Source organism: Littorina saxatilis, linkage group LG5 (genome assembly GCF_037325665.1).
Source record: "Littorina saxatilis isolate snail1 linkage group LG5, US_GU_Lsax_2.0, whole genome shotgun sequence".
NCBI lineage: Eukaryota > Metazoa > Mollusca > Gastropoda > Littorinimorpha > Littorinidae > Littorina > Littorina saxatilis.
Window position 1 is genome coordinate 9,729,406 of NC_090249.1, and position 63,409 is coordinate 9,792,814.

Genomic DNA, 63,409 nt, shown 5'->3' on the forward strand with positions numbered 1-63,409 from the left:
CCAGGTTCCTAATATGGACCATTTGTGATTTTTTTCTATATTTAATTTTTGCTGAATGTCTATCAAAGCTAATCCACTCTAATAAGGCCTAGGGGTTAACCTAAGAGAGAAGGACTACCAAACACAAAATGAAACTTCTTCGCAAGAAAACAAGCTAATTATCAGCATGAAACAAAAAGTGGTCCATATTAGGAGCCCTTCCTCTACTTCTCAAACCACATGTCAAATGAGCAAAACTATGTTCACCAAATTATTTCATCTACTCCTTAAAGGCACAGGAAGCCTCCCGTAAACCATCACAGATACTGTCAGGCTTTTACACACAGTACAAACACCCTTCCATTTGAACGCTCACCGAGCGGGAACATCCTGCGTAAAGGGCGAGCAATTTTCAAAGAATTAATTTTGCGGATTGTCTGCTCACACAATCGGACCGTGGTGTGTTTTGGCGCTAGACCTAACTTTTAAAATCTAAATAATAAATTGACAGCTTGTTACACAAACATTCTTAAATCATAAAAGATTTTTTTTTCATCAAGACAAGATCAGTACAATTCGAAGTTTTGAAAGTTTGAAAAAGGAAAAGCCCGGAAGCAGGGTCACGCAAGGTCGTGGTTCTCGTAGCAGACGACGGTTTATGCCTATCGCCAGTTCCTCTGAACAGTCAAAAGCCATCGCAAGAGTTCTTGTGAACCACAGCCGTTTGTTTCGTGCATAGTCAGAGTGTTAGGAAACGCTACCGTTGCTGAGCTTTGGTTCAGTTTTGTGTGTTGCATGTAGTTGACTTATTTGTACTTTGTGGGAAAGTACCGATATTATATTTTGTAAACACAATATTTATGCTTGGACGAGAATGCAGGTGAACTTTCTAGTCCTGTCAAAACAAGTTGTTTACCACGCTGCTTTAGTCGTGAGTTCGTGGCGTTCGTTCGGATTAAGTGCGTCGGCGCTTTTGATGTACGTCATAGAGAATGTCGCTAGTTTAGTCCATGCACGGCTCGTATAATGTAGTTGTATCATGTTCGGTCTGGAATATTCTCGAGATTGAGTATTTACTATATATGCCAGCGCGATTTGTATGTAAAAAAGCTTCTACTTTGAGTTCTGCTACGATGTGCAGTTGTATGTATGGAATGCTAAATAAATCCTCGAACTCAATTTGACGAGTTGTTTTCTGCTGCTGCGAAGACGGGCGACGTAGAATAAAAGAACACAACTATACGACGTTTGAGAACTTGTGGCAATCTCAAGGGTCGTGTAACACAGAGGAACATAATAACGTGCTATTGCAGATAAGCTCACAGCGACTTGCAAACTGACGACAACATTGTGAAAAAGGGAAACTGGATCACACGGGTTTACGATGGCTCAGGGGTAAGATAAACCACGCAAAAATAAATTCTTTGAAAATTGCTTGCTCTTTACGGAGGGCACCTAGGATGTTCTCAAGCGGTGAGTGTTTAAATTTTTGACTCACATGCGAAGCAAAAGTGAGTCTATGTACTCACCCGAGTCGTCCGTCCGTCCGGAAAACTTTAACGTTGGATATTTCTTGGACACTATTCAGTCTATCAGTACCAAATTTGGCAAGATGGTGTATGATGACAAGGCCCCAAAAAACATACATTGCATCTTGACCTTGCTTCAAGGTCAAGGTCGCAGGGGCCATAAATGTTGTCTAAAAAACAGCTATTTTTCCCATTTTCTCTGAAGTTTTTGAGATTCAATACCTCACCTATACGAAGCTTCGGATCTTCAATTCAAATGTCAAGTCTGTTCTTCTCTATGGGTGTGAGACATGGAGGACAACAGAGACCATGCTGGGAAAGATCCAAATCTTTGTCAACACCTGCTTGAGGCGCATCCTAAACATCAGATGGACGGACAGAATCCGAAATGAAGACCTTTGGCAGAGAGCTGACCAGAAACCAGCGGCGCAGCAAATTCTCCGGAGGAAATGGGGCTGGATAGGGCACACCCTGAGAAAGCCAGCATCCAGTATCACGAGGCAAGCCCTGAAGTGGAATCCACAAGGGAAAAGGAAGAGAGGCCGGCCGCGCAACAGCTGGAGACGAGACACTGAAGCAGAGATCAACAGGCAGGGGAAGACCTGGAGCCAGATCGAAAGGGCAGCCCAGGACCGTGTCGGATGGAGAATTGTCGTCGATGGCCTATGCTCCCCCGGGGGTTCATAATGGCCTAAGTAAGTACCTCACCTATATATGATATATAGGGCAAAGTAAGCCCCATCTTTTGATACCAGTTTGGTTTACCTTGCTTCAAGGTCAAGGTCACAGGAGCTCTTAAAAGTTGGATTGTATACATATTTTGAAGTGACCTTGACCCTGAACTATGGAAGATAACTGTTTCAAACTTAAAAATTATGTGGGGCACATGTTATGCTTTCATCATGAGACACATTTGGTCACATATGATCAAGGTCAAGGTCACTTTGACCCTTATGAAATGTGACCAAAATAAGGTAGTGAACCACTAAAAGTGACCATATCTCATGGTAGAAAGAGCCAATAAGCACCATTGTACTTCCTATGTCTTGAATTAACAGCTTTGTGTTGCATGACCTTGGATGACCTTGACCTTGGGTCAAGGTCACATGTATTTTGGTAGGAAAAATGTGTAAAGCAGTTCTTAGTGTATGATGTCATTGCTAGGTTTATTTGACCTTGACCCTGAAGGTCAAGGTCATGTCAAGGTCAAGCATGTGAGTCGTATGGGCTTTGCCCTTGTTGTTTCCGTTTGTATGGCCATGTTGGGTTTGATGCGTGCATGCCTGGTTTTCTCCTGTAGATGGGTGTCGGCACAGAAGGTCTGCCCGCTGTCCTCAGCCAACATGCTCCGTCTTCATGGCAGCTCAAATTTTTTATCGAGGTTCTCTCCTCTAGATCCGCCGTGTTTCGCCTAGGGGCTTGCGCTGCCTAGTTGATAGGGTCACCTCGTAGAGGATGTGGTCATAGACCACGCACGGTCGGTCTTGGGATAGGGAAACGTTATGCTAGTCCGGAGGGATTACGCCACAATGGCCACCTCGCGAAGACCCAGGGTCCTAGACTAGGGAGGTCCAAGGTGGAGCACCGGAAGGGCTACCCCTCTACCCGCACCTCCAACACAATCCCTTCCCCTGGTAGCTTCATCCCCAAGGAGGAAACAGAGCTACCTGCAACACCCCGAGTGTTTAAATGAAAGGGTGTTTGTACTGTGTGTAAAAGCGTAACAGTATCTGTGATGGTTTACGGGAGGCTTACTGTGCCTTTAATAATGAAGGTCTTTGAAAACTGACACAAGTTCAAGTTTCTCCTCATGAGAGGCATTGAGAGACACCAACGTTCGTGCTGCCCGAAATTTGACGTAAGCAAGCTCTATTATATGTTGCGACGAAATGATTAGTCCTTGAAAGTGCGTCATCAGCCGGCTAATGAAAGGCATGTGTATGAATGGCATACTTTCTGTGGTTGCGAATCTCGTCATTAGGGAGGTTTAGATATTGCGTCACGTACCCCGACCTCACCTATCCCTATCGAGATCAGTCACGCAGAGGAATGTTGTAAAAACTGCTCGTTAGATACCACGTCACGTATCAAAGTAGGGCAAAACTCCTTTCGAACATCATGCATTTCGTGCTTTAAAACATCGTGGACAGCGCGCTAAAGTCTGCAACAATACCCAGTGTTGAAACTGCTGCTGTCATTGTGTGGGTGTCGCTGTGTGCTGCACGTGGAAGTTATGTTCCACTGACCCAGATCATACCGAGTGTTAAAGGCTGACATATAGTCCTATTTAATTAGTTTAATTACTTCCAGGGCTTTTCCCATCGTTGCGGGGATGTATAAATTAAGCTTCCTGCAAAGTTTTAGGTTTGAAGTCCTTACCAATTACGAGAAATAATTATTTCTTTATTGCATTGTTTAGCAGGGGGCTAGAAACAGTTCTCCAGGACTTGGGCTATTTTTAGACCGTTGACGTCACTTCGTGACGTTTTGTAAACCAAAGATGGCGTCGGAGACAGTCAAAGCGCGGTTGCGTACAATGGCAAAAAAGATAGAAGTAAACCCGTCTAAAGCTGTCAGGGCCACTAAATCTGCCGAGAAGAGAAAGTGGACTCCTTGCTTCATCACCACGCAGCACCAGCGCTGGGTCGCGCTGAAAGAAAGATTGTTTTCGTCAGAGGCCTATCGCTTCAAATTGAGAACCAAGTACAAAGGGGATACTGAAATCGCCAAAGTTTTGCTGGACACGTGAGTACATAGGCCTATTAGAAAATTAGATGTACTTGTAGCTTGTCAGCTGAAGCCTGTGGCCTTATTCTTGCGAATATGTACTGTGAGAGATCGTATATTTCCGCCTGCGCAATTTCCGGAAAACATCCACTTTCACTCCAAGACTGTTCTGTTTACATTCGACACTATCAACACCACTTTGCAATACTGAAATAATTTTGTCTGTGTTCGAAAGCTACAGCCAATCGTTATTATATCCCCTTGGGTAGGGGAAGGGCTCCTAATATGGACCACTTTTTGTTTCATGCTGATAACTAGCTTGTTTTCTTGCAAAGAAGTTTCATTTTGTGTTTGGTAGTCCTTCTCTCTTAGGTTAACCGTGAGGCCTAATTAGAGTGAAATAGCTTTGATAGACATTCAGCAAAAATTAAATACAGAAAAAATCACAAAGGGTCCATATTAGGAGCCTGGGCGCCTAATATGGACCAGTGAAGCGGCCTTCACGAATCACTGTAAAAAGCCCTCTATATTTCAAAATAACATGATACAACTTAGTGTACAAGTCAGCCTAATTAAAATATGCTCTAGATTTATCTGTTTCGGGTTGATGAGAGCATTATCCCCGAGTACGCAGTACTAGGGTCCAGCAGACTTTAATTGTGTGTCTGTGTGTCTGTCTCGACTTAACAGCTTATTGCTGGGAAACTACTGGGCGCAGTTCGTTCAAAAGTTGATACACTAACTTGATAATAGGTCCGATTGATCGTATTAAAACTTCATAATTACCTGGGACCTAAATGCGAAATATTCCACAAAAACGACTCTTAACGGAGGGCGCAATTCGCGGTGGGTCAGAATAGCCGTTCGGCTGATAAACCGCCCAGCCAAGCCAGCGACACCGTACCAGGCTTTGCGTGCTTTGCGTGCGTGTACCACTGCGCGAGGAATACATGTATAGGCATTTGAGTTCACTGGCAAATGTCAGATTTGTTGGCTTGGAGGAAAGCGTTTCCGACTATGGCCAAAGGGATCCTGTGTGTCTATTTTTTTTTTTTAAATTCTTGTTTACTATTGTTTATTATGAACGTTTTAATGTTTTATTTTACTCTAATAATTTTTTTAATTGTGTAAAATAAATTAAAAAAAATTTTTTTTTTTTAATCCAAGTGATCCTGGTGGAAAGCGATTCGTCTATGGCCAAAGTGATCCGGGTTCGATTCCCGGCATGGGCGGTCTATTTTTTTTTTTTTTTTTTTTTAATTCTTGTTTACTATTGTTTATTATGAACGTTTTAATGTTTTATTTCACTCTAATAATTTTTTAATTGTGTAAAATAAATAATTTTTTTTTTTTTTTTTTTTAAATCCAAGTGATCCGGGTTCGATTCCCGGCATGGGCGGTCTATTTTTTTTTTTTTAATTCTTGTTTACTTTTGTTTATTATGAACGTTTTAATGTTTTATTTTACTCTAATAATTTTTATATTTTTTTTTATTTTTTTTTTAAATCCACGTGCACAAGACAAAAACTTTCATACTGGGGGAGCGAGCCAGTCTGGGCCCGTATGCTTATGGGGGAAGTTCGCGACAACTCCCGAAGTTTTGAGTGACATCGGAAGTACTTGCCTCACTTTCGTATGCATGGGCCGGAAAAAGGGTTTACCTCGAAGCAAAGCGAGGAAGTAACTCAGGGTATTTTGCGACTACTTCTAAAGTTTTGAGTGACATCGGAAGTACATCCTCACTTTCGCATGCATGGGACGAAAAAAGAGTTTACTTTGGAAGCTAACGAGGAAGTAAATGAGGGTAAATGTACTACAGCCAGACCCAGTAGTAAACACGCTACTTCCACAGTTTCTCAGTGCAAAAAGGCAGGGCTTTTCTTCAGTTTTTCATGTCAAACCGAGCTGACGCTCCAAAAGAGAGAAAATAGAGGGAAAAGTCGTATCTTCTGCATGCATTTCGTGCAAATTTCCCTGAATACAAACCTGAGTTGCCAGCTTTGACTTTTGTTTGTTGATCTGGGTCATTGGCCACCACTCTTTCATTCCCGCTTATACGAGGGGGTTACTGTGTTACTATGAAAATGGGCGTCGTTGTGTGTATGTGTGTGTGTGTGTGTGTGTGTGTGTGTGTTTGTTTGTGTGCGTGTGCGTGTTTGTTTGTGTGCGTGTGCGTGTGTGTGTGTGTGTCTGTGTTTGTGTGTGTGTGTGTTCGAGTGTTTAAGTGTGAGTTTCTGGTATTTTTTTTGTCATTGCTTTATCTGTGTGTGTGTGTGTGTGTGTGTGTGTGTGTGTGTGTGTGTGTGTGTGTGTGTGTGTGTGTGTGTGTGTGTGTGTGTGTGTGTGTGTGTATGTATTTGTGCGAGTGCCTGTCTGCCTGTGTGTGCGTGCGTGCGGGTATAATTGTGCGTCTGTTCCTTCATACGTTTGTTTGCGTGTTCGCGCGTGCCGTGTGTGTGTGTGTGTTTGTGTGTTTGTGTGTGTGTGTGTGTTTGTGTGTGTGTGTTTGTGTGTGTGTGTGTTTGTGTGTGTGTTTGTGTGTGTGTGTGTGTGTGTGTGTGTGTGTGTGTGTGTGTGTGTGTGTGTGTGTTTTCGATGTTATGTGTGTGTTCGACGGTGTGTGTGTGTTCGACGGTGTGTGTGTGTTCGACGGTGTGTGTGTGTTCGACGGTGTGTGTGTGTGTGTGTGTGTGTGTGTGTGTGTGTGTGTGTGTGTGTGTGTGTGTGTGTGTGTGTGTTCGACGTTATGTGTGTGTTCGACGGTGTGTGTGTGTGTGTGTGTGTGTGTGTGTGTGTGTGTGTGTGTGTGTGTGTGTGTGTGTGTGTGTGTGTGTGTGTGTGTGTACCCACTCCCCACACTATGATGAGCTGACTATATTTGCGCCTTGATATTTTATTCATGTTCTTACGTTTTATGCTGTTTATTGTGATTCACCACACCCGAGTTTATCGTAATTGAGATAATAAAGTGTTCTATGTCTATGTATTATGTCTAATACACATGCACACACGCACGTAGGCTACAAAAATCCAATCTTGACTTTGAACTTTATATAAACATACATCCTCTTCACAATTAACGAGGACAAACGTAATTTACAAACACCTAAGTACAACAGTTTTTCTGTTTTAAAAATTCGGACACACATTTTCTCAAATAATATGAAATTCGCTGAACTTATCTTCTTTTCACTACACCTTATATCTTGATTCCCCAAAAATGGAGTTCTGCCTTTTTAAATTTACCAGTAACACAAACATTCGCTCTGACCAAACTATTTTTGTCCAGCAGTTTTACGATACACAATCATTAAAAAAACGCTCAAAATTAATTTACCAACAGAATAGATGAATCTGGCAACAGAGAGGCTTACCTCATCAACAGATTTTCCACCACGAAAAAGGATTCTTTGAGCACGAAAAAAGATGATTTCAGCCACAGATAAGATGATTCAAGCACGTAAAGAGATGAAACTAGCAACAAACTACTCACCAACAAATCGGATGATACTAGCAATGAAACGGATACTTCCTACAACATTAACTAAAAATAATCTACTAAACTGATACATTCTGTTTGTTAGATTTTCTATTTTGTTGTTGAATTAGCCTTGTCATTTTTAGAACATAACACGATAGAGAAAGACAGAAATTGTACACAGAGCTTTAGAAAGATCATTCTGATAGTGACAAATGTAATCGAAATAGCTTAACTTGTACATATTCTTGTTCACTCACACATAGGCCACACATAGTGCATGTACAGTACTAAGAGGTTTAAAAGTTCATCAAATTAAACCTGGAAAGTCCCTGACGGACAAGCGCTGCTTTTGCCAACTTTGGGCGCCCGCGTTTCCGCTTTTGGCCGATGGGTATCATCTTCGCTTGGGATAGAGCTTTAGATACTTTGAGTCTGATTTCACATCCCAAAGAGAGCTTGCAAATGTTGCCCTTGAGAAATCCTGGGCAGTTGCACCTAAACTGGTCAGAGTCTGGGTCAATTGTGACCTTCCAGATGGCATTCTACAGGCAGCAAAGTCATCGAAATCTGCCCATGAGGCAGATTGGTTCTTTTCTTCAACATCCCTAATGGCTGTAGCTAACTCCTTGTCTAAGGTTGAGGATGCGACGTAGATCAAGTTGCCTGCCTTCAGCGACTCCCTAGGCGATGAGGCCCACTGATAAGCCTCCCTCCACAATTTGAGATCACGCTTGGGGACATCCTGCACAGGGATTTTGGGCTCATCTCCATCTCTACCTGGGGCTCTCTCGGCAGACCAGTTCTTCACAATGTCTTGCTCAACAACAGCGAGGAATCTGGACAACTCCAATCTTTCACGAATGGTATTCTGCCTCTTGATTTGCATGTTGGTGGATTCCAGGGCATTGTTGGTTGAGGGGTGATCAATGGCATATCCCTCGTACCAGGTGATGTTCTAATCGAGCCATGAGCTCTCAAAATATTCGATGAAGGAAGCCACTCCTTCTTCCTCTGATGCCTTCCACTTCCTAAGGAACAGAGCTGCGGCTTGGAGGAACGAATCATCATCAGGACACGTTTGGAGAATGCATATGTCAACATTGACCATAATTCACCTAGTGTCAACATTGATCATAACTCACCCAGTGCAATTGTGTGATGAACGGCCATACATTGTACGCAGTTAGTGAAAACTACTCAAGAAAATCAACATTGACCATTCATCCATTCTTTGTAGCTATTTTGTTGTTGAAAACGTCTAATTTGTGCCTCAAAGTGGCTAATCAACTGCTGAGCGTATTTTTTGTTGCTGAAGTGTATTAATTGTTGGTGAATCATCCATTCAGTTGCTGGTTTATTTTTATTGTTGCAGATTCAGCTTTTCTGTTGGTAATTAACATTTCTGTTGCTGGAAGCATCTATTTATGTGGTGAAAGCGGCTAATTATGTGATTTGTCTGTCTAATTTGAGGGACCATTAAATACAAGCCTTAAAAAAACACTACAAAAAGAGTTTTAAGTTAACCGACTTCGCTACCACATAACAACCTTTTTTTATTGTCCCCAACATTCTGGTCAACGAAATCATTATTATAGACAGTCATTCTATTTAAGGACAATCATCACAGCTTTCGTTCAACCAGTTAAAAACAACAATTATAGTAAAAGCTACAGCGCGATCAACGTTTGCCCATTTACGAACTCGCGATGAGATTTGTTTCTTCTGGTCACCAAGCCTACCGTTTACAAACGCATGCGCACTAATTGGGATTCCCCCAATTTTCTCGACCTTGACCTCAGAACTCTCGAAGCCACTACTTCGGCGTTCAATTTAGCTCGTGCATACCGAGTAGCTGGCAACTTTGCTTTCGAAGTTCCCACTTCCAATGTCAAGGGCCTCTCGCTTGACATAATTATACGACGATATCGCATCTCAAGGGTCCTTACCCATCCAAAAGAAACCTCCAGCGCATACTACAATTGCAGGACATTCCGTTTTTAAAGGCAGCTCATTGGGAAATGATCTCAGACACAATATCGAAGACGTGAAATGCGTCAATCGAGCAACTGTCGTAACTTGGCTACAATGAGACGGTCTCCTACCTTGCACCATAGACACGGACTGTGACATTCTTGTTTAATTTAGGTGAAATGCTTAAAACAGAGTGATTCAAAAGCGACAGTTCGATCAGTTACTGACCGAAAAAAACGTGCTCGAGTCATTCGGCGAAGGTGGCGAGCTTTCAAACCAGCACGACTGAATAACTCAGAATGCCTTTTTTCATCATGCCTCTATTTTACACGAGTAACATAGTGCAGTGGTAACGGTTCCGGACTCTCGTTCATTCGCTCCGGGTTCAAGTTCCGCCGGGAGCTATATATTTTTTTATTAATCTTTTCCTTTTTAAGCCTCCGCAATTGCATTCCGGCTGCAAAAACCGGGTTTTGCCTCTGTGTTAATTTTATTCATTTGCAAAAGAAACCTTCCTATGCTTTGAAAAAATCATATCATGTCTTGACTTTCAACTGTACGCGCGTGTGTATATGTGTGTCACTACGGTGAGTATGTGTGTGTGTGTGTGTGTGTGTGTGTATGTGTGTGTGTGGGTGTGTGTGTGTGTGTGACGTGTCACTTGTGTCATCATAGTTTCAGTGTGTGTATGAGTGTAGATTGAGAGAGAATGAGAGAAAGTGAGAGAGAGTGAGTGTGTGGTTATTTGTTTGTGACTGTGCGTGCGTGTATGGGTGCGTGTGTGTGTGTATATGTGTGCGCGCGAGCGCGCGCGTGTGTGTGCAGTGTGTGGTGTGTGTGTGTGTGTTTATGTGTGCCGTCAGTGTCACTTGTGTCATAGTGTCAGTATGTGCATGAATGTACGTTTGTCTGTGTGTGCATGTGTCGTAAGAGAGAGAGAAAGAGAGAGAGAGAGAGAGAGAGAGAGAGAGAGAGAGAGAGAGAGAGAGAGAGAGAGAGAGAGAGAGAGAGACTTCTTTGGCAATTTTGGACCAGACAGCGTCTTTATGTTTAACAGTTAGACTGTTCTGTAAACTTGGTGTTTACTGTGTTTTTTTTCTAATTAACTGTTCTGAAATTTGGACAGAATAACCGTTCTTTCGTAAAACACTTCTGTCAAGAGTACAGCAATTTCACCATCTGAAAAAGGTGCAGAACGCCCCTCCGTGTCTACTTTCTTTTTGAGCGGCACACGTGCCTTGCCATTTTCGTTGACTGCCATGTTGATAGAAACGTGCGCATGCGTATTAGTAGGGATTCCCCCAATTTCCCCGACCTTGACCTTAATACTCTCGCTGTCACTACTTTGGCGTTCAAGTCAGTTCATGCATTGTGAACAGTTAGAAAGTTGACTTCGGGAGTTCCCACTTCGAAAAGAGGCCTCTACTTCCAGTGTTTCTTACTTCTAGTTCATGCATACGGGCCCTGAAGAGTACTCGGGTCCAGCGCCAGCGTTTTTTATTTGAAGCACACCAGGAAACTAAAGAAGCTTATCAAAAACAGAGTGAAAATAAGTGAAATTATCAACTTCCACGAAAAGAAGACTTTTTGTTGCATTTTTTTTTAAATCTCGAGGGCTAGTTATAGGTTATTTCCAGCAAGCTTCTTAATGAATAAATGAAAATAACCTTTAGCTTTTATTTTCTTCGATTTGTTGAAGGTGGTCCATATTAGGGGACTCGCACATACTTTGAGATTTTGCTATTATTTTTTGTTTGCAGTAGAAACTCGGGGTCAACACTGCTAAAATGTAACAAATACGGTTTTAGCTGTCATATATAGCAATTTTTGTGTGATAAAAGCTTTGGCTGTGGACAGAAACGAGTCCGTTTTAGGCGGCAAATTTAGAGTGAACGCTGCCAAAAGTGAAAAAAAGAGAAAAAGCCTAACGGTTTTGAGATTTCTGTTTCTGCAACTGTTTTGACATGTGCAAGTTATCCAGAGAGGGTGAATACAGCGAATAAAACTTTTTTGAGCGCTCTAGCGCCGTTAGTTTGTCAGAACAGAAGGTGGTCCATATTAGGAGCCGGTCCATATTAGGAGCCCTTCCCCAACAGTTTTATAACATTATTGGCACATGTAAACAATATGACTTAATTAATGAACGCTACGAATATGGCAGCCTTTAACCGTCAATGATATTTTTGAATTTTTTTTTTTTAAGGAAACAGAAAAGAAAAGTAGGGCAATCGAACTTCGAGCGTTGGCTTGTGTTCGTTCTGGGTCACTGGCCACCACGCTTTCACCCCCGCTTATAAGGGTGTGTGTTAGTGTGTAAGTGGGCGTGGTTGTGTTTCTGACTGTCGTGTGCGTGTGCGAATGTGTGTATGTGTGTATATGTGTGTGTGTGTGTGTATGTCTGTCTGCTTGTCTGTCTGTCTGACGCCATGTGTGTGCGTGTGTGTTTGTATGTGTGTATGTGTGTGTGTCTGTGTCTGTGTCTGTGTCTGTGTGTGTGTGTGTGTCTGTGTCTGTGTCTGTGTGTGTGTTTGTGGGTGTGCGTGCGTACGCGCATGCCGTTATGTGTGTACCCAAACCTAGCCTTCAATTCAAATGAATTGGACGGAACATTAATTTAGGGTCGTTTACAATGTCTTTATGAAACAAAACATTCTTGCTAGGCAGTTTTTCTACCCAAACTAAACACCCCCCCCCCCCCCCCCACCAGACACACATGATACACGTGTGCATTGGGTTACCTAGCAGACTTGATCTGTTCCTGGGAAAAGGTTATTGTTATGCTGAATTTTCAGTCTTTTTAAACATACGCTTCCTCGCGCAATGTACTTGCTTCCTGTGAGTATTTTGGTCGAGATGACATTTCTAAATTTAACTTGGGTCGTCCTTGCGTGCTTTATGGTTTGCTGTGATATCGCAGAGCCGTTGGAACGGGTCACCCGATTTATTGAATTTTAGTCAAGCAACCACACAACTAAAAAATGTGGTTTATGCGCCAGGATATAGGAAAATGGGCGTCGTTGTGTGCATGTGTGAGTGTGTGTGTTTGTATGTGTGTGTGTGTGCGTGTGTGTGTGTGTGTGTGTTTGTGTGCGTGTGCGTGTGTGTGTGTGGGTTTGAGTGTAAGTTTCTACTGTTGTTTTTGTCATTGCTTTATGTGTGTGTGTGTGTGTGTGTGTGTGTGTGTGTGTGTGCGTGTGTGCGTGTGTGTGTGTGTGTTCGATGTTATGTGTGTGTTCGACGGTGTGTGTGTGTTCGACGGTGCGTGTGTGTGTGTGTGTGTGTGTGTGTGTGTGTGTGTGTTCGACGTTATGTGTGTGTTCGACGGTGTGTGTGTGTGTGTGTGTGTGTGTGTGTGTGTGTGTGTGTGCGTGTGTGCGTGCGTGCGTGTGTGCGTGCGAGTGCGAGTCTGTGTGTGTGTATGTGTATGTGTATGTGTGTGTGCGTGTGTTCGTTGGTGTGTGTGTGTGTGTGTGTGTGTGTGTGTGTGCACCCCCCATCCCCCCTTACCACACACTATTATGAGTTGAGTATTTGTGCCTCGATATTTTATTGATGTTCTTACGTTTTATGTTGTTTATTATGATTCACCACACCCGAGTTTCTCGTAATTGAGATAATACAGTGTTCTATGTCTATGACTATATCTAACACACATGCACTCACGCGCGTAGGCTAAACAAATCCAATCTTGACTTTCAACTTTATATAAACATACATCCTGTTCACAATTAACGAGAACAAACAAAATGTACAAATACCAAAGTACAACAATTTATCTTTTGTAAAAATTCGGACACACATTTTCCCAATTAATATGAAAGTCACTGAACTTATCTTCTTTTCACTACACCTTATATCTTGATTCTCCAAACACTGATTGATTTCTGCCTTTTCAAATTTACCAGTAACCCAAACGTTCGCTCTAACCAATCTATTTTGTCCAAAACAGTTTTACCGATACAAAATCATTAAAAAAAAGAAGAGGTTTAACATAACCGACTTCGCTATCACATAAACAAAAAATGTTTTATTCTCCCCAACATTCTGGTCAACAAAATCATTATTACAGACAGTCATTCAATTTCAAGACAATCATCACAGCTTTGAACCGACAGGGAGCGAGTTTTCGCGAGGAACAGGGTTGAGCTACGGTAGGGTCACTGCGCATGTCTGGTTTTTTTCTTCGCGGAAACGCTGTTGGGTTGTGTCCAGTCGCGTCCCTTGCAACAAGATGGCGACAAGCGCGTTACGGATTTACTGTTGTGGAGAGTTGATGGACGACGATGATGAACAAGCAGTACTGTTTTATTGTTGATGTGAATGTAATGCCAAAACATCGAACTATCGATTCGAACGTCAATGAAGAAGTGAGCGTGAAAATCGAGCGCAAAACAGCCGGGTAAAAGTTCAGGGCGCTAAAGTACATTTGAGCCGAAATCGCACCCAAACTCCTGTTGACCTCATTTCTTCCCAAAATAAACATCACTGCTAAAATAAAATGCATTAAAACCAAGACAGTATCGAACCCAGTATCCTTAATTTTTGAAAGGCTAAGTGATTTACAACAAATGTCTTCTCACAATCCGTAACTTTGTCAAAAAATATTTGCAGAAGTTTCTCACCTCGCCTTGGCAGCCATCTTGGAACTGGAGAGACCCTACGCAGGAAGCAAGGTTGAAAGTTGGTTAACCGGTGACGTCACTCCAGTCGTACTGGACCGAGTTTTTGCGACCTCCGGTTCGACTCGAGTCACCTTAGTTGACGCTAAAACTCGCTCTCTTTCGTTCAACCAGGCAGAAGCAACAACTATAGTAAAAGCTACAGCGCGATCAACGTTCGCCCATTTACGAACTCGCGATGAGATTTGTTTCCTCTGGTCACCAAGCCTACCGTTTACAAACGCATGCGCACTAATTGGGATTCCCCCAATTTCCTCGACCTTGACCTCAGAACTCTCGAAGCCACTACTTGGGCTTTCAATTTAGCTCTTGTATACCGAGTAGCTGGCAACTTTGCTTCCGAAGTTCCCACTTTCAATGTTAATTTGCAGGGTCTTTGACTTGACATCATTATACGACGATATTGCTTCTTAAATGTCCTTACCCATCCAAAAGAAACCTCCAACGCAACTACAATTGCAGGACATTCCTGTTTTTAAGGCAGCTCCGCATTGGGAAATGAGCTCAGACAGAATATCGAAGACGTGAAATGCGTCAATCGAGCAACTGTCGTAACTTGGCTACAATGACACGGTCGGCTACCTTGCACCATAGACACGAACTGTGACATTCTTGTTTAATTTAGGTGAAATGCTTGAAACAGAGTGGCTCAAAAGCGACAGTTCGATCAGTTACTAACCGAAAAAAACGTGCTCGAGTCATTCGGCGAAGGTGGCGAGCGTTCAAACCATCACGACTGAATAACTCATATTACATCTTTTCATCACGCTTTTTTTCACACGAGTAGCATGGTGCAGTGGTTACGGATTCGGAAATTCGATCCGGCGCTTCGGGTTCAAGTGCCGCTGGGAGCAGAAGTTTTTTTTTATTTATCTTTTTTTTTTATAGGCCTCAATTGCATTCAGGCTGCAACAACCGGTTTTTGTCTCTGTGTTCATTTTTTTTTAATTGCGTAAAGAAACTGTCCTATGCTTTCACAAAAAATCCAATCTTGACTTTAATATAAAAAGCAGGAAAAAAGAACAGAAAAAAAGATCAATAAAGACGGATGCTCCCCAATAACAAAAAAACAAAAAAACAAAAAAAAAGAGAGGCAAAAAAGAAAGGGTTGAAGCTGCCTGCATGCAACTGAGATAAAAAAAAATTAAAAAAAGGAGAAAAACAGTTCAACATGATCATTTATTTTTCTCCCTAACATTCAGGTCAACAAAGTCATTGTCATAGCTAGGCAGTTATTTGATTCCAAGACAATCATCACAGGTTTGAACCGACCCTTTCGTTTAACCATTCAAAAAACAACAGCAATAACGCTGTTAGTACTAATGCGCTCAACGTTCGCCCTTTTGAACTCGCGATGAGACTTGTTTCTTCTGGTCGCCAAGCTTACCGTTAACAAACGCATGTACAAGTTGGGATTCCCCCAATTTTCGCGACCTTGACCGAATACTCTCGAAGTCAGCACTACGGCGTTCGTGCATAGGGAACAGTTAGAAAGTTAACTTCGGGAGTTCCCACTTTCAAAATAGGCCTCTACTTCCAGTGTTTCTGACTTCCAGTTCATGCATACGGGCCCAGAAGTTGTCAAAAAGAAGGTCACAGTGTTCACGTATTATCGAGACACCGACACATTTGCACTAAAATCCATTCTAGGGGAGCTTTACCATTATTTTTTTTACCGGAGGGATTGAATTCATTTCACTGAACAGATTTAACTACAAAATACATTTGAACGAGCGGTATTTTGCTTTCTGTGTCTGCTTTTCGAAGTGAATCGAGGCGAGCACATTCAGTAGGCCCAGAGAAGGATACGCGACGTAAGTCTCAGCGCCTTGTCGTTCGTGGGGTCATGCTCTTGACACATCGGCGACTACGATGTATACAAACCAGAATTATGAAACATGGACTGAAGCGCGAAGGAAAGATTCCAGAAAATATTGAGCATCCCTACACCCTTCTCGGATGGTTGGACTTGATAAAAATCTGACATACGTTGCGCTGACGTATGGAAGGGTTTGCTACGTGAACACGTACCTAATCACCACACGCAGCGCGACCCTCATGTGAGATACGTGTCCTGGTAGGTGACGTAGCTGATAGGTGACGCAGTTTCTAAACCTCCTTATTTGATGCAGGTAGGTACACAGATAAAATCGTTTAGAATTAGAAACATCTACCTCATCAATTAATGTGGGACTGTGTGTGTGTGTGCCGGTTTTTGTGTGCGTGTGTGTGTGTACATGCGCGTGAGTGTGTGTCATTTGTGTGTGCGTGTGCCAATGTGTTTGTGTGCGTGCGTGCGTGCGTGCGTGCGTGCGTGGAGGCATGCAGTTTACTTTAAGCTGGTCGAGTCGAGTCACCAGGTTACAGCTTGCGGCGGCAACAACGAAAGGAATTTTTTTTTTATTCAAGGTAAATATCAAAAAAACATTGTGCGCGCACACAACAGACACTCCAAGAGCCAACATCAGAGCCCCCCCCCCCCCCTTCCTCACTCTACTCACCTCCCTCTTCCGTCCCTTTCTCATTATTTCCGGTGAGAGTACTTAACCTAATAGCGCCGTCAATAGACGTACGCAAGTATACAAACATACGTACGCTCCCCCACGGAGTGGAAGGAAAGTTGTAACAACACCGCGTATGGTGAAGTTTGGGTTGAAGACAGAATTTAGTGAAGGTGGGGGTGAAGATAAGAGACTGAAAGAGAGAGAGAGAGAGAGAGAGAGAGAGAGAGCGGAGGGAGAGAATTGGAGACAAACAGTGGGGGGTTTGATAGTATCAGCGTAGCTATAGAATATCTTTGATTCTATCTACTTACCAGTGAATGGCTGGCTGGCGCGCTACAGTGTTTGTTGGCGTCGTGTTGTGCCGTCTGTCAGGGGCCTATTGTATGTCAGGGGGCTAGATCTCTCTACTCCCCTGCTGGCAAGGAGAGCACACCGCGGATCCGTTTACAAGCGACAACAAACGTCGTAAAACAGCAAAGGAAAATTCACTTAGACTGGTGCGCAGAGAGTCAGTGGAGGAGTAGAGTGTGGAGTCTAATATAAGACTGGAGTGACGCAGGCACCGCGATACAACATGGAGAGGGCACGAGACAAATATCAACAACGCTGGACACTTCTCTTCCTGCCCTCTTTGTGAATGGATGCCAGAGGTGCGTCACTTGTCCAGGTAGATTCTTCTCATCATATCCCCCTTCTAACTCGAGACAGGATGTGCTAAACGATAGGCATACACGTGAGTGTTCTGTTCACCACGGTGAGCTTAGTTTACATCCAGTTGTATTTGAGACAGGTGTGTGTACCGTTGTTGCATGGCTCCAGTTCTATAGTACAAAAATCACACACCGCGAGTTGCTGGTCACTACTTGCACAGCGAGTCAGCCAGTGGTCAGCGTAATCCAATCAACTGAGGATGCGCGGTTGTACTCTAAACTACTCAAGTGTTACACTTTTTGTGACCAGGTTTGAACACAGTGGGAAATATCACATACTTCTACCAGCAAAACAAAAACACACGGTAAAAACAAGTGTTCAACTAAACATTAGCATTTAGCCTACCATGTGTGCAACTTTGCTGGCAGAATTATGTACCATGGACACTGTGTTCAAAACTTGTTACAAGAAGCGTGTTCAAAAGTGGAACACGTGACCGGCGTCAGTTTAGAGCGTGCCGAGGACACAAAACGCAACAACGATTCATTAGCAGTCAGCCGCCAGCACATACATATTCGCGGCAGTAGTTAGTGCTATACCGTCCGCGGAACGGATACTGACTTAGAACTGAGTTAGAAATAAAGGGACGTCAGCTCTGCAATAATATAAACGACATGACTTCAAAGTGATAAGCGTCATAGCGTCTAAATGGATCCCCACTAAGAAGTTGTGAGCGATATACCGTCACAACGGATACTGACTTCCAAATCAACATTTAGTTAGCATATCGTGACAACTGACATTCACTCACTTATAAATTGTTGACTTTTTTCGGTGCAGACACTTCGTGGCCACACCGTCGATAAAAGAAAAATCACTATTATGATTAGTTAGTGTTCAATAGCTAAACAATGACATTTATGTTGGCGGTACTGAGTGAAACACAGCACTGTGCAATACTTTTATATACGAATATAAAGTTGGCCAAAAAATTATTGCAACAAATTTGAAACCCAAATTAAAGCATTAATTCCTGTGTCATTTAATTAAAACTGCATATGCCAGTTAAGACCGTTCACTTAACCTTCAAGATCACCTTTTGGATTAAATATTTCTTTTACAGGGATCACGTGACCGCCGCTCAAGTAAGGGTACCCTCAAAATCGACCAGACAAAAACGGAAGAGCCGAACAACAAAAAGTCCCGTTTTTGCCCGCTCTTGCGATCGACACCTGCATCAGTAGGAATAGCATAGCACGCGAAATACGCAAGGTAGCAAAACAAAACAATCAATTCAGGGTAGATAATTGGTTTGACTTTCTTCTCGTATGTCAAAGTTGCAAAGTTTTGTCTATTGTGATTTCTTGTCAATTTTTCATTCAGCTCTTCCGTTTTTGTCTGGTCGATTTTGAGGGTACCCTTACTTGAGCGGCGGTCACGTGATCCCTGTAAAAGAAATATTTAATCCAAAAGGTGATCCTGGAGGTTAAGTGAACGGTCTTAACTGGCATATACAGTTTTAATGAAATGACACGGGGATTAATGCTTTAAATTGGGTTTGAAATTTGTTGCAATAATTTTTTGGCCAAGTTTATTTGCTTTATGGTAATTTTTTTTTTTTTTAAGTTTAAAAAAAAAATTCACTTTCGTTCTTGTGTGCTACACTGGCAGAATAAATATAGGGTACATGATTAAGTTCAACATACTTGCCCTATAATCACTTTTACAGATGTGGTAGGATTGTGTTCCCGATGTGAGTGTCAGATTTCTTTCCACAACAAATCCACTACGACGTGAAAACTTTACTGAGGTACAAGTTCAGAGAATATTATAGAGCCGTACGCAAAGTTTGTGTGGCAGTATAAAACGCGCAAAGGCCACATGAAGTTATAGGTGGATGGATCAGTTTACGATGAGAGAAAATGACACATAAAGCTGAATAACTGGATCAACTTCCAGTGAGAGGAAAGACCACATAAAAGGACAGGTGGATAATCAGTTTACAGTGGGAGAGGCCACATGCAGTATGACCGTAACTTATTGAGAATTTTGCAAGTTGTATATATATATATATACTACTAGATGATTACCCGCTTCGCCGGGAAGAAGTAGAGCCGAATACCCGGCCGTCGCCGGGGACCCGGCTTTGCCGGGTGTACGCCGGCATCGCCGGCGCACGAAGGAAGGGAGATCTAAAAATAGTAACGTGCAGTGACCTTCTAAATATAAACGTACAAACGGGAATATCGATTGACGCCAGCGCACGAAGGAAGGAAGATCTAAAAATAGTAACGTGCAGTGAAAAACGAAAATCGGTTCAGCGCTGCGCGCTGAGAGCACGTGTTGAAATATCTCATCGATCAGGTTGTGTCCGGGGTCTCTGTCAATAAGCCCACCAAATTTGAAGCAGATCCATCGAGAACTTTGGCCGTGCATGGCGATCAATCAAACACACACACACACACACACACACACAGACACAAGTCGTATATATATAGATGTTCATAACATACAAAGTCCCGGCTAAAGTCACAGGTGGATAATTTATCAGTTTACAGTGGGAGGAAAGACCACATAAAGATACAGGAGTCAAAGGTCGGTCTAAGGGCGCACAAGCTTAGGGTGCCTGTGGTGTCTGTCTCTGCTATCGTGTGTGCAATCTCACCTGGGTATCATCACAGAACTTATATTAGACAGAAGGGACAAGCGCCTCTTCGGTATGTTCCGGCAATTTCCGTAAGCGTTTGGGGCGCCATTTTGAAACTGCTGCGAAGAAGCATGGCGAGTACCAGTACTGGCAGTAGGCTTACTGTAAACAAAACGAAACGCGGAGCGTCAGTGTTACTGTTGTGTTGTGTGTGTGTGTGTGTGTGTGTGTGTGTGTGTGTATGTGAGCCTCTGTGTGTGTGCGTGCGTGCATGCGTGCGTATGTAAATGTGTGTGTGTGTGTCTGTAAGAAAGAGAGATAGAGACTGAAAGACTGAGAGAGAGAGAGAGGGAGAGAGAGTGTGAGTGTGTGTGTATGTTTGTGTGTGTATGAGTGTGTATGTGTGTTTGTTTGTAAAGGTGTGTATGTCCGTCTGTCTATGTGCGTATGAGTGTGTGTTTTGCTGGTGTATGAGATTTGTGTGAGTCACTGTGTGTGTGTGTGGGTGCGTGTGTGTGTGTGAGCCCGGCTGTGCCGTGCGTGCGTGCGTGCGTGCATGCGTGCGTATGTAAATGTGTGTGTGTGTGTGTGTGTGTGTGTGTGTGTGTGTGTGTGTGTGTGTGTGTGTTTGTAAGAGAATTTTCCAGCGATGGGACAATAAAGTAATGAATAAAATGAAAAAATCTAATAGATCCCTTGACTTTTGGGGTAGCGCGACTCTGTTGCTGCTAGCTTTCCACTGGGAGGAAGCGACCCGAATTTCCCAGCGATGGAACAATAAAGTAATAAAACAAAAATGAATTTTATTTTAAATAAATTCTTGACTTTGGGGTAGCGCGACTCTGTTGCTGCTAGCTTTCCACTGGGAGGAAGCGACCCGAATTTCCCAGCGATGGGACAATAAAGTAATGAAAAAAAAAAATCTAAAAACTTGACATTAGAGATGCCAAGAAAGTATCGGGCTTATTTACGTGATTTGTAACAAATTTTACAAATAGCGGGGCGCGCTCCGTGATTTGTAAAATGTTTTACATTTTTACAAATCACGGGTTAACAGCAGTTCTGGTCCGCTGTGCTTGTACCATATGACCCGGGTGACTGAGGATATCACTGATAAAAGGGCTCTTCTTTACTGCTGATCACAATTCGTTTATTTTGTAACCGTATTTTCTCAACAACAAAATCTTCTTTTTTTAATTCTAAAAACAATTCTAGATGAGGAAAGCTCAACTCAAATTACATCCAAGATGCAGTGTAAGCACTCAAAACGGGAATGGCGATACCCTTGCTCATTCAAATAATGAAACTGATTTATTGGCAAAGTCCAAATATTCAACAGCGGCACCCGACAACGCAAGCAGTGTTAATAAAACAACTGACCATAACGGATGTTTCATGGAGTGTTCACATCCTGAATGCAGTTGCAGCGTATATTAGGAACAAGCTTTACAGAATGAAACTGAACGCAGTGCATTTTTGTCGAGGTTAAACCCTGCGACCAAGACAGCGCCGATGAATTATCTTGGTCTTATCACGAACCAAACTAATTTGCATAAAACGGGTTTTCTTGATTTGTGAGCTTGTTTTCAAATCCAACACAAAATATGTATGTATTTTTAAGATTTAGGAGATCATAATTAGGGGAAGGGCTCCTAATATGGACCACTGGCTTGTTTTCTTGTGAAGAAGTTTTATTTTGTGTTTGGTAGTCCTTCTCTCTTCGGTTAACCGTTAGGCCAAATTAGAGTGAATTAGCTTTGATAGACATTCAGCAAAAATTAAATACAGAAAATATCACAAATGGTCCATATTAGGAGCCTTGGCGCCCAATATGGACCAGTAAAAAGGCCTTCACGAATCACTGTAAAAAGCCCCCTATACTTCAAATAACATGATACAACTTAGTGTGCAAGTCAGACTATATGTTTTAGATTTATCTGTTTCGGGTTGATGAGAGAATTATTTGAATCACACCAGGAAACGTAGGAAGCTTAACAAAAACAGAGTGAAAATAAGTGAAATTATCAACTACCACATATTTGATATATTTTTTTTAAATCTCGAGGGCTAGTTATAGGTTATTTTCAGCAATCGTCTGTATCTATTAATGAAAATAACCTTTAGCTTTTATTTCTTCTATTTGTTGCAGGTGGTCCATATTAGGCAACACACACGTACTTTGAGATTTTCCTTTTATTCTTGTTTGCAGTAGAAACTCGGGTCAAGACTGCTAAAATGTAACAAATACGGTCTTAGCTGTCATATATATAGCAATATTTGTGTGATAACAGCTTTCGCTATGGACAGAAACGAGCCCGTTTTAGGCGGCAAATTTAGAGTGAACTCGTCCAAAAGTGAGAAAAAAAAGAAAAAGCCTTGCGGTTTTGAGGTTTGTGTTTCTGCAACAGTTTTGACATATACAAGTTATCCAGCGAGGGTGAATACAGCGAATGACATTGTTTTGAGCGTTCTATAACGCCCTTAATTGTTCAGAACAGGAGGTGGTCCATATTAGGAGCCGGTCCATATTAGGAGCCCTTCCCCTATGTGTGTGTGGGTGTGCGCGCGCGCACGTGTGTGTGTGTGTGTGTGTGCGTGTGTGTGTGTGTGTGTGCAGGGCTCCCCAAAGTGCGCGTCCCTGCGTCTTATACGCACCAGAAGCCGAAAACACCTACTAGAAATTTGTGGAGGGGGTCCCGGGACGCACCAAACCTAACAAGTCGCGTAAGGCGAAAATACAATATTTAGTCAAGTAGCTGTCGAACTCACAGAATGAAACTGAACGCAATGCCATTTTTCAGCAAGACCGTATACTCGTAGCATCGTCAGTCCACCGCTCATGGCAAAGGCAGTGAAATTGACAAGAAGAGCGGGGTAGTAGTTGCGCTAAGAAGGATAGCACGCTTTTCTGTACCTCTCTTTGTTTTAACTTTCTGAGCGTGTTTTTAATCCAAACATATCATATCTATATGTTTTTGGAATCAGGAACCGACAAGGAATAAGATTGATTTGGACAATTTAATTTTGATAATAATTTTTATATATTTAATTTTCAGAGCTTGTTTTTAATCGGAATATAACATATTTATATGTTTTTGGAATCAGCAAATGATGGAGAATAAGATAAACGTAAATTTGGATCGTTTTATAAATTTTTATTTTTTTTTACAATTTTCAGATTTTTAATGACCAAAGTCATTAATTAATTTTTAAGCCACCAAGCTGAAATGCAATACCGAAGTCCGGGCTTCGTCGAAGATTACTTGACCAAAATTTCAACCAATTTGGTTGAAAAATGAGGACGTGACAGTGCCGCCTCAACTTTCACGAAAAGCCGGATATGACGTCATCAAAGACATTTATCAAAAAAATGAAAAAAACGTTCGGGGATTTCATACCCAGGAACTCTCATGTCAAATTTCATAAAGATCGGTCCAGTAGTTTAGTCTGAATCGCTCTACACACACACACAGACACACACACACACGCACACACGCACACACGCACATACACCACGACCCTCGTTTCGATTCCCCCTCGATGTTAAAATATTTAGTCAAAACTTGACTAAATATAAAAAGAGCGGACGCACTAAATATCCTAAATGACCTACTTGGCAGCTCTTCTGCTTCTCCCTTGCCCAACAACATTGACCCTACCAAACTCCCACAAGCTTTCTCTGAGTATTTCCACAACAAGATCCAAGCCATCCGTGACAAACTAGACAACATACCATATCAAAGCTCTGACACTCCTCCTGCTTTTACAGGAACTCCTTACTCACATTTCAAGCCTCTGACTCTCCCTGAACTGGAAAAAGTCATCAAAGAAACCACCTTAAAAACGTGTGACCTTGACCCTCTTCCTACACAACTCTACTCTGACTTGTCTACCTGAACTTCTTCCTTCTGTCCTTTAAATCGTCAACAACTCTTACGTTAAATGTTGTTTCGCATGACAGACATGTGACATGTTGCTCCAAGTAGGTGTTTATTTGCTGCATATCATGTCATTTATGAACGTTTCCTGAGATAATCAACCGGTTTGTTGACAATTTTCATCGACCCGGGCATGCCATCGGTATTTTAACTCGTGATATGTGTGCTTTCGTGTGTCTCTGCACGTGCTGAGCTGACCCCTCGTCCTTCGCCCTTCTTGCCTTCTTATGCCACAGGCGCATGGAAAAACATTTAAAAACCTCTCTCGCGTCTCTTGGGTCTTGAGCCTTGAGATAGTTGTACACACGTCAGGAATCTCGCTGTTGACTTGTCTATAACTATTAGAACTTCTAGAACCATAAGAAGAATCAGCGAATCATTTCAACGACTCTGACTAAACCCTCATCCTTAAACCCGATGTCTAAATCAACAAGGGACACAAGGGATAGGGCTGCGGTGTCGCCTATAACCGAGAAAGAAGGCAAACGGCAGTGTTTTGACCTTGACGACCGTTACACGCAGGCGTTCGACGACACAACGATCATCGGGTCCAACAATCCCCTGCACAGCACCGTCATCGAGACGTCATCGCCAGGCTGCAGCACCATGGACACAGGGGCAGTGAAGGAAGGACTCCGTGAAGCTCTTTCTGACCCTGCGATCATACAACTGCTCACCGAGGCTGTTGTGGCCCCCTAATGGCACAGATAACAAGAAATTCCTCCGAGGTAGGAAAAACACCCCCGTCAGAGAACTCAGAACTTTATTACATGCGGAGAGAGAGAGAGAGAGAGAGAGACAGAGACAGAGACAGAGACAGAGAGACAGAGAGACAGAGAGACAGTCAGAAATCAGAAGTCAGAAGTCTGAAGTCTGAAGTCTGAAGTCTGAAGTCAGAAGTCAGAAGTCTGAAGTCTGAAGTCAGAAGTCAGAAGTCAGAAGTCAGAAGTCAGAAATCAGAAGTCTGAAGTCTGAAGTCTGAAGTCAGAAGTCAGAAGTCAGAAGTCAGAAGTCAGAAGTCTGAAGTCTGAAGTCTGAAGTCAGAAGTCAGAAGTCAGAAGTCTGAAGTCTGAAGTCTGAAGTCTGAAGTCTGAAGTCTGAAGTCAGAAGTCTGAAGTCTGAAGTCTGAAGTCAGAAGTCAGAATGTTTATTCGCGTAAACACAGGGTCCATTGCGAAAGGGTACGTCGAGGTAGGAAAAACACCCCCGTTGGTCAAAGGGAAATAACCATTCTCACTGCCACCAACTGAGAAGGTTATTTCCCTTTGACCATTAATATGTCACTCTTAAGCTTAATCCACCAATAACTCCCTAACCGTGTGTTTGACTGGTCCCAATTTTTGTAAGGACCGTCTCAGGAATGTATAGAACCTGTTCACCAAGTTTGCTGACGATCGGTCCGTTCATTCTTGAGATCTATATGCGAACACAAACAAACAAACAAACAAACAAACAAACACATCGAGTGAAACCTATACACACCCCTATACCGGGGGTGTAAAGACCCTGCGTGAGACTGTTGCCCAGAAGGACAGGGAGATCGGCGACCTTCACGCCAGGGTAGACTCTAGAAGGAATTCCGTGAGGATCAGTGGCATAAAAGTGAAGGAAAACGAATCTACCGATGACATCGTAAAGAAACTCAGCGCCGAAATAGGAGTGAAGGTGACGGACGAGATGATCGACCGGTCCCATCGGGTCGGTAGGCCCGACCAGCAAGAGCGAGCGATCCTGGTCAAGTTTACGTCTTATCGTCATAAGAGATCGCTGATGGCAGCACGCAGGCTGTTAAAGAAGAAGACCGCAACGAGCCTTGGCTTCTCCCCTTCACGTCCCCGTTCGGCGGCAGAGGCTGTGTCAGGGCCAGCTGGTGGAATCTTCATTAATGACGACCTGACCCGGCAACGCGCCAGACTGGCCGCCAGAGCCCGCCGCCTGAAGGGGGAAAAGCGGATCCAGGACACTTGGGTCTGGGATGGGGACATTTTCGTCGAAAAAAATGATTCCGTCTCAAGAATTACCACAGAGTTAGAGCTGGACAAGCTGCAGTAATGGAACATCGTAGTGGTATGTCTGTTGTCCTGTACATCATGTGCCTGTGGGAATCCCCCTCGTGTGACACCCGAATAGTTAACCCTCGCAGAAATCGTGGGATTCTACCACGCCCCAAATTCATGCACTGTGTCGGACACTCGAACTTGTGTGAGACAGCATCAATAAGGACGCTCACCTCAGTGAAAGAACGTGAATGTTCACTTCAACCCTGGCCAAATACCACACGTGTGTGTGTGTGTGTGTGTGTGTGTGTGTGTGTGTGTGTGTGTCTGTGCCTGTGTCTGCTTGGTTGTGTATGCTTGTGTCTATGCAATGACGTGCTTTAGGATACTTAACATGTTTTGCATACCCGTGCAACATTCTCGCATTCAATACCTACCTGCTGGCCCTTGTCTTTTTGCATCTGTGCTAGTTGTTCTGACTCGGTATCGCTCAACTCAAGTAATAGTAGCGAAAGAAACAATCTTGTTATAATTGATTTGCATGACGTTTGAACTGTGAAACGCCTTCCTGTTTTGTCTTGTTTTTGTTGCCGATGTTTTTTGTTGTTTTTTCGCAGCCAAACAACAGAGGCAGACCTTGTCCAAATAGTTTTTCTTGGAAAGACCCGCATGATACATCATTCTTCTTTGTATATTGCCCGCATTATGCTTTATAGAATGCAGAACCCCTCTGTTAAAGTGTGTGTGTGTGTGTGTGTGTGTGTGTTTGTGTGTGTGTGCGGCTGTGTGATTGTGTGGCTAAGACTGTAGGCAACAGTGTGAACTGTGTGTGTGAACTGTGTGTACCGACCATGCGCCGGAGAACAGTACGTAGGTGACCATATTATTGCTAGTAGTGCTTGTGCCTGCGCGCGAGTGGACGCGCTCGAGTCGATGTGTGTATGTATCCCGACATACCCTATCGTTATTGTTAACATGCTAAATCAGCTCCGGACGATGCATTCCCCTGATTTTATACAGTACATATAAGATCATTACCACTCCACTGGGAGGAAGCGACCCGAGTTTTTAAGCGATGGGACAATAAAGTAATGAAAAAGAAAAAAGAAAAAAAAGCTGGGGTAAATGCATGACGAGAAGGACTGCACCTTTAAATATTGCATTCGTATTATGGAAAGTGATACAACGTCATTGCACACAAGTCGATTCGACATCCCACATTGAAATAAATGACAGTTTCTGAGCTCAGGTGGTCCTAGATTGCAGCATTTTGCTTCCTTAAAATTTGTTTCTCTCTTTCCTCTCAATCTCCCTCCCTCTCTTATGGTGCGCAATTTTGGACGGAGACAAGCTCCATAACAATATCAGTCTGGAGCAACAAAAGCAATCTTACTATTTTATTCAAGATTGCAACGTTAACACAAACCAACATTCTTATGATTTCTCAAATCTACAACAGACCTACATGTCAGATTTCGCGCAATATTTTCCCTTCAGCCAATGAAGACACAGCTTGTTGTCTCGGTTTGATTATAAGGGGAAGTAAGTCATTCGTAACTTCCGTTCGGTTCAGAACTACGGTGGATTTTGTGTGTCAAAATCCGTGCCGTTTTGCAAAATGACAGCAGTAGCAACGTCTATTTGGTATAAATCTGTCAGTGTCCGATAGTTTATTGTCTGCTTGATTTTATCATAGCCGTTGTTTTGCTTTGCTAAGCTGTGTATGGCAGGAATGCGAAGTTTGCCGACGAGGTCGAGAGAATCAGTATCATACCTTGTATAACTATAAACCATAAGAAAAGACCCCGGCCGTCCATCACAAGTGACAGCCAAGACATAGGCCACGCCCACCTCGTGACGAGTGCCTGTGCTAAGTACTACAAGTTTACAAGTTGTCATAAGAAAAGACGACTGTCCATCACAAGTGACATCCAAGACATAGGCCCCGCCCACCTCGTGACGAGTGCCTGTGCTTTTTTCCATGACTCGGTTTTTTCAGAACAAAATAATGTATGACGTCCTCTTTTTTTTGAAACATGGTGTCATTGTATTACGTCACACCATTCTCTTGGTGGCACAATCAAATCATCGTGAGTTGTTTAGCCTTTTCTTACCTCAAAACTTTGTTTATAATCAAACACGTGTTTTTGAGATTCTTTCTTTCTTTCTTTATTTGGTGTTTAACGTCGTTTTCAACCACGAAGGTTATATCGCGACGAGGGAAAGGGGGGAGATGGGATAGGGGAAAGGGGGGAGATGGGATAGAGCCACTTGTTAAGTGTTTCTTGTTCACAAAAGCACTAATCAAAAAATTGCTCCAGGGGCTTGCAACGTAGTACAATATATGACCTTACTGGGAGAATGCAAGTTTCCAGTACAAAGGACTAAACATTTCTTACATACTGCTTGACTAAAATCTTTACAAACATTGACTATATTCTATACAAGAACCACTTAACAAGGGTAAAAGGAGAAACAGAATCCGTTAGTCGCCTCTTACGACATGCGGGGTGCAGAGAAATAATGATGTGGAAAAGAAGACTTTTGGTAAGTGAAATAAAGGTGATGGATCCAGTCAGGTAGAAATAAGACAACAAGAAAAGAATTGGAAAACTGCAGGGAATAGTAGGGAGAGTTTTCTTGGAAGGAAATATAGGCGAAAGGACTGGTAAGGCAGAAATAAGACAAAAGAAGAGAAGTAAAGGGGTGGGGTAGCTCTGTTTAAACGCTCCCGCCGCGTGAAGGCGACCCCATGGGAGCTGTTTTTGAGATGGAGAGTCAGCTTCATGGGAATCGATTTTTGACTTTTTTGGTGTATATGCGTTTAGTAAGAAACTTGTAAATCATTTTGTTTGATCAGAACGGTTGTTCGGTACCATTACCACTCGTGTTGTAACCTCTATAAATAACAAAATCAAGGAAAAAATATATATATCCCATGACCTCCCTTCTTTGTCTCTGTAAATGTACTCTAGGTATATTTCTTGTACTTCCTTACACCAGTTAACAGTTTCGGCGTTTACATGTGTAGCCAAGTGGCGTACCCCGTCTCACTGTGTGTGATTATCTCCTGCCCGACCCAGTTGCCTCCCCTGTCTATAGCTATTCCCTGTGTGTGTGTGTGCTAGTCACATTGGGTTTACCTTTAAAAAATGCCCTTTGTGCTAAATCCCCAACTTGAAATGATGAGAAGCAGCAGCGTAACCTCTAACCATCAGTGCCTAAGGAGTGACTAAATAATACCTGGTTGTCTTTGTGCATTGTACTTTATTGTGTGTTTACTATCGTAGGGTAGACCCCGACCGGATGCATTTCTAATCTCTTATCTCAGATTTAGGTGGTCGTTATGTAATGTGCCGCTCGTTTGGACTCGGCGTTTTGTCAAGTGGGTGTCATTTCTTTTGACAGGGTACATCATAGAAGATGCCAGGTGGCTTGGAGGTTTTAGTCTCTTACCCCCCCCCCCCCCCCCCTTCTGTGTATCAGCTTTGACACTGCTTGTAATCTAATGAGCCTTATCCGCTGTGCGTAATATTTCCGGTGCGTGACACCGACACGGCTTCATGCCTCGGTAACGATCCCTTTCATTGGGCAGGCATTTTAAGTAGAACGCCCCCCGTTGTCTGACACCAGGTAGCCTCCCCATTGGCTTATCGCCACAGGGGATCGGAAGTGACCTGTCTTTAAAAGAGCGAACATTTAGAGTAGAGCAGAGACTGCATCCACGTCTAAATTAGCCCCAGTAAGTAAAAGCAGTGAACCAGGACAGAAGTCAGTGAAGCAAAACTCAGACGAGACAAACACAAAACATGTCTCTACAGTGAGCAAACATAACGATTCAAAAATCGAACATCATGTTCCTATGCACAAGACAGTTGTCCCACTTGAACCCAGTTCTGACATCGAAATAAGGTCGAGCTCTTCAGAGGAAAACACCATCCATGAGATGGAGATAACTCTGAGGGAAAACAAAAGAAAACGTTCGCTTAATAACGATGAAATTCAAAAAGCAAAGAATGTCGTTCAAAATGGGAACCAGGCAGCAAACCTGACCAAACCACAACAAAACATAGAATCCGAAAAAAACTTCACTTCTGAAAATAGAAACAAAACAGGAAAGGGGGCAAGGCGGTCTCTTTTCAAAGAGAGGCAACCTACTCCCGAGTACGTACAATACCCAGTTATTATTGAAGACACTAAAGAAGGAGTGGCCACCTTTAGAGGGCTAGGCCTCCGGCGCTTCCGTACCCTGAACTCAACCATTGGTGACGTCATCTCTCTTTGGCCTTTAGCAGGGGAGAGGTGGCTGATCGGATGCTCCAGTGGCAGACAACAGCAGAAACTGTTACATTTAACCAACATAGCCGGTGTTTCCATCAGATCGTTTATTCCTGAACCCATCACAGAGGGAGTCATAAAAAAGGTCCCCCTTCAACATTCTGATGAGGAACTACTCACCATGAAAATCACAGTTCAAATCCAAACAGAATCCGGATGTCCAGCCCAAAAAGGTCGAGAGACAGTCAAACGTTTTTACAGGTTAAAAAACAAGGACAAAGAACTGTCCGAAGCAGTAAAAGTCACCTTCAAAACGGCAGTCTTGCCACGTATTATGTCTCTCCAGGGAGAGGAATACTCAGTAGAGCCCTATGCCTGCCCTGTCCGCCGCTGCAGTCATTGCAACCGGTTTGGCCACGGGGCGGCTCAATGCAAAGCACCCACCCCCACATGTACCCAGTGCGGGACCAAAGGTCATGGCCGTGATGGCTGTGTGCGGGACCGTCACTGCGTGAATTGTGGGGGTGATCACACAGCAGCATACCTCGGCTGTGCGGAGTATAAGGTAAGGCTCAGAGCGAACAGGATTCGTGCAGCCTCCTATATTCCGTATACCGAGGCTATGCAAAGAGCAAAAGAAGAAATAAACAACGAAAACGCGAAAAGACTACAGAGAGTAGCACCCCCCCCCCCCCCCCAGTCCCCACGAGAACAAAAAGACAGTTTCTGGAGAGCGGATGCTCCCCAAAAGACCTCAACCCCCCAAACTGGATACGCTAATGCCGTTCGCCACGGCCGTTACAACAAAGATAAACACCCCCCCTCACCCCTGGTGAAAAGCTCAGTCAAAACAAACCATAAGGAGGCGGACAATGGCACTCACCGCACTGCAAAGAGTCCACTAAACAAGGGAAGAGACAAGCCATTTAACCAAGAAGAATTTGTCGCCTCAGTGGCCGATCAAATTTACAGTATAGTAATGAAAAAGATCGAAACCGACCTGGAACAAAAACAGCGAGACATTAAACTTTCGCAGGAAAGGGAACTGACAGCAGAAGTCCTCAAAAAAGTCGATAGTCACAGAGACTCTGTGTTCATAACAACCCAAAAACCAGAAGAAAAAGACCTGAGAGGCTACCTGGAGCTCTGCCTCACCTCTATGGTGACTGCTAGGCAGAAGCAGAGCCCCGAGGCTCTCATCAACTTATTAACGGATACCTACTGTTTTGTGACAAAAAATAAAGTGTCAGTCCCTAAACCAGACACCTGTCTCATGGCCCTCAGCGCTCTCGCGGGGAGCAGAGATCTGTCGTCTGAGGAAATTCTCACAATTAAAAAATCACTGTAAGTCCCTTGTAATTCTGGACTCCCTAAATGGGGGGCAAAATAAAATAAAGCCAGCATAAATACATGATCGTCATTTGTCAACGGTATTAACTTAAACAAAGGGGACACACAGCTCGCAGGGAGCGAAGGGCATTGCCCCACCTCGCGGGCGTGTGTGTGCTTTTTTTTTTTTTTTTTTTTTTTTTTCCTGATGGTTTTAAACTCCTGTTTCCGGATTATACAATAAACATAAAAACATGATTATATAAACGAGAGGATAGCTGTTTCCTCTCTTCGCAAAATGTACTTCAAACTTAACCCGCTTTGCAACCCTGTATGATTATATGGACAAATATAACCTTATGCCAATTCAATTCTTTAACCCGGACGATAAACACGGCCTCGACCATGTCTCGTTCTTCACAAAAGTAATCTACAACTCTGACATATCCTGTTGTTTTTAAAACTAAAACGCTATTGTACCTCTTCCTATAAATGGTTGTTGGCGCTCGGGTAACAGGGAGCGAAGGGCAGTGCCCCACCTAGTGATCGAGTGCCACAACCCAGACTTTTCCCTTAATGTACATAGTAAATGAAATGATGTGTCCAAATAATACTAGAAGATCAGTATTACGTGTTTGCGCATGTTCTTTATATTATTCTCACAATGTAGTCACTTTTAAACCTCTTGACGGGTGGTCCTGATTTTTATCTTTTTTTAACGAAACTAAAATTGAATTAAAATCCATGTTTTTAATGGCCCTTCCCCTAGGAAGTCAACGCATATAAAAGAAAAATTATTAATATTCCTCTTACAAGGATCTTAACGTATATTTCTTATTACCCCACCCCCCTCCCTTACTCATGGAGAGCGGGGTCGGGGTCCTATCACGGTCGGGCTTGCTTGGTCTTGCCCTTTTCTTTCTCTCCTTTTTATTTTTATTTTTTTTATTTTTTTTTTTAAAGCGTATCATCAACTCACGTCCCTAAAAGGAAAATTTCCTGTGAGGACGTAAAGGACCCCTAGATTCAGTAGAGCAGAAAACGCGATTTGTGACACTGCGAGCTGGGTGCTCCATGTGTGTTGTCGGTAGCCGTGAACGTGTCGAAGCTCTGCTCTGATTTGTCGTGAAACGGTCTAGTGTAGTTTGGCGCGAAGTTAGTAAGCGGTCGACTTGTGGTTTTCATTCCGAGACCTGTCTCTTTCAGTCTTTGTGTTTCGCGACTAGGCGTCAGCAGCAGAGTTTGTGTTTCTTTCAAGTGTGCTCACTGAGGAGAATCTGTAAGTAACTAAATGCTTTATTCATTCCTGTTGCTTCATTTTTATGTTTCATTTGATGCTATGATGTTTGCATATGTACATTTTGACGCTGATTTGGTCCCGGGCGATGTCCGACCGGTCTCGCGTCAGAGTTGATGACGCCATTTTGATCTAGCGGAGAGATGTGTTTTCTAGATCAGTTTCTAATTACTTTTATGATTTGGCGCTGAAATTGAGCGTTAATAACTTCTAATATTTGATGACCAGTTGTTCTAAAGCTGTTTTAGAGTCTTGTAAATTAAAGACTCGTAAGAATCAAGTAAGGCAGACTCGTTCTCATACGTTTCGTTTTCGCTGAGAAAAAGCCTGTCTCGCAATATTTTATGTCGAGAAGACCCATGTGTATCGTTGCGATCTTTTTCCCATTTTCATCACATATTATTTCTGGAGATCAGTAAAGTCTGAGTAGTAGTCGGTTAAAAGCCCAAAGTTAAGCCCTCAGTGCCATTGGCCCGTAAAGCTACCTATTTACGATTTAGGCGCAGAAACCCCTACAATTGATGAACGGGAAATATGGTTGACACATATATTTTGGGTAATGAACTCGATGAGAAAGCCTGTCTCACCATATTTTAAGTCGAGTAGACCTATGTTAGATCTCCTTTTTGTACAAGGACAGTTTTATAACGATGAAGTCCGGTAAGGTAAGTCGAACCTTTCTCAGATTTCGGTTTTCGATGAGAAGGGATTTGAATACTTTGCTGGACGGAATTCCGCTTCGTAGCCAGTTTGTTGAGGAACAAAGAAGTTCTCAGTTTTCGCTTCGCTGAGGATCGCTCTTTGTTTCCAGTACTGTAACTGTAACTTTGTAGGCGAAGTGTACAAAATGACATGCTTTATGAAGTTTTGTGATGCGTTACGTTTCATATGTTTGATCATGTTGCTGCATTTCAAGCCGTATGTCGTTGACGGTTAATTGGCTGATGTAAGAGTAGTGTCCGCCATTTTTGACCGGCGTCCCCCGTGTAATGATGTCAGAGCGCCCCCATTCCCCTAGGTCCGCCCCTAATACACAGGTACATGGCTTACCTTCCCTGTCTTTTGTCTGGCTTTGTGTGAGCCAGTCATGTTATGTATTCTGTCCTGTGTCACTCTACTCACATGCATTTTCATACTCTGATATTTTGCTAGTCTTCATTTGTATTACCCTTTTACCTGTACATAATCTTATGAGTTTTGATTATCATTCCTTTGATGAATTCAGGCATGAGAATGATAGAGATCTTCTGAGTTAAGATCTCAGACAATAGGAAGACATTGTCTACAGGATGCACAATTTTGACTGTTAATTCTCATGTTGCACTTTAAAGGCACTTGCCTGCAGAAGAACTTTGCGACTGATAGAACTGAACATTGTGTGCAGTCGCGCTTGCACTTAAAATGTGTTTGCCTACAGAAGAGCTTTGCGACGGATAAAAACTGAACATTTTGTGCAGTCGCATAGATGCAAAACAGACTTTTAATCTAAAGCGATATGATTTAGTCGCGTTTTCCTGTAAAGTAATAGACTGTTGTCTAACGCTTCATTTTGAAGCATGAGAGCTTGCGCTTACCCCATGCCTGAATTATCTTTCTTATTCTTGTCGTTATTATTCAACTCGATGAAGAAGTGTCTTCATGGCGATGAACATGCTTAATAATAACAATTATTTTGCAGTTGCGGTTCATGCAGTTGGTTAATTTATGTAAAGCATTTTCCTATGCAAGGCTTAGGCCTAAGGGAAGATGTTGGTTACTTCCCTTGACATTAGCTGTTGTGGAGTTGTTTAACTCACTGTGGATTCTCTTTCAGAGAATGCTGTGTCTGCAGGATTTTGGCTGTATTGTTACTTGTCTATATTTGTCATGATTATTTTGACAAAGGATACATTCATTGATTTATGCTTTGTATTATGTCATGTGTGACTTAGAAGGCATGTTATTTATACTTGTATTTTCTTTTCTTTTTAGTGCCTTCTTCTTTACACTGCTTTCTGGTTTGCACCAGAAATACATATATTGTTTTTGGGTCATTTATATACACATTTATATACACATAGTTTATATTTCTGGTTTGCTACCAGAATAAGAATAATCCTTTTTTTACTGCTTTCTGGTTTGCACCAGAAATACATATATTGTTTCTGATTCTGGTACTGGTAGATACCAGAACTCATAGTTCCTATTTTTGGCTACTAGAATAATTCATAATTGCTATTTCTGGTTTTATGTAAGCATTGCTATTTCTTGTATTAGAGTTCTGTTTATTGTTTCTATTTTATAACTTATAGCATTGTTTCTAGTTGCAACCAAATTTAGCTAAACTGTTTTGGAGTATTTATGATTTAGATAAGCTAACTGAGTGGTTATTTTTAGTTACAATTCCTTCAATAAAAGATAAGTTAAAGCAACCTCTGTCTTCGGTGTCTTAATTGTATGCTCCTCTGCCTGTGCTATATATCCTTGTCATTCCACCCGACATTCCCACACATGGAACGAAGAAGGAAAGCGGAAGAGGTACAAACATACTCGCAAAAAACGATCTGCGCACGCGTTCAAATCAAAGGGGGAAAAAGGATAATCGCGTGTTTGTGTGCCCGATGTAATCCTTAGAACCTTTACACTCTTTATTCGAACACTCAAAAGCAACTTCAGGGCTGGAAGACTACAAAATGGCACTTTCTGCCGACTGAATCTACGCTTTCTCGAATCAACCGGAACAGGAAGAAGAAGAAAAAACTTTCGAAAAAACGATCTGCGGATGCGCATTTTCACAAAAACAGGAAACCGGAACAGGAAGAAGGAGCAAAAGTGCTCGTAGAAAAAGATGTGCGCATGTGCGAATCTAAAATGGCCGCGGAACTGTTAATCGGTGTATTGTTCTCTTGTTACATCTATGATGTAACTATTGCACTCTTATAACACATAAAATAGTGGATAAATAAGGGTGCACGAAATACATCATTGGAGACATCCAGATTTGCCTTCGTCAAAAGTTCGTGAGTTCCAATCTTCGCGAGTTTGTTGAAGTGGTGACGTCACATCCCGTCACAGTCACCACTTTCCAATTTCGGTCCAGATCTACGCGAAGTTCTTCGTGCGCGTTCGTCTGTTTTTCGAAACAGTGATGACGAGTAGTGTAATATATGACGAGTCTTTTTTATCGGAATATTCCAGACATCTGAATATGCTGGGTACACACGCAACACTGACAATTTTTTTTCGATTTTTAGATTCATTCCTGTAAAATCTCCCAACTCTAAAACAAATAGGCCTAGTGGAAACAAGTGTCTTGTGCAAGAGAGATCAAGGGAGATAATTGGCAGGATATGTCGCCCGTCGACTCAAGTTCTGAGTTTTGTGTGGGTATCCGTGTTCAAGCACTAGGCCTCCAAAATGAACAGTTTGCAGATGCACAGTCCACAGAAGCGTCGTAAAGATATTAAACTTTAACACTGCGCACATAAAACATATTTTTAACATTATGAAAAGGACTAAAAGTACTCGCGAAGATTGCTGATTGAGGTTCGTCAAACACGCCTTTTTCACCACGCAGATCCCGGTCTTCGGCAAGCAGTGGTGGGCGCGAAAAAACAAGCGCATGCGCATTGAGGCACAAAGTTAAAAATAGAGAGGAAATCCCCACCACTGACGAATGTTCGTCTGACGAAGGTTGAATCTGGATGTCCCTATTGCTGGCTCTACTTTCTGTCGTCCTTGACATTCCAAAATGCACATGTACCTGTCGACCGGATTGCAAGGGGTTACCACGCTTTTGGGAACTCACGGTGGAGACACGTTACGCCGAAGAAACGTACCCAGACGGTTGTTACACCCGATTTTGTACCCAGGACATCGACGTGGCGTGTGGGTATGCTCACTTAAATTAGATTATCTCAGGCATTTCGTCAAACTTGACATCAAGCTAAACCGAGCAACAAAAGAAACGCGAATTTTCTCCAGAAAAACGTTAATCACAATTTTAAAATGTCATTTCTCATAAACGTAACATTGAAACGAATCAAAATTACGGTGGTATGTTCCTCGCACACTGTTCTTGGCTATGGCATAGTCTTTTGCTGCCACGGGCAAAGGGAGCCTCTGCAGATGGTCAGTACGGTGTATTATCCCCATGGACGTTGATGACGGCCTGGCAGCGGCGCCTCATGGAGTGAATAAGTCGGTTGATGGCGTCTCTCGGGATATTGCACCAGGCATTGATAAGGGCCTGACGCAGTTCCGCGGCAGTTCTTGGTCCTGGGCGTAACTGGTTGACCTTTCTTTGAAGTTGGTCCCAGAAATGTTCAATAGGATTCAAATCTGGGCTGAGGGCGGGCCAGGCCATGATGTCGATGTTATTGTGCTGCAGGAAGGCCAGGGTGACCCTGGCTGTGTGCGGGCGAACGTTGTCTTGCTGCAGAACACAGTTTCTGCGCGCCTGGGAAAAGGGCACAACATGAGGCTGTAGGATGTGGTCAATATAACGCTGTGTTGTGATGCCGTTTCCCCGACCAGGACCAAGATTGTTGAAAAACACAGGTCCCCGGGATTGGTTGAGGCCGATTCCAACCCAGACCATGACGTTTGGTCCACCCTGGCCATTGTGTTCCATGACGCAGTCACCAGTATAGCGTTCACCTCTTCTTCGCCACACTCTGACACGCCCATCAACATGACTAATGCAGAAACGGCTCTCATCGGTGAACAGAATGTTTCGCCATTGTCTCCAGTTCCAGTTGATGTGATCCTGGGCCCACTGCTGGCGCGCCATGCGATGTCTCTGAGTGAGGACTGGTAGCGGGACGGCAGTTTTGGAGGTCTCGCTCAGCAAGTCTTCGGCGGATTGTCTGTCCACTGATATGATAGGTCTCTGGTGGTTACCGACGGTGTTCCTGGCTGTTTCATTGGCTGTATGGAATCGGTTTCTCAAATGATGACGCAGGATCTGGCGATCTTGTCTCTGTGTGGTAACGCGAGGTCTTCCACTTCGTTGTGCATCAGCAGTGCTTCCAATGTTGACAAAACGTTGCTGAAGGCGATATACTGTTGACAGATGCACATTGAAAGCGACTGCTACCGCTTCTGGGTCATCACCAGCCGATAATCGACCCACTGCCCTCTCGCGTTGTTCTGGTGTTAATCTTGGCATCTTGACTCTGTCAAAAGTTAGACTGGCAGTAAGCGTGCCATCGTCTCTTTTTATTACTTTCTTTATTTGGTGTTTAACGTCGTTTTCAACCGTTCAAGGTTATATCGCGACGGTTTTTATTACTAATGCATCAGTGAACACATCTCACACATGAGGTTTCCCCTACTCCGCTTGCACGTGCTGTAAGCGCGCATCATATGTTTCACGTGGAAACTGCTTGTCCCGTGCGTTGAGACAGCAGCAATGGGAAAATATTCACACAACAGCTTTCTTACACATGACTGCATAGTGCATCTATATCCCGAAAATTGTCACTCTCAGATTATCATTAACTCGCGTTTCTTTTGTTGCTCGGTATATATACGTATAAACTACTAAATGCCTCTGCTACTTGATAGTATCATTTTAACCGATATAGATCTAGTTTTCTAGGCGAGAAAATCGAAAATACCGCATCTTTCACTCGTGTATTTAGTGCATTGACCTGTTCATCGGAAAACACGAAATGTAGGCTACTTAAGACCAAAAATATGTACTGAAACAAAAAAGAAATCACAACAATCTATCAGAGTAAATTTTATGTTTCTTATCAAAAGGAAAGGGGGTTAAAATGAAGAATATTTGTGTGTCATGGCCCCGAAAAAATATGTTTCGCTGTTGTTACGCGCCCCAGTCACATCGCTTTTAATTCTGACATCTTTAGTCATATATATCTGTGAAAAATGACAGGCAGTCACAACCAGTTGTACCCAGAACTTTCTCTCTATCTCTCTGTTTATTTTTCACGGGTTCGGAGTTGTTTTATGCAAATAAGCTTGCTGATTGAGCAATGATTTTCGTTTTTAATTGGAGCCTTACGAGCGTTTTGTATTTTTGTTTTGTGGAAATGACTGTTTCTACTCGTCCCATGTGCAACTAAGTTGCTGATTGAGCAATGATTTTCCTTTTTAATTGGAGCATTACGAGCGTTTTGTGTGTATTATTTTGTTCTGTTTGGGAGAAATGTCTGTTTATACTCTCCAACTAGGTCCCTGAGGTCCTCATCCCAGCTGCTCCTCACAGTCCCTAGAGCTAAACTAAAATCAGCTGGACAAAGATCATTCAGATATCAAGTCCCTACACTCTGGAACTCACTTCCCCTAGCGGTCCGCCAGTCTCCTTCACTACCATCATTTAAGATTAAACTGAAGACTCACCTGTACAAATCTGCCTTTTACTAAAATGAACAAAGTAATTAGGACATTGAAGCTGTGGATGTGTGCATGTGACTTGTGAGTGAATGTGCTGAATGATAAGTTTGCTTGTTGACTAGTTGTTAGTTGTTTAATTTGTTGCCCCACAGTCTATGTTACATCTTCGTTCTGTTTTAGATCTGTACGCTTTTATGTGAGTTCTGTTTTATTGTCAGACTTTTTATGTGTAACTATGTGTCTATTACTTATCTCACGTGTTTTGTTTTGGTTTTTTTCATCTTTTTAAAAACAATTTTTCTAGATTATTTTACATAACTTTGTTGTCGTTAGTTTCATGGCTGACGAACAGATGTTACTTACGTTCACATGCAGCTATCGAAGCACGTTCAGCAAACCAAATTATAAGACATACACGTAAGATATCTGGTGCTCTTCTGTCATCTGCTCTTCATACTTCATTATTTTGCACGTAAAGCAAACCCTAAATATTACATAAACGAAAAGTAACAGCTGTTCCGAAGTTCGTCAGCCATGAAACTAATGGCAACAAAGAAGGGAAGTAAGCCTTGAAGGGTTTACGGGAGTTGTCTGCCCCATTATCGAAAGCTACTTCCGGTTATAACCATCAGAAAACAATAAATTGTGCGTTCTCACGATCATTGAGGTCTGCACTCTGTTAAAAACTTTGTTATTATCATTCTCTTCAAGACTCTCTGTCTAATAAGTCGAGCTAAAATGGGCTACGTTCAGCCTGTGTACATTTCCTTCTGTGATGTGACTATTGGATGACGTCATCGAACCATCGTTGCCTAAGCTAACTTTGAATGCAAGCTCGCGCCATCTTGTTAGCGTAGGTTCCTAAATGTGCTTTGTTCAGGCTATACTCATGTGAAGTTACAGCGTGGCGGTACACACGCCCTTATCAGTACATCATCGACTACGATTGTTCTCTGGACAAGCTGTTTAATGCAATTTGCGATTATTTCTAGCTCTTCTGCGGTGCAGTAGGCCCTATAGACGATGAAGGTGTCCAAGATCTCAGGAGATGCGTGTGTAACCACTAGGTATTCAGTCAAATCCGTGTAAGAGGCTTTCAACTGACGGGGACAACCAAGCCACCATTATGCACCGACTTGACATAGATCAACAGACGTGCCTTTAGAATAAGGTATGTGCAGAGGTGCCTCATCTGAACAGACAACTAAAGCTTGATGTTTCCGTCACACTTTGTCTTTTATATCTTCATGGGATATACAGGTTACAACACTCGTGATTTTTTATATGGCTTGTATTTCAGCCATATAAAAAAAAACACTCGTGTTGTAACCTCTATATATAACAAAATCAAGGAAAATATATATAATCAGCTGCAGCACTAACTTAATTGCATTTTTATTTAAGCTAACAAATTAAAAAAAAGTGGGGTTTCGTAATATTTCCACTAGCAGAGACCCAAATGAATCTAAGAGAGACAGAAAGACATAGAGAGACAGAGAGAGAGACTGACAGAGACATAGGCAGAGCTTTTTTTGTGAAGGGACAAAACCACCGGCAGAGAAATCATCGTGAAATATGTGACCTTGTGTGTAAAGACGTGACACATTGTGGTTGAACACTGCAACCAGGAAGGACGTCGCCTAGTGTGTAAAGACGTGATACATTGTGGTTGAACACTGCAACCAGGAAGGACGTCGCCTAGTGTGTAAAGACGTGACACATTGTGGTTGAACACTGCAACCAGGAAGGACGTCGCCTAGTGTGTAAAGACGTGACACATTGTGGTTGAACACTGCAACCAGGAAGGACGTCGCCTAGTGTGTAAAGACGTGACACATTGTGGTTGAACACTGCAACCAGGAAGGACGTCGCCTAGTCTGTAAAGACGTGACACATTGTAGTTGAACACTGCAACCAGGAAGGACGTCGCCTAGTGTGTAAAGACGTGATACATTGTGGTTGAACACTGCAACCAGGAAGGACGTCGCCTAGTGTGTAAAGACGTGATACATTGTGGTTGAACACTGCAACCAGGAAGGACGTCGCCTAGTCTGTAAAGACGTGACACATTGTGGTTGAACACTGCAACCAGCAAGGACGTCGCCTAATGTGTAGAGACGAGTAACAGTTCTGTACTTTCCTGGTAAAAGTGTCCAATTGCGTTAGTCGATAAATCTGTAGACTGTCAGCGGCTGAAGGACTACGGGACGATGATTGAGATCAACGACAGACGGATGTGCCCTCCATCACGCCACCAGCTGCTCCAGGCACTCGTTGCTGTATTGTGTGAGTATCCTTCAGTCAGGCCGACACGTCTCCCTTTCTTTGCACCACTCTTTTTTATCTGCAATTCACCCTTGCTTTGAACAATGACAAGCATACATCTTCAAAATAGTCAATCTTATCAGTAATGATCAGACGTGTGTGTAAGTGCCTACCTAGAGTTCGTTGCATGACAGACAGATCACCATCATCAGCAGCAGCAGCTGCCGTCAGCAACGTCATTGTCAAATGATCTGTTCAAGGTATCCTATAAACTATTGAAGCCCCAAACAAAAAAATCGCATAATCCTTTATAAAAAAAAAAAGGTTACATTAACCTGGATAGAACCGTCGACAAAACTAAGGATGTCTACGTGGTCGGACTTTGACACGTCACAAACACAGTATACGTCATCATCTTTATCATCATCGTCAGTCAGTATTATCATCATGATTATTATAATCATCATCAAGAACCATAACAACAACAACAACAACCACAACAGTTGAAATCAGGTGTGAAACGCACATGAAATACGTTGCTGAATGAGTTATCCTGCTGGGGCTTCAGTTTCAGGCAGAGCAAAAATCTTTGCTGTGCGTGAACTTGCAGTTATCCTTCCCATATACATGTTACAGTTCAGGGCCCATATTCAGAAAGGCTCCGACAGGGGTTTTGTATACATGTACGAGAAACAGAAAACTCCCTTATCGTGGAATTCATGAATCACCGATAGCGCCGTTCGTAGGCACTGTCCTACGATAAAGTTAGAGGTGCCTATCCCTACCAATAAGCACTGTTGTCGGTACGATAACTTTGACTGAAGATGGCGGCCATCAGTTAGCAGCGTTACCGGGAAAGAAGAAACATTCTAAGACATACGATTTTTGGGGACGGGATATATGCACAAATTCATATTCCGCATCCACGATATTTTGCTGTTGACTGTTGACAACATTCAGTTTGCGAACAGAAATGGTGCCTAGCCTCTTGTCTCGTAAGTGATACTCGCGTTGCGGTTTCACGCGTCTGGTGCATATCAAGATGTTTGCTTGGCGCCGATTTGGGGTGAGCCAGCCACGGTCAGCCAGCCACAGCAAGCGGTGCCTTGACAGGGCTTAGCTGCTGCGTCAGACGCTATCGGGGAGGCTGTCCGATGCCTGTGAATTCGGCAGCACGACAAAAGTTGTCGGACCGAGAGCTATCAAACTTCGGGGCGCTTGTCGTACGACAAGCAGTCGCATCGTCTTGCATACGCTCCCTGGTGGTGGTGCACACTATGATAACAGATAGACCTTAACATCTGTCTGTCTGTCTGTGCTGGTGACGTCCGTCTCTATCCGTCATCAGTCCGTTTCAATAGACTATGTTCGAAAACAACCCTCTCAGAATTCCCAAGCGTTGTTGAAGAGTTGCACCCCACTTAGTGAGTCAAACAGTGACACGTGATTGATCAGTTAAAACCATGCAATAACATGACTCCGATGTGTATATACATTATGCAGTGTCCGCTCGATATGATGCCTTTTTCTTTTGAAAATCTGCACATCGGAGCCACGATTCATTGGCAATGGGCTGCAGCGATCGCCGAGCACCTGTTTCCAAAACTCGCGTCACTTCCATCAAAACTCACGTGACCTTCACGTTATTGTCGATCACTAGGGGCACAAAGAATCCTTCTTTATCATGTATTATCGGCATGAACATTTCTCAAGTCTATTACAGTAAAGCGTTCGTGGGATACCTCGATCCAGCTTCTCTGGGATAACGGTAGCGTTATTCGACTGGTTGCTAAGTACGGATTTTCACAAATCCCCCAATCTAAAAATAGTGACGTCACTAGGTAAAAAATTATTCAGTGTGTGAGGAGGGTTTTTTGCACCCAAAAACCCACCTTATAGGTTGTTAGGGGCAACATTATTGTCAGCAAGTGATGGGGTCCCGAGTGACGTCATCGTGCCTTTCAAGGAAGGCTACTCTGTCTAGGACTTTACACTTGAGGACGATGACGTCACGTTTGATCATGCAATAAATCGTTTCGTCTTGCAACTAGACCAACAACATCGTCATGGACGAGTGAGCAGGCCTATATCTAAATCTGACTGTGTAATCAAGCATACTGTGTGTACGCCTCAAAGATCCTACCGTGTGCGACAACCAATTCCAAACAGACCAGTCAGTCACACGCTCTGGGCTGTCGGAGAATGGAACCGAGTTAAGGTAGTTCACTGGACCCGTTAAATATAATTTGGTTTCTCCCAAAAGTTGGTTATTTTTTAAGTTCGATCTGTCTGCTATGCATTCAGCATAAAAAAAATATAGGGTAGTGGGTTCGTTTCGGAGCTATGAGTCTCGGAAGACAGTGCCCGTTTTGAATTTTGGACCGAAAAATCGAAAAATGGGTATGTTTTGAAAACGGACAATTACACAAACATCTGCATAGGAATAGTCATTTAAAAAATATCACCCAAAGCAGCAATGGGCAGGTAACGAAGTGCACTGGTAAACGAAAATGTTGCGCATACTCAAACTTTGTGACGTCACGTCTTTTGCCGGAGTTTATTTTAAATTTGTTCCTCATGTTGAGGTATTTTATTGCTGGTAGCCTGGAAATAAATTACGATTTGATCAGATGGGTTGTAAACGCAAGAGCGATCAAAACGGCATTAAAAAAAACAAAAACAAGTCGCGTAAGGCGAAAATACAATATTTAGTCAAGTAGCTGTCGAACTCACAGAATGAAACTGAACGCAATGCCATTTTTCAGCAAGACCGTATACTCGTAGCATCGTCAGTCCACCGCTCATGGCAAAGGCAGTGAAATTGACAAGAAGAGCGGGGTAGTAGTTGCGCTAAGAAGGATAGCACGCTTTTCTGTACCTCTCTTTGTTTTAACTTTCTGAGCGTGTTTTTAATCCAAACATATCATATCTATATGTTTTTGGAATCAGGAACTGACAAGGAATAAGATGAAAGTGTTTTTAAATTGATTTGGACAATTTAATTTTGATAATAATTTTTATATATTTAATTTTCAGAGCTTGTTTTTAATCCGAATATAACATATTTATATGTTTTTGGAATCAGCAAATGATGGAGAATAAGATAAACGTAAATTTGGATCGTTTTATAAATTTTTATTTTTTTTTACAATTTTCAGATTTTTAATGACCAAAGTCATTAATTAATTTTTAAGCCACCAAGCTGAAATGCAATACCAAACCCCGGGCTTCGTCGAAGATTACTTGACCAAAATTTCAACCAATTTGGTTGAAAAATGAGGGTGTGACAGTGCCGCCTCAACTTTCACGAAAAGCCGGATATGACGTCATCAAAGACATTTATCAAAAAAATGAAAAAAACGTTCGGGGATTTCATACCCAGGAACTCTCATGTCAAATTTCATAAAGATCGGTCCAGTAGTTTAGTCTGAATCGCTCTACACACACACACACACAGACACACAGACACACGCACATACACCACGACCCTCGTTTCGATTCCCCCTCGATGTTAAAATATTTAGTCAAAACTTGACTAAATATAAAAACGACAGGTTGGTGGTGTTTTTAGGGGGGGTTCACTCCCTTGATTAACCCCACCCTTTGCACTATTACTGTCCAGTGTGCCTCAGAAAAATATGTGTCACGATAATGTAAAGGGCTGTTGTCCGATCATTTGTCTCAGATATATGAGCCAACTAAATTATGTTTTTAACAAGAGGCGAAGCCTTCAAGGCTCACGTAAGAAATCGACAAACAGTAACACAAACTCAATCACTCCGTCACACACACACACACACACACACACACACACACACACACACACACACACACACACACACACACACAGTAAGCATAGGTGAAACTGTGCAAGAAAGCGAGACCCTGGATCTGCCAAGTAGTCTCGGCCCGCTCACAATAACAATGACCGAGACTTTCAGTAATTCCTTTGCGTGACGTCTAACCCTCTTACGTCATAATGTGACGTCTTCAAATAGTTTCTATCACACACGTCAAACACTTTTGACCGAGACTGACGTAATCCATAGACTCGGAAATGTTAAAGTTTCTATCACACACACACGCACGCACAGACAGACAAAGTTTATCATCGCATAGGCTACACTTACGTGAGCCAAAAACCACTGTTACATATGACCTCTGTTGAAAGTCAAAGGTCACCGCAACTTTGAAAGGCCACAAGTCCGATTCAAATGTAATAAAAACGCCAATCAAAAGGTGGAGGTCACTTGTTTGATACAAGTGTAATAATAAAAATTAATAATCAAGGCTTGGTTTATAATTTTGCTTAATAGTGCGTACTGTTATTTGTTACGGTTTGAAGGCTGGGACTTTTTGAGGGTGGAATTAAAGCAATTTTTCGCCTTATGGGCCCCTTATGCCTCGAAGGACTTCAATTATTGTATTATCTGCTGCCAGCGTACAGTAGAAAGAGGGCTGCATACACAAGACACTTGTTCTTAATACTACTGGCTGTTATTCTAGTTCAAACACCGGTTTTAACATGTGGTATTCTGATGCAATCACGCTGTGAGCATCACGGGTTGGGAGACACTCTCTTACCTGCTACCGGAGCTTCAATGTTAGCTTTGGTGATTATTACGATGTCACTGGCAAAGAGAACGGCTTTGTACCGATTTCATTAGATGCCCACGTGTTTTTGACCTCGTGGTTGGGAGGCGTGTCGCATTGTTTTTATTTCTGGCGGTGTCGTCATTTTCTGACGTCATTCACTTACGCTGCCTGAAAAATGTGACGTTTGTTCTATTTACGTCATTCGAATGTTCGACGTGTTCTTCTTCTTCTGCGTTCCCTGTTCGATGTGTTCGAATTCCCAGCCTGCCAGGAAAAAATGGCGACACAACTCAGTGGCTTCCCTTTGTGTATGAAGAGTAATGTCCCTGTCTCCATTTGACCTGCCTTAAGAGGAAAAAGCTGGAACGGCTACAGTGCAGCCTTTGGAAGACATTGATCGTAAGGTCGCAGGTCCATGTTCCATGTTCCACCCCCGTGTTACCACTGTGGCACGTAAAAGACGTCGGTCATTCTGCCATAAGTGCGGGTGGCTGATTACACCTAAACACGCACACACCTGGGCCCGTATGCATGAACTGGAAGTCAGAAACACTGGAAGTAGAGGCCTCTTTTGAAAGTGGGAACTCCCGAAGTTAACTTTCTAACTGTTCTCTATGCATGAACGCCGTAGTGCTGTCTTCGAGAGTATTCGGTCAAGGTCGCGAAAATTGGGGGAATCCCAACTAGTACATGCGTTTGTTAACGGTAAGCTTGGCGACCAGAAGAAACAAGTCTCATCGCGAGTTCAAAAGGGCGAACGTTGAGCGCGCTGTAGTAGTAACAGCGTTATTGCTGTTGTTTTTTGAATGGTTAAACGAAAGGGTCGGTTCAAACCTGTGATGATTGTCTTGGAATCGAATGACTGCCTAGCTATGACAATGACTTTGTTGACATGAATGTTAGGGAGAAAAATAAATGATTATGTTGAACTTTTTTTCTCCTTTTTTTAAATTTGTATCTCAGTTGCATGCAGGCAGCTTCAACCCTTTTCTTTTTTTCTTTTTTTGCCTCTCTTTTTTTTTCTTTTTTTTCTTTTTTTTTATCGGAGAGCATCCGTCTTTATTGATCTTTTTTCTGTTCTTTTTTCCTGCTTTTTATATGAATGTACAGTTGAAAGTCAAGATTGGATTTTTTGTGAAAGCATAGGACAGTTTCTTTACGCAATTAAAAAAAATGAACACAGAGACAAAACCTGGTTGTTGCAGCCTGAATGCAATTCAGGCCTATAAAGAAAAAGATTAATAAAAAAAAAATTAAAAACATTTTTGCTCCCAGCGGCACTTGAACCCAGAGCGCCGGATCGAATTTTCGAATCCGTAACCACTGCACCATGCTACTCGTGTGAAAAATGCGTGATGATAAGATGTAATATGAGTTATTCAGTCGTGATGGTTTGAAAGCTCGCCACCTTCGCCGAATGACTCGAGCTCGTTTTTTTCGGTTAGTAACTGATCGAACTGTCGCTTTTGAGCCACTCTGTTTCAAGCATTTCACCTAAATTAAACAAGAATGTCACAGTTCGTGTCTATGGTGCAAGGTAGCCGACCGTCTCATTGTAGCCAAGTTACGACAGTTGCTCGATTGACGCATTTCACGTCTTCGATATTCTGTCTGAGCTCATTTCACAATGAGGTGCCTTAAAAACAGGAATGTCCTGCAATTGTAGTATGCGTTGGAGGTTTCTTTTGGATGGGTAAGGACCCTTAAGAAGCGATATCGTCGTATAATGATGTCAAGTGAGAGACCCTGCACATTGAAAGTGGGAACTTCGGAAGCAAAGTTGCCAGCTACTCGGTATGCAAGAGCTAAATTGAAACCGAAGTAGTGGCTTCGAGAGTTCTGAGGTCAAGGTCGAGGAAATTAGGGGAATCCCAATTAGTGCGCATGCGTTTGTAAACGGTAGCCTGGGCTTGGTGACCAGAGGAAACAAATCTCATCGCGAGTTCGTAAATGGGCGAACGTTGATCGCGCTGTAGCTTTTACTATAGTTGTTGCTTCTGCCTGGTTGAACGAAAGGGTCGGTTCAAAGCTGTGATGATTGTCTTGAAATTGAATGACTGTCTATAATAATGATTTTGTTGACCAGAATGTTGGGGAGAATAAAACATTTTTTGTTTATGTGGTAGCGAAGTCGGTTATGTTAAACCTCTTCTTTTTTTAATGATTGTGTATCAGTAAAACTGTTTTGGACAAAATAGGTTGGTTAGAGCGAACGTTTGGGTTACTGGTAAATTTGAAAAGGCAGAAATCAATCAGTGTTTGGGGAAACAAGATATAACTTATGTGTAGTGACTTTCATATTAATTGGGAAAATGTGTGTCCGAATTTTTACAAAAGATAAATTGTTGTACTTTGGTATTTGTAAATTTTGTTTGTCCTCGTTAATTGTGACCAGGATGTATCTTTATATAAAGTTGAAAGTCAAGATTGGATTTGTTTAGCCTACGCGCGTGTGTGCATGTGTGTTAGACATAGACATAGACATAGAACACTGCATTATCTCAATTACGAGAAACTCGGGTGTGGTGAATCATAATAAACAACATAAAACGTAAGAACATCAATAAAATATTGAGGCACAAATACTCAGCTCATAATAGTGTGTGGTAAGGGGGGATGCACACACACACACACACACACACACACACACACACACACACCGTCGAACACACGCACACACACACAAACACACGCACACACACACACACACACACACACGCACACACACACACACACACACACACACACACACACACGCACGCGCACGCAAACAAACTCACAATTATACCCGCACGCACGCACACACAGGCAGGCAGGCACTCGCTAAAATACATACAAACACATACACTCAAACCCACACACACACACACACGCACACACACACACACACACACACACACACACACACACACACAAACACACACTCACACATGCACACAACGACGCCCATTTTCATAGAAACACAGTAACCCCCTCGTATAAGCGGGAATGAAAGAGTGGTGGCAAATGACCCAGAACAAACAAAAGTCAAAGCTGGCAACTCAGGTTTGTATTCAGGGAAATTTGCACGAAATGCATGCACAAGATACACTTTTCCTTCTATTTTCTCTCTTTGGGACTTTCATTTGCATCAGCTCGGTTTGATATGAAAAACTGAAGAAAAGCCCTGCCCTTTTGCACTGAGAAACTGTGGAAGTAGCGTGTTTACTACTGGGTCTGGCTGTAGTTCTTTTACCCTCATTTACTTCCTCGTTAGCTTCCAAAGTAAACTTTTTTCGTCCCATGCATGCGAAAGTGAGGATGTACTTCCGATGTCGCTCAAAACTTTAGAAGTAGTCGCAAACTACCCTGAGTTACTTCCTCGCTTTGCTTCGAAGTAAACCCTTTTTCCGGCCCATGCATACGAAAGTGAGGCAAGTACTTCCGATGTCACTCAAAACTTCGGGAGTTGTCGCGAACTTCCCCCAAAAGCATACAGGCCCTGGGTAGCGCGACTCTGTTCAAGTTGCTGCTAGCTTTCCACTGGGAGGAAGCGACCCGAATTTTCCAGCGATGGGACAATAAAGTAATGAAAACAAAAATCATCTAATAGATCATTTGACTTTGGGGTAGCGCGAAGTCAAGGGATCTATTAGAATTTTTGAGTCACTTGAGAAAAAGTGACTCTATGTAATCGGTCAGTGTTAGTCTGTCCGGCCGGCCGTCCGGCCGTCCGTAGACACCACCTTAACGTTGGACTTTTCTCGGAAACTATCAAAGCGATCGGGCTCATATTTTGTTTAGTCGTGACCTCCAATGACCTCTACACTTTAACGATGGTTTCGTTGACCTTTGACCTTTTTCAAGGTCACAGGTCAGCGTCAAAGGAAAAATTAGACATTTTATATCTTTGACAAAGTTCATCGGATGTGATTGAAACTTTGTAGGATTATTCTTTACATCAAAGTATTTACATCTGTAGCCTTTTACGAACGTTATCAGAAAAACAAGGGAGATAACTAGCCTTTTCTGTTCGGCAACACACAACTTAACGTTGGGCCAGAGACTGTAGAGTATACAGAGACGCTTCATCCTTCTTTGCGCTGCGGTGCGAAAGTGAGACCGGCCGCCAGCGCGCGGGAAAAGAGCCACTCCCTGCCGCACAAGGAAGTTCGCGTATAGCGGCTGCTGTCGGCTGTGTTTATATCACGTTTGTATTATCATACTGTCTGTTCTGTCCGGCTGACAGTGCTGCAAAAAGTAACTGAACGAAAAAATATGTTTGTTTGTGAACATCCTTTTTAAATGACCATAAAAACACCGCAGAAAATCGTGTAGATTAAAATTAAATCAAATTTACTTAGGCAATACCCGCTGCATCGCTGTAGTTGTGCAAACATGATTAAAAGTCAGTCTCTTTTCACGAACTAACCGTCGTTATTTTTGTGTGTTTTAGTCAAACTGATACAAATACATACTGTATCCATGGTCAGTTAAGCCTGAGAAAATATGTCAGGAATAAATCGTTAACGAAATAGTTCCCGGTCAAATCGGTAACTAAGGCATTTAGTCAACTTGGCGTCGTCCCAGCACCTCTAAACTGAAATGGGTAGTCAATTGCACGTAGCTAAGAAATTATCATGTAAGGAAAACTGTAAAATACAGCAACTTAAACAACATTATTGTGACCAAGCTGACTTTAATTAAAGAATCTTGATCGATCGATGCCGATTGTCTTATTTCTTAACGGTTGCTTCTTTCTTGTTCAGAAAGCTCTCTCTCTCTCTCTCCCTCCCTCCCTCCCTCTCTCTCTCCCTCTCTCTCTCCCTCCCTCCCTCTCTCTCTCCCTCCCCCTCTCTCTCTCTCTCTCTCTCTCTCTCTCTGAGTCAGTTACACACACACTGACACACACACAAACACACACACTCTCACACTCTCACACACACACACACACACACACACACACACACATGAATTGAGATGAATTAACGAGGTACGGACCGACTGGATGACACTTTGAACAGCATCGTCACAAGTATTCTAGTTTGAGAAGTTTTCGACTTTTGCGCTTGGACGAAGAAGAGAATCAATTGTTCAGTTGTCCTTCAAAACAAAATTAAGCCTGATGTTAATTAAACAACTGCACAATGAGATTGTTGAGCTTGTGTACAGTGTGTGTTTTCGCTGTTCTGGTAGAATACACGCAGTTCGACGCTACACTTTTTACTGATTTTCCGACATTTAACGAGAGAAAAAAACAAAAAAACAATCCTCACCTGCTCTCTTCCTTAGGAAATGTGAACATCCTGAAGCCTTTGGCATGTGAGTTTGAGCAATTGATGGCCAAAGACCATGCCCCGCTGTGTTTTCTTTTTGGTGCGGCCGTGGTTGTGCTGCACGATATCGCTACTGCTGTGGAAAGCGAAAGTAGGGTTTTACATGTTTCCGCGTGGTGGCGCCACAGGGCTTCCTGTTTCAATTTTCAGCGCCAAATGAAGCGTCTCTGTATACTCTACAGTCTCTGGTTGGGCTTTTCTCGGAAACTATAAAAGTGACCGGGCTCAAATTTTATGTGAACGTGACTCATTGTGTTGTGAATAGCAATTTCTTCCTGTCCATCTGATGCCTCATATAATATTCAGAACTGCGAAAGTGACTCGATCGAGCGTTTGCTCTTCTTGTTTTTTTCATTACTAGATTGTCCCATCGCTGGGAAATTCGGGTCGCTTCCTCCCAGTGGAAAGCTAGCAGCAACAGAGTCGCGCTACCCCAAAGTCAAGAGATCTATTACATTAGAGATGACAAGAAAATATCGGGCGCATTTATGTGATTTGTAAAACATTTTACAAATCGCGGGGCCCTACAATCAATATGGGTAACCGGGACCGTGTTTGTGTGTGACTATGAGTATATCTGCATGCATGTATTGACTTTTTTGTGTGAGACTGAGTGTGTTTGGGACTCTTCGATCGTCAGCGCGCTTGCGCACTCACACATGTAAGGATATGGAGGGGGATTACATATCATCACCCTTTCATTACATAGCCGGCAAACACACACCCCACCTGCTTACATATCATCACCCGTCAGCGTCAGCACACACACACACACACACACACACACACACACACACACACACACACACACACATGCGCATGCACACTGACGCGCGCGTGCTTTTGTGTGTATGTATGTACTTTGTGTGTGTGTGTGTGTGTGTTTGCTGGTTTATGATTATGTGTATTATTTTATGAGGCTAGAGCAGCAGGTATTTTCTTTTTGGTTCATCTATTACGTATCACGAACTGTTAGCCGTGTAAGCTTTTGTTTTTCTTGTTTCTCCTCAAGTTAAAAAAACTTGAGCAGCAGATAATGTGTTTCTGATTCATACTACGCATGATTAAGATGAGTCGTGTATGCCTTTGCTTTTCTAATTTACTGTACCCACTGCAGCATCATGTGTTCTGTGTTGCAGGGCTTGCTGCTTTAGTGATTGTTCACACGATGATAAAACCCAGACACCAAGGTTTTTTCTGTAATGACGAAAGCATCAAATACCCGTATGTAGCCAGCACGGTCAACAACAACGTTGTGGTCGCCGTCACGCTGGCTCTACCCGTCGTGCTCGTGAGTCTATCTTCCATAGCACCCCCTCCCCCGACTCAAATATCATCCCCCCCCTTCCCCACCTTAATTACACCCCAACCCTCCCCGCTTCCTCACCGTCATCCTGACCCTGTCCTTCTTGCTTGTATCGTGAGTGTGCCCCCGCCCCCCTATGGTGACCCAACCCCTCCCCCAACGCCTGACAAATAATCACCCTTGCCTTACAAAGCACACATACAGACACACACACACACACCCCGACTTACATAACATCACCCTTGCCTTTTATAGCATCCCCCCACCGCCTCCGACCCCGCCTTACCTTGCAATCCCCCTCCTCCCCGGCTTACATAACCTTCCCTTTCAACCCCGCCTTACAGAGCACACTCCCCTCCTCCCAAACACAGGATCACCCTGCCTTACATAGCACGCCTACCCCCCCCCCCCCCCCCACCCCCTTCTACTTTACATACCGATATATGTGTATGTGTATGTGGGCGTGTGTGTGTGTGTGTGTGTGTGTGTGTGTGTGTGTGTGTGTGTGTGTGTGTGTGTGTAGTGTGGGCGTGCGTGTGTGGGTGTGTGTGTATGTGTGTGTGTGTGTGTGTGTGGTGGCGTGTGTGTGTGTGTGTGTGTGTGTGTGTATGTGGGCGTGTGTGTGTGTGTGTATGTGTGTGTGTGTGTTTGTGGGCGTGTACATTCGTTGTATTTCCCTGCCATTCGGTCTTTTGCTCTGTGCATTGCACATCGTTGAGCCAAACACTTGCCCATTTAATGTGCAGATGGCGGCAGTGGAGTTACGGGCGTGGTTTTGCGTGTGTGTGTGGCGGGGGTCAGAATCCGGGCAGCGTCCTGGCGGTCCGTGGCCCGTGGTGGGCGCCTACCTCATCTACTTCTTTGGCTACCTGCTGCTCAACATGACCGTCGTGTTGCTCAAGCTGACCACGGGCCAGCTCCGCCCGCACTTCATCCACATCTGCAAGCCCAACGTCAACCTGTCCATCTGTCACGGGTAGGTCAACAGGGGCCTGGTCGTGACACCAACTGCCCTTTACCACTGTTTTTGTTGATGTCGTTAATGTTATAGTTGGTCTTGCTTATGTTCTTGTTTGACTGGTTGGTTTCATTTGTTGCTTAGTGAATTAGTTGGTTTTAATTTCTGTAACTTGTGGTTACCCCGAGCCGACGTGTTGAGGTGTCATGTTTTGTTAACAGCATTGTGTCTGTCTACAACTGCAACATGATGAGGTGTAATGTCTGTCTATAACTTCCCTATGTTGAGGTGTTATGTCTATCTACAACTGTACCATGTTGAGGTGTTATGTCTATCTACAACAGTACCATGTTGAGGTGTAATGTCTGACTACAACTGCACCATGTTGAGGTGTAATGTCTGTCTACAAGGGTAGCATGTTGAGGTGGTATGTCTATCTACAACTGCACCATGTTGAGGTGTAATGTCAGTTTACAACTGCACCATGTTTAGGTGTAATGTCTGTCTACAACTGCACCATGTTGAGGTGTAATGTCTGTCTACAACTGTACCATGTTGAGGTGTAATGTCTGTCTACAACTGCACCATGTTTAGGTGTAATGTCTGTCTACAACTGCACCATGTTTAGGTGTAATGTCTGTCTACAACTGCACCATGTTGAGGTGTAATGTCTGTCTACAACTGCACCATGTTTAGGTGTAATGTCTGTCTACAACTGCACCATGTTTAGGTGTAATGTCTGTCTACAACTGCACCATGTTGAGGTGTAATGTCTGTCTACAACTGCACCATGTTGAGGTGTAATGTCAGTCTACAACTGCACCATGTTGAGGTGTAATGTCTGTCTACAACTGCACCATGTTGAGGTGTAATGTCTGTCTACAACTGCACCATGTTGAGGTGTAATATGTGTCTACAACTGCACCATGTTGAGGTGTAATGTCTGTCTACAACTGCACCATGTTGAGATGTAATGTATGTCTACAACTGCACCATGTTGAGGTGTAATGTCAGTCTACAACTGCACCATGTTGAGGTGTAATGTCTGTCTACAACTGCACCATGTTGAGGTGTAATGTCTATCTACAACTGCACCATGTTGAGGTGTAATGTCTGTCTACAACTGCAGCACGCTAAGGTGTAATGTCTGTTTTTCCCGTGTACAGCTATGTCTCTGACTACAACTGCACCAACACAGAGTTTGACTATTCACTACTGGAGTCTGCACACAAGTCCTTCCCGTCAGGCCACGCGGCCAGCTCTGTCTATATGGCGCTCTTTATGGTGGTGAGTTACCTATGTCTTCATCCTGGTCAGTAACCATCCTGAGCTCGGGTCAAAATGAGTTCGGCTCATTCTCTCCCTGACCGCACGCGACAGTCCTACGCGAATCTATAAAAACTAGGAATACAGAGTTATCTCCCATATGTTTTTTCGCGAGCACTGATCTAAATTTGAGATCAGTGTTCGCGAGACGAAAATGATTGCAGATTGGCCGACTTCGATAGTGATCTCCGTTCTGTTCTTCACAGTTATGATAAAGACATCGTTCTAAGGTCAAAACAAGTCGAAATTTGGGGATTGCTGCCGGAAGGAGACCGTAATATATGGTTGCATCACTACAGAAAAAATCGTCTGCTTCAGCGAACGCCGAAACCAAACGGTTGATTATCAGGTGACACTTTTGCCATATTTAGAGTTGTTTGCACAGTAAATACAGCCGCGAAAAAATAGCTCCCTTGAAACTGTCTTACAAATCAATTCCTTTGTAATTTAACAATTGCACAACACCATGAAAAATCATTATCGACGATCGCGAATCTGCTTATATCAATAATACATTACAAAAAGCTCTAAATATGTTTTAAAAAATCGGTTTCCTTGCCAGACACGGAAACTCAAGGCATCCTGTCAGGGAGAGAATGAGCCGAACTCATTTTGACCTGAGTTCAGGATGGGTCAGTAACCTCTCTTATGCTCCCCTGGGTAAAAGGGGATGGGTGTGGGGTAAGAGGGGTGGGGGTGCGAGGGTTGAGGGTTGTACAAACAGCCCTTAAGTTTGATCAGGTCTGGGGGTGCTGTTAGAGTTTGATGGCTAACTGAAACACGTTTACTAGTACTCTAACTATAATTGTTACCATGGAGTCTACACTAATCGACATTAAAAAAACTAAACTCATACATTTAGCTGTAGAACTTTGTGATGCGGCCAGTTATAGTAAAACGAGGTATATAGCCAGAAAGGTAATTCATTCCCCTACCGTTTTAAACAAAGACTTTCATTTTTCATCAATTAGTTTTTATGCAGTGTACCGGAGACCTAGGACACCCCCCAAAATCAAATTCGCAAAAGTAAATTTGCAGACATTAAAATACACAAAAAATCAAAATAAGCAAATTGAAGAACAACTCATTTTCTACCCACACAAATTAATTTGGTTCAGCTGTTGTGCCTAGCAGTAATGTTTTGCCATTTTGAAGAAGACTGGTGTCAGCCTCGTCAGAAGCCGTAAAAGGCCTGTTTTGGCGTCATTTTGTGTGTGCTATGTGGGTAAAAAAACAACGTAGTTTGGTAATGGCTAGTTGTATTGCTTTTAAATTTGACACGAATATTGTTAATACAATTGCAAAAGAGTGTGTAAAATATCATGGCGCTTTGATGAGTTTTTTGGATGTACTGGAACTTTTCAGAAACGTTTGATTAAACTTTAATAACTCTTTTCAGTATAGTTGCAAAAATTCAGCATTTTGCACACTTCAACACAAATAAATATTACAATTAGGGATCAATTTTGGTACAAAAGCAACAACGCGCTTGGGTGGTATGGAAATGTGAACGTGAAACAACAATTACGAAAAACAGGTCTTCCAACATCAAAACCCTGTCCAGCGCAGCAGACTGAACTGGCACGCTTTTTATCGCTATGAGTGACGTGCCAGTTAAGTCTGCTGCGCTGAACAGGGTTTTTACCCACATAGCACACAAGAAATGACGCCAAAACAGGCCTTTTACGGCTTCTGACGAGGCTGACACCTGTCTTCTTCACATGGCAAAACAACACTGCTAGGCACAACAGCTGAACCAAATTAGTTTGTGTGGATAGAAAATGAGTTGTTCTTCAATTTGCGATCAAAAACGGGGTCACGCTTGCTTATTTTTATTTTTTGTGTATTTTAGTGTCTGCAAATTTACTTTTGCGAATCTGATTTTCGGGGGTGTCCTGGGTCTCCGGTACACTGCATAAAAACCAATTGATGAACGGTAGGGGAATAAATTACCTTTCTGGCAATATTCTTCGTTTTACTATAACTGGCCGCATCACAAAGTTCTACAGCTAAATGTATGTGTTTAGTTTTTTATGGCGATTAGTGTAGATTGATAAAACATGTCCTTCATATCTGAAAACTACTTAGGGTTACTGTGGATAACTAAAGAAACTCTGAGTATGAGTTATAACTCATACTCATATGTGTTTACAGTCGTCAACCTCACTGCTGACTCGGCTTGTCTTCTATTGTTGTTTGTTGACAGTTGTACTTTGAGCAGAGACTGATACTGCGTCACTACCCCGTCTTGAGACTGACGTTGTACGCGGTGCTGACGATGTACGCTGTGTGGTGCAGCGCCACGCGGGTCAGTGACCACATGCATCACGTGATGGACGTGGTGGCGGGAGGGCTGCTGGGGACTGTGATGGCCGTGGGCATGGTAAGACGTTACATCATTCTCATCAAGCACGACAAGTCATAAGCTGTCATTATTATTAGCATAGGAACCGATCGTTTTGTTTCCATGGCCTCAGATGTTCAATTCTGTCCTGAGGTGGTTTTAGCAGTGCATGGACTTCCTGTACCAAATTGTATTATTAATTCGAAAGTTGTTTCTTGAAATTAAATTATCGGTAGGCAACCTTCAGGAAAATGTCTTGTTAAACGTTGACTGATAGCATGTGTGTGTGTGTGTGTGTGTGTGTGTGTGTGTGTGTGTGTGTGTGTGTGTGTGTGTGTGTGTGTGTGTGTGTGTGTGTGTGTGTGTGTGATTGTGTGTGTGTGTGCAGTATTACCGCGGGGCGCAGGGCTGTTTTGAGGAGGCAGACAATCAGCTGACAATGGCAGATGTGGAGGAGGGCAGGAACACCTTCGGCAGCACCAACAACTCCGCCCTCAAGACTGACGACGTTGAGGAGGATGGGAGTGTGGGGATGGAGGCACCAGGCAGTCCGGGCAGCCCCGTGCCCTTGCTGTTCCGCGGCCTGCAGGAAGCGCCACCTGGTGGACGACACGGCTCCGTCGTTCTGGAAAGGTTCAAGAACAACTTCGGGTCTCACAGACGTATAAGTCTCCGCTGACTTCAACCTCCCAGTACTCTATCTTGGCGAGAGCTCAATTTGAACCTTCAGCCTTGGTCAGGACACGTGGAACATTCAGTTTTGGCGATGACACATTGTGGAACATTAAGCCTTGGCTATATATATTATTGTGACATATTATAGAACATTCAGTTGTTGCTATGACACATTTTGGAACATTCATCCTCGGATGTGACACATTTTGGAATGTTCAGTTTGGGCTATGACACATTTTGGAACATTCAGTCTAGGCTGTGACACATTTTGGAACATTCAGGTTTTAGCTATGACACATTTTGGAACATTCAGACTTGGCTATGGCACATTTTGGAACATTCAGGTTTTAGCTATGACACATTTTAGAACATTCAGACTTAGCTATGACACATTTTGGAACATTCAGACTTGGCTATGGCACATTTTGGAACATTCAGACTTGGCTATGGCACATTTTGGAACATTCAGCCTTGGCTATGGCACATTTTGGAACATTCAGTTATGGCTGTGACTTATTTTGGAACACACAGTCTTGTTGGAAGAAGTTCGGAACGCGCGCTCTTGACTACCATTAATAAGAAACATTCAGACTTGGTGAGGATGACTTTTTGTTCAGATTCAATGCCCACAGGATTTTTGAACTCCCAGTCTACTGTAGGACTAATGTCATCGCTTTCAGTCACTATTGGAGTGAACTCCAGATTTTGCGTCTGTAATAATGTACGAAGATTATCGTCCATGAGGACTCATTTCAGATTGTGTAATAAACTTGAGGAAAAATCTGATGTTGAGTGAAATGTTTCCAGAGACTGAAGACGGCCAGGATTTAAGTCAGGGTGCTGACCAACTGGTTCAGATATCACAGTCAGGGTGCTGACCACCTTGTTCAGATATCACAGTCAGGGTGCTGACCACCTGGTTCAGATATCACAGTCCAGGGTGCTGACCAACTGGTTCAGATATCACAGTCAGGGTGCTGACCAACTGGTTCAGATATCACAGTCCAAGGTGCTGACCAACTGGTTCAGATATCACAGTCAGGGTGCTGACCAACTGATTCAGATATCTCAGTCCAGGGTGCCGACCACCTGGTTCAGATATCACAGTAAGGGTGCTGACCAACTGGTTCAGATATCACAGTCAGGGTGCTGACCAACTGGTTCAGATGTCAGGGTCAGCACCAGTTGGATCAGATATCACAGTCCAGGGTGCTGACCAGCTGGGTTCAGATATCACAGTCAGGGTGCTGACCAACTGGTTCAGATATCACAGTCAGGGTGCTGGCCAACTGGTTCAGATATCACAGTCCAGGGTGCTGACCACCTGGTTCAGATATCACAGTCAGGGTGCTGACCAACTGGTTCAGATATCACAGTCAGGGTGCTGACCACCTGGTTCAGATATCACAGTCAGGGTGCTGACCAGCTGGTTCAGATATCACAGTCCAGGGTGTTGACCAGCTGGTTCAGATATCACAGTCAGGGTGCTGACCAGCTGGTTCAGATATCACAGTCCGGGGTGCTGACCAACTGGTTCAGATATCACAGTCAGAGTGCTGACCAGCTGGTTCAGATATCACAGTCCAGGGTGCTGACCAGCTGGTTCAGATATCACAGTCAGGATGCTGACCAGCTGGCTCAGATATCACAGTCAGAGTGCTGACCAGCTGGTTCAGATATCACAGTCCAGGGTGCTGACCAACTGGTTCAGATATCACAGTCAGGGTGCTGACCACCTGGTTCAGATATCACAGTCAGGGTGCTGACCAACTGGTTCAGATATCACAGTCCAGGTTGCTGACCAGCTGGTTCAGATATCACAGTCAGGGTGCTGACCAGCTGGTTCAGATATCACAGTCAGAGTGCGATGATCAACTGACAGTCACGTGTCTTGTATCACGTGATGGTCACGTCTTACGTTGTGGTATCGTGTGAAACAAAAGCGCTTTGTGCCTGCACTGTCTGAAGGAACAGTCCAGACATTATGATGTAGTACCTCCCCTCATCGATAGGTGGGTTTATCACACTGAAATCGTACCAAGTGGCTTTGCTGTACCCTTGAACAATGATGCTTGGTGGCATATCTGAGCAATGTCACCACATGTAACTGTGGGATAATGCCACTGTAGACTGTAGCAATCCTGACCTAGGGCCGTGCTGCACATCGTTAAAGCTTACCTGTGTGGCTGTATGGCACTCTTTATTTATATATAATGAGTAGGATGTTCTTGTTTTCGTTTACTATGTGCATTTGTATGCTGGTGCTTGAGATGTGCTCATCTCCATGAAAGCCCAAGGCCTACTCATTAAAACATTCAGACTTCAGACTTTTCTCTCTCTCTCTCTCTCTCTCTCTCTCTCTCTCTCTCTCTCTCTCTCTCTCTCTCTCTCTCTCTCTCTCTTTCTCTAGCTCTCTCTCTCTCTCTCTCTCTCTCTCTCTCTCTCTCTCTCTCTCTCTCTCTCTCTCTCTCTCTCTCTCTCTCTCTCTCTAGTGGATAAGCATGCCCCACTACGTCACCACAGAGTGAAATATCCATCTCTTCCCCCATGGTTGACAGAACAGATTATAGAAGCCATGTCCCGGCGTGATTTTTACAAAGCAAACAACATGAAGTCTGATTTTAAGAAACAAAGGAATAAAGTGACAGAATTAACACGTCAAGCAAAAGCAAATTATTTTAATACATTAATCGAGGACAAGAAAGACATTGCAACTGTTTGGCGTGCTGTTAATAACATATTAGGTAAATCTAAACAGAACTCAAATCGGTCTGCCCCAACCATCTCCCCTGAAGATTTTAATAACCATTTTTTGTCCCTTGCCAATAGGCTAAATGAATCTGCAAAATGCGACAGTCCTGATTCTCACATTGAAGTCTCTTTCTCAAAATTACATGATTTTTGTGATCAGAAATGTAAACCAGACGATCTTTTTACTATTCCAGACATGGCAGTGCATGAGGTGCTAGAAGGCCTTGAGAATAAAAAGTCCATGGGTCCTGATAAGATTCCTCCTTACTTGACCAAACTAGCTCTACCAGATATTGTGGAGCCACTCACCTATGTGTATAATCTCTGCATAAAGCAAAATACTGTACCTAGTTTGTTAAAGAGAGCAAAAGTAATTCCACTCCATAAAGGCGGAAATTTATCCGACCCATTTCCTTATTACCCATTTTATCCAAACCATTGGAAAAACATATTCACAAACATTTGCTGGCGTACATAAAAAGCAGAAACCTTTTCCATCAATTTCAGTCTGGTTTTCGAACAAATCACTCTTGTCACAGCGCCCTTACCACGCTATGCGACACCTGGTTGTCTGCAACAAACCGATCTGTGGTCAGTGGTGCTGTGTTTCTCGACTTTAAAAAAGCGTTTGATCTTGTTGATCATTCAATTCTATTTAAGAAATTACAGTTGTATGTCAGAAACAGTTTAGTGTGTAACTTCTTTGCTTCCTATTTACATGACAGATCTCAATATACTGCCCTAAACTGTAAAATATCTAACGAGGAGACTGTGAAATGCGGGGTGCCTCAGGGTTCAGTGCTTGGGCCGATCTTGTTCTGTCTGTATATCAATGATCTGCCACTGCACATTTCTGATAGTAATGTAAAAAGGGATTTTTTTCTGACAATTCTTCTCTTCATGCAAGTGGAAAGTCTGTTCAAGTAATAGAGTCCTCCCTTCAAACAGCTTTAAACGATGTAAATAACTGGTGTAGTGCTAATGCTATGCTTGTCCATCCAATAAAAACTAAAAGTATGGTAATTGCAACCAGACAAAAACACCAGATTTCTCCACTCAAACTAAATCTTACTATTGGTACGCAATCAATTGAACAAGTTCAACAGCATCGCGTTTTAGGGGTAATTAATTATTGATTGTGAATTCAAGTGGCAGGCACAATTACAGCATATCTGCAAGAAAGTAGCAAGAACGTTTTCCTCCTATCCAAGTTAAAGCAATTTACGGACAGAAGGACTCTGGAAATGCTTCACCATGCTCATGTAATGCCTCACATTAATTATGTTTCGACGCTCTGGGATGGCAGCAGTGATGTCCACTTGACAAAGTTAGACTCTTCCTATCGTCGCTCGGCCAAACTCATCGTAAAGGATAATGCCTCAACAGATATGAAATTAAAAATGCTTAACTTTCTTCCACTGGAAAAGCATCTCAAGTTAAAGGCATACTAACGCACTCCCGTGTTTACAAAGTGTAGTTTGCCCACAATCGATGTCAAACGCACCATAAGACCATATAATGACGATATGTCACCATGCGCGGACCATAATACATGCATTACAGCTTGTTCTAGCCTCTGAAAAAGTGAGGATGTCAACAAAGCCGCGGTGTTAGCTCCCTTGCATCAACGTTACATGTGTTGCCAAATCTATACTGTTCAAAAAAAGAAACGCATAGTTGCTACTTGCCAAATTTGTTTTATTTTTCGAAAAAATTAACAGAAAATCCAATATTTAGATTATTTGTTTGAAATTTGGTATGGACACAGTTGAATGCACACACAGTTCATTTGCATCTTCAAATCAATCAGTCAATCAATACGATTGGGTGCCGAGGCTGTCAAGTCAGTAGGGGGTGTGACTGCCTTGAGCAGCAACAACTGCCCGGCACCTTCTGGGCATGGACTGGATCAGATGCCGGATATCTTGCTGTGGGATGGTGTCCCACTCCTCCTGAAGTGCCTGCAATAGATCGCGGTGATTTGCCGGCGCTTCTTCTCGCCTGCGCACACGTCTGTCCAATTCATCCCAGAGGTGTTCTATCGGGTTCATGTCTGGCGACATGGATGGCCAGGGAAGCACCTGGACATGGTGGTCGGTGAGGAACTGGGTGGTGAGTCGTGCTGTGTGCGGGCGAGCGTTGTCCTGCTGGAATATGGCATCCTGGTCAGCCAGAAGAGGAAGGGCGTGTGGGCGCAGAATTTCCTCCACGTATCGCTGGGCAGTTATGCGCCCTTGGACGTGCACCAGGGTGCTCCTTCCAGCGGTATTGATCGCCCCCCACACCATGACGCCTCCACCACCATGAACGGGTGCCTCATCCACACAGTTGGGCGCGTAACGTTCGTTTACTCTCCGGTAGACCCTCCTCCGACCATCATGTCGCTGGAGCAGGAAGTAGGACTCGTCGCTGAACTACACGTGTCTCCAGTGATTCCGGACGGTCCAGCGAAGGTGCTGGTTGCCCCACTGCACTCGGTTCTGGCGATGGCGGCGGGTGAGGACAGCTCCTCTGTGAGGTCTGCGAG

General features: G+C 43.2%; 1 protein-coding gene across 5 annotated transcripts; it reads left to right on the forward strand.

Moving 5' to 3' along the window:
* Positions 1-17,186: 17,186 nt before the first annotated feature.
* Positions 17,187-58,914, forward strand: LOC138966259 (phospholipid phosphatase 3-like). 5 transcript variants are annotated; one of them, XR_011455653.1, is made up of 8 exons: positions 17,187-17,603; positions 40,887-41,632; positions 52,662-52,813; positions 53,575-53,804; positions 54,953-55,073; positions 57,319-57,495; positions 57,845-58,475; positions 58,570-58,914. XR_011455653.1 is itself a non-coding variant. In XM_070338400.1 (7 exons), the coding sequence occupies exons 2-7, from the start codon at positions 41,557-41,559 to the stop codon at positions 58,133-58,135; spliced, it is 1,047 nt and encodes a 348-aa protein (XP_070194501.1). In that variant the 5' UTR covers positions 17,187-17,603; positions 40,887-41,556; the 3' UTR covers positions 58,136-58,914. The 5 variants fall into 5 exon arrangements, 4 of the variants coding, with proteins under 4 accessions (XP_070194501.1, XP_070194502.1, XP_070194503.1 ...); XM_070338400.1 differs by having other exon boundaries at positions 57,845-58,914; XM_070338401.1 differs by having other exon boundaries at positions 17,187-17,537; positions 57,845-58,914.
* Positions 58,915-63,409: the final 4,495 nt, after the last annotated feature.

Bases quoted from the DNA above. Each gene is read 5' to 3' on its own strand.
- LOC138966259 (XM_070338400.1), top strand. From the start codon at position 41,557: ATGATTGAGATCAACGACAGACGGATGTGCCCTCCATCACGCCACCAG. The intron at 55,074-57,318 runs GTGAGTTACCTA...GTTTGTTGACAG, and splicing joins ATATGGCGCTCTTTATGGTG to TTGTACTTTGAGCAGAGACT. The intron at 57,496-57,844 runs GTAAGACGTTAC...GTGTGTGTGCAG, and splicing joins CTGTGATGGCCGTGGGCATG to TATTACCGCGGGGCGCAGGG.